This window comes from Aedes albopictus, chromosome 3, assembly GCF_035046485.1.
Source record: "Aedes albopictus strain Foshan chromosome 3, AalbF5, whole genome shotgun sequence".
Taxonomy (NCBI): domain Eukaryota; kingdom Metazoa; phylum Arthropoda; class Insecta; order Diptera; family Culicidae; genus Aedes; species Aedes albopictus.
Window position 1 is genome coordinate 138,278,758 of NC_085138.1, and position 60,948 is coordinate 138,339,705.

The following is a 60,948-nucleotide window of genomic DNA, read 5'->3' on the forward strand; positions in this document are numbered from 1 at the left end:
CGGGAATACGGTGTCTTGGTCGAGTAAAAAACAGGCGAGCGTTGCGATGTCCTCAAGCGAAGCTGAATATATTGCTTTGAGTTCTGCAGCCACTGAAGCAATTTGGCTGACCAGAATTCTGAACGACTTAGGCGTGACTGGTATTGAACCTGTAAAGATTTTCGAAGATAACCACGGGTGTATCGGTATGGCAAAGAATTTTGAATCAAAACGTGCAAAACATATCGACATCCGGTATCATTTTATACGAGATCAAGTTTCTGAAGGAAAGATTGAAGTATCGCCGATTGGGACGAAAAATCAATTGGCGGACATTTGTACCAAGGCCCTGGATGGTGAGCAGTTCCTAACCCTGCGACAGCGCCTAGGACTAACCGATCGAGAGGGGGTGTAATCGAAGATGCCTTTGATCAAGCGCGTAAGCGATCGTTAGCAACGTATTGATCATACCTAAACAAGCCCTCCTGAAGTGTAGACGTGTACCTGTAGTTTTTCAATAAATCAATTTGTTTCTTTTCTGAGTTCCGGAAAGACCGAACCTCTTCAGAAACCTTACCCAACTTCATTTTGCTGCAAAAGCTTGTGAAACGTCAAACGCAATAATGTTTACATTTAAGGACAAACGTCTTGAAATCCCGCTTCGACAGTGCATCAAAACTGAAGAAGCAAGCTTCAAACAACAATGTATTTTATTAATCTGTTCTTGCTCACTCGTAAGAAGCCTAAAATGAAAATCTCAGGTGCGCTGGTTTTGTTTACAAAGAGATTTGTGCCCTCGAAATCGTGAGTAGGTGCCAAAGTCGGCCATTGTGGCGGCCATTTTGGGATTCTAACAAGTCTCGTCCTTAACAAACTTTGTGCTTGCGCCAACAGGTTCTTCGTCACAGCTGCTAGCTGAAAGAGTGTTCTTTTAACAGCTACGAAGCGCTGCTGTTTTGTGTATTTGGCAGCATTAGAAAACGTACTGTATGAAAGCAGCTGTTTTATTGGCTGGGACTCTTATTCGATTTGCATATCTTCCGAAGTTGGATTGAAGTGTAATAAAAGCAACCCAAATAATTTCACATCGCAGAGATGGATAGCTGTGAAGTATTTGTGTAGTATTTGAAACCTTTTGAACTCAGAGTTGGCCTCAAATTTTTCCCAACCAATGTGAATTATATGGCCAAGTTGCAATTTGGCTGACAAAAACCCCCCCATGACAAAGAGAACAAACCTGCCGATAATACCCAATGTCACCCTAGCGCGTACAGTAAAAGTCAATTTTGACTTTTACTCTGCGCGCTGTTTTCAATTGTTCTGTGGGAGTGAGCAGGACAGGGCAAATTCGTACAGAGGCTCATGGAATTTTTCATTGCACGGTTTTGACAATTTGCAGGTCATTCTGACAGTTCTGTATAAGTAAGACTGAGAAGGCCATGATTTTTGTCCTTTTCCAGCTCACGCGTTAGCTGTCAAAATGACCTGTGATCTGTCAAAATTTTCGTTCGTGCAATGAAGAATTAAGCTGAACTGCACTGCACACGGCGGTTGCTATAGGACAGTGCATGTAATTATCTCCTTCTTTTTCACTCTTACAGAAATTTTGTAAACAACAAGGCCACGAAACGTCAAAATCCCATACAAAATCAAAACAGTGCAGTGCCCTATTGACCCATCCAGATGCATGTGTGGTAGTGGTTTGTGTTCAAATTTCCCGTGTAAGAACTTTGTAAATAACTTTTGTTCTCTCGTATATGGATAGGCTTGCACTAGGTTTCGTGAGATAAAATTTGGAGAACTCAATGGTATTTTCTTCTAGTCTTTGACGTTTTGTAGCCTTGTTTGTTAAGGTTCGAACATCGGAAAAATTTCGTCAGCATCGGACTTTCAGATTCAACATGTGGGGTTAGTGTATGTGGCCGTGAACGTGTACTGACTTATGACTTGATGACGGCATGGTGGCACCCCTTCATGATTCTGGGATTCCACAGGAATTGAATAAACACCAGCACCTGCTCGACCTTCGAGAAGGGAGCAATCAGTGTAACATTTAGATCCCAAGTTGTACCAAAAGTACGCCGGCATTGCCCGAAGGCCATACAAGCTTTCTTGATTCTGAACTCAATGTGAGGTATCCAGGAAAGCTTGGAATCAAGAATGACTCCAACGTACTTTACCTGTTCAGTCACATCGATTTCAGAATCAAAGAGACGCAAAGGTCGAACTCCATTACGGTTTCGCCTTTCCGTGAAAAGAACAATAGATGTTTCACTCGGATTAACCGAAAGGCCATATTGGCGACACCAACCCTCAACTACCTGAAGGGCGCTTTGCATCAGGTCGAAAAGGGTGCTGATGCACATACCAATCAACAATGTTAGGTAGTCGTCGGCAAAACCATAAGTAGGAAGACCGCTATTATTGAGTTGCCTCAATAGCGTATCTGCTACGAGATTCCACAAAAGTGGTGATAAGACTCCCCCTTGGGGGCATCCACAAACACTCAATTTCCTTATCGCCGCTTGACGCAATGCTGAGAAGAGATGTCGGTTTTTGAGCATTTGGTGAATCCAGTTGGAAATCATTGGAGATATACCATGACCCCGTGCGGCTTCCAATATGGCATCGAAAGGCACGTTGTCAAAGGCACCCTCGATATCTAAGAAAACACCCAGACAAGACTGCTTTCTCGATATCGTAAACAACCTTGTGTAAAAGAGTCACAGTGGACTTACCAGATTGGTAGGCATGTTTATTCACATGAAGAGGCACGTTGGCCAGATGAACATCACGGATGTGATGATCCACAATGCGTTCTAAGCATTTCAGAAGAAAAGAGGTCAAACTGATAGGTCTGAAACTCTTTGCTTCTTCATACGACACACGACCCACTTTCGGAATAAACTTTACAGTAATATCCCGCCAGGATTTGGAAATACTGGGTGTTAGGTTCCTGAGTGCAAACTTTTTAAAGGGTGGTAGAGGACCAAAAATGGAGAAAAAAATTGTTCTACGCATATGGTCAAATCTCAACCGTTACGTAGTTATTGAACTTCCCATGTTTTTGACTCTTATTGCCTTAACTGTCAATAACTTGAAAATGGTCAAACTTTTCGAAGTTTTTTTACCCTTATTCGAAAGATTATTGAATTTTCTATCAAACGGCATTTTTGAATCGGTTGGTTTAGTTAAATAACTAAGTTTTCTAGAGCAAAATAGCTAAAAATAGTGTATTTTTATTGGTTTTTGTCGAATATCTTTGAAACATGCGTAATAAATTAAAATTATTTCTTAGGCAAAGTTGTGGTCCCTGTTCTACTCTACAGTTCGTTCTTTGACATCAAACTTCTATCTCTTATCGTTTTCTTGCAATTTTGATTTAAATGTGCGGCACAATGCGCAAAAAAGTGCTTTCCATGACAGTTGCAAATTTATGATCTGAAAAGCGATGTTAAAATCGTAATTGCAACAAAACGATAAGAGATAGAAGTTTGATGTCAAAGAACGAATTGTAGAGTAGAACAGGGACCACAACTTTGCCTACGAAATAATTTTGGATTATTACGCATTTTTCAAAGATAATTGACAAAAATAAATTAAAACACACTACTTTTGAGGTATTTGCTCTAGAAAACTTAGTTATGTAACTAAACCAATCGATTCAAAGATGCCATTTGATACAAAATTCAATAATCTTTCGAATAAAGGTCAAAAAACTTCGATAAGTTTGACCATTTTTAAGTTATAGCCAGTTAAGGCAATAAGAGTCAAAAACATGGGAAGTTCAATAACTACGTAACGGTTAAGATTTGACCATATGCGTAGAACAATTTTTTCTCCATTTATGGTCCTCTAACACCCTTTAAAAAGTTTGCACTCAGGAACCTAACACCCTGTATACCCTGTAGCAAAACTGCAAACAAGTAGTTTTTTCAAAACATGTTTGAAATAATCAAATCCCTTCTGAAGCAAAATAGGATAAATCCCATATGCCCCAGGAGATTTGAAAGGAGCAAAGCTATTAAGAGCCCACTCAATCGATTCTATAGTTACAATACTCCGAGCCAAAGCTAAAGAATCATAACTACAAGAAAAGACATCAGGTTCATCCGAAGATGTAATATCCACACATCCAGGGAAGTGTGTGCTGAATAAGCATTCCAGAACTTCCTCATCAGAGGAAGTCAGATCGCCATTTGGCAAACGAAGTTCGTTCACCCAGAAATCCTTTGATTTCGCAAGGACTTTGTTTAAACGACTGACTTCACTCAAGCTGGAAACGTTTGTACAAAGATTTTTCCAGCCGGATCGTTCAGCAGACCGGAGAGCTTTCCTGTAGGCCTTGCGAGCCGACCTGAAAGCCTCCGAACCAGCCGAACGTCGTCTGTTCCAACTCTTTCTACATAGTTTCCTGAGTTTCGCCAGATCAGAGTTCCACCAAGGGGTTCCTCTTGTGATCTTCACAGACCGTAGAGGGCATGCTTCTTCAAAAGCTTCCATGATGAAGGTCGTTGTAGTATCAACGGCATCATCTAAATCACTTGGAGTGTCAATGGATGGTGAATATCCATGAAATTTGGCCGCAACCAAATCAGTAAAATGATCCCAGTTTGTTGACCGAGGATTCCTGAAACGCAATGTTTGCGAAGTAACATTTAAATGGTTAAAAAAGATATAGCGATGGTCAGATAAAGATTCTTCATCTGACACATGCCAATTGGTCAGCTCGTGACTAATTCTGCTAGAGCAAAGCGTTATGTCTAACACTTCCTCTCTAGCAGATACCATGAAGGCTGGGCGGTTGCCTATGTTAAGTAATGCAAGATCCACAGACAAACAGACGTAACACTTGCGAAATTTCCATCGACCACGCTTTTAACGATCATTTTAAATTTTCATAGTTATGGCTTTCACAACCAGAGGCGCGCGCATCGTTTTCCTATGTGTTTGACGTTTCACACTAGCGTCTTCTGTTGACGATATGGCACAACACAGTGTTTCGTGCAACTTTTCCACCAGGTCATGGTAATGTGAACTGGGCGATGGATTTCCATGAAAATCGTTCAAGGTGTTACGTCTGTTTGTCTGTGCAAGATCTGTACTACTTAAGTACTCCATCAAACTGGAGCCTCTCAAGTTAATGTCTGAGCTGCCCCAGATGATATGGTGAGCATTAGCATCACTGCCAACAATTAGCGGAAGGCCTTTTGAAGTACAGTATGCGATGCCATGTTTGAAAGTATCCGTAGGGGATGGTTCATCATGCGGTAAATAAACCGAACAATATACGTATTTCCTGTTGAGGTTTCCAACAGATACATCAATTGTGATAGCACATACATCCCTGGTGGTTAGTTCAGAGATGAGTGTAGCAACTATTGCGTTGTTGACAAGCACACAGGCTCGAGGCATGACACGCGAGTTTGCCATTTCATGTTTACTGAAAGTAGCAAAAACCGGGTTCACAAGGTTTCCTAGATAGAAATTTCCCTTACGAAAGTAAGGTTCTTGTACCAAGACCACTTGGGCTGTACCATTTTGCATAAGTCTGCAAAGATTGATCGTTGCTGTTCTTTTATGCTGAAGATTGATCTGAGCTATCCTAACCGTAGCCACTACCCAAACTAGGTAAGATTAAACTCTTCGCAACAACAGCACAACAAAGAACAGCAACATTGGATTCCTCCAAGAAGCACTCCCGAAATCCTGCCAGAGATTTTGTCTGGGATTGCTTAAGAAATAGCTTCGGAGATCACTTCATGAGTTTCTAAAATCCTTCCGGATTTTCTCTAGAAACTAATTCCGAGATTCCCCCCAGGAATTCATTCTGGGGTTACCCCAGCAATTTTTCCTGATATTTTTCCGGGAATTTCTTTCGTGGTTTTTCCAAAAAAATATTCTAGGATTGCTCTTGGATTTCCTTCTCAGGGTTCTCAGGTATTTCCATCTGATATTGTTTTAGGGGGTACTTTAGAAGTTCCCTCTGGGATCCTTTCTGAGATTCCAAGAAGGTTTCAGGAACTCCAGCAACTCCTCTCAAGATTAATTAGAATATATATTTTTTTTGACTTCAGGGGATTTCTTCCAGGATTTCTATCCTAGATTCTCAAGTTTCTTTTGCAATGTCTTCGGAAGTGTTTTTTTTTACTTCCAGAGGGAACAAATTTTCCTAGAAATTCCAGCATTTCATGCAAAATTCCTCCCGGAGTGGCTTTTGAAATTTCTTCAGGAATTCTTTCTGAAATCCTTCCAGGAATCCTACAAGAACTTCTTTCAGTATTCCTCCAAAAACTTCTTCGGGGTTCTTCCAGGAGCTCCTTCCGGGATTCTTTCAGTAACTACTTCTGGGATTACTTCAAGAATCCCGAGAATTTCTTCTGAGCTTCTGTCATTGAACAGAACTAATGTTTACATATTAGTCCTGTTCAATGAAGCAGGTTGAACAAGTTGCTGCATCCTGCTCTTACCCATTCGTCAACAAATGGGTAAAAGCAAGATGCAGCAACTTCGACCATGTTCAACCTACTTCATGAACAGAACTATTGATTCGTTTGGGGTCGGATCTGTATCCGTTTTCGTTCGTTTATTGCGTTTCAAGGTCACCTTTGACTCAGGTTAAAAATCGAAAACAACATAACTCTTTTCTTCTTAAGTTCATCAAGAGATTTATTTAAACATTGGGCTTTGCAAAACAATCTGTAGACTTTTAACAAGGATTGATTATGCTTATTGTTGGTTAATCTGGATACCTTGGGCAGTGTGATATATACAAAGTTATAAATATTGCAATATATCCAAATAAATTTTCTATATTTCCAGTAACACATTGTATCAAATCATTGTTTTGTTTTTCACCAAATATTATTTTAATTTACTGGAATTGGTCGTTCGGACGTGAACGCTTCTGGTGAAAAGGATGTGACCCATACACGCGTCACTTATTATTCAGCAACGTTGACGGTGATGGTCTTACCCTTGGGATCGTCGAAGCGATCCATCGTGCGGATGTCCATCATCCAGGTGACCCCGTAGGCCCCGATGAAAATGAAGATGAACACCAGGAACAGACCAGTCAAAATTCCCGGACTGGTGAAACCGACGCAGTCCCAGGAATCACCGAACCGATTGAACTCGGTGACTTCCTCCGAGGGCCAGAACGGCTGAATCTGGACCTGCTCGAAGACGATTTCGTTCTTCATGTCCATCGTGTAGTACTGGAGGCTGTAGCAGCGATAGGAGAAGTGCTGGTTCAAGTGCACTCGGTGTCGCAGATAATAGGGCACATTGCCATAGGTGACTCCGGTGATTTCCCACGATCCGGAAGTAAGTTCGAAATTTATGGAAAGAACGGCACTGGTTCCACGGATGTCCACTTGAAGGGTCGATTCGGTAGTGTTGGCTTCATTCTTAGTGACGGATTCCAGGGATACTTCTTCCAATGATTCCACAGGTCCGGCCAGGAACTTTTCGTACGCCATCAGGAAGGTATTGGTAACGTTGAGAACCTTAACTGGAACGGCTGGCTCGTCATCCTGCGCTTGACGGGTACGACGGACAAGAGTTGAGTAGCGGAAGGAAGGAGTTTTTCCTGTGTAGACCGCTAGGATGTTGGGGAACTCGGCCCGAAGGCGATTATATACGCTATCGATGAGCGCATCATGTGACGCAAAATCAGCGCCGCTGAGATTAACGATAACAACAGCACCGCCCTTCGGAACAACTCGCTCGCTGAGAGAGCCATCGGCCGAAAGTTGGACGCTCTGGATGCTGGAGGGATCGCGCTCGAAAGCGGCCAGGGGCTCCTCGACATTCGGAAGGTACGATTTGCGTTCCACCTTGGCCAGATTGCGGAAGCAGGTCTGGGTCTTCAGCTTGCACTGGCTAAGATCTTCGGTGGAAAGCTGTGAATCGGAAAGTCACAGTAGGGTGACTGTTAAACATTTATTGACCTCACCCTAGTGGATTTTACTTACGCGTTCCTCGGCAAACACCAATGTGAAGGTCTTCTCGTCGGCTTGCGATTCAATCAGGGCAGCAAATTCCGAGGCCGAATACTTGGAGAGTGCTGGAACATACGTAACACTGGAAGAGCAGAATGAAGAAAATTAAAACATCACATGATCTCCACTCCCTAATTGAAATTTTTCGCCCCCGCAATTAAAGCAATAAAATCCTCCGCATAAAATTAACTAGATACATAAAAGCAGATACTCACGATGGCTTTCCCCACACGAACACGGGAATATCCGAAGCCTGGATGCTGGAAACCAGCAGAGCCAGTCCCAGCACAAGCAGAGCTGACTTCATGTTATGCGTTTTTCACCTGCTGACCACTTCCAGTTATTCAATCGGTGTTGCTTGCTTAGCTATTCGGGTACTAGTCCGTGTGCACTGTTGAAACAGGTTCCAGCGCTTCTAATGGAAATGGAATAAAATCTGTTCGATGGGTCCCGTGACTCAATCTCCCAGTAAAACCTTTGTATGTCGACCTTGGACAGGTAAAATTTAATGACATCAGTTTGACAATTCGACATAAAATGTGGCAGTCGACATTTTGATTTTGTTTGCGCCCTCTCTTTGTGTACGGAAAAACGATGCGCGTGCCTCTGGATGTGAAAGCCAAAACCACAGACAAACAGACGTAACACTTGCGAAATTTCCATCGACCACGCTTTTAACGATCATTTTAAATTTTCATAGTTGTGGCTTTCACAACCAGAGGCGCGCGCATCGTTTTTCTATGCGTTTGACGTTTCACACTAGCGCCTGCTGTTGACGATATTGCACAACACAGTGATTCGTGCAACTTTTCCACAGGTGATGGTAGTATGAACTGGGCGATGGCTTTCCATGAAAATCGTTGAAGGTGTTACGTCTGTTTGTCTGTGCCAAAACTATGAATATTTAACGTTGAACCATTCGTCATTGAAATCATCGTCATCATCAAACATTTAAAAGCAGTTTTTTCGTTCAAATCAAACATTTTGCAACGAAAATGGATTCACTGTGTTCCACATGAGGAATAGAATATAGTGAATACATTTTCGTGGTCATTGTTTTGATTTACAGAGAAAAAACTGCTTTTCTATTTCCGAAAAATGATGACGGATGCTTGAGCCTTAAGGACAAACGTTTTGACAGCCCGCTTCAATAGTGCATGAGAACTTCAGACGCACAAATCTCAAGAAGCAAGCTTTAAACAACTGTGCACACGCAAAAACGGCTACGCTCAAAAATGTGTTCGGCCTGCACATTTTTAGTAAACATCCATGCCGCACATGACTGTGTTCGAAACACACATTTTTTTTAAATTGCTCGTACGCTCATATGAGCATGTATTTTGCAATAATTTCGACATGGCAACCTCACTGGGTTTATAAACCACCTTCAAATACCGAAAAATATTGATATTTTGCAAAAATGTGAGCGTGCGAGCAATTTAAAAAAATGTGTGTTTCCAACACAGTCCCTGTGCGGCATGGGCGCTACTCAAAAATAAGAGCTTTTATTTTAGAGAGCATTTTATTATTGTGTTCTTGCTCACTTGTAAATAGCTTAAAATGAGAAGCTCAGGTGCGCTACACGGAGAAAACAGAATACACGGACAGAATAGAATAAGCTAAAATGCATAAAATCTTTACTAAAACCATATTCGATCTGCCCACCCCTTGCAATGCATATTTTAGGATATATTCCTTCAATGCATAAAATGGCATTATTGCTTACAATGCATATATCGATATTATTGAGCAATGCATAAACCGATTTTAATTGTTAAAAATGCATAAATTGCTTTTGTTTACATTTCATGATAAAAAATAAAGAAAAAAAAACAACAAGTTTGGTTGAATCACAAACCGTTAATGAACACTTTATTTCGCTTGCATTTGACATATTATACATAATTATACTTTATAATAACTAATAAGCGATTAATTCATACGGTTTCCGCAACAATATGCAATTTCCTTCACCGTCACATTTCTCCAACGAACTTGTAAGCAGGAAACAAAATCCCTCGCGAAATTCGATCTGCAAATTACAACATTTTCAAGTTCTATGTCTCAGAAAACATAAATGCACTTACCGAAATATTATGAACAATCGTGATCCACTGATTTATGTGAAATTTGCTCTTTTACAGATCTTATGGCAAAATTGCCCACGGGGGAAACTATTTTCTAACAACACGATGGCGGTTGGCCAATTAAAATCCTGCCAAGTCCCAAGTATAACATAAACGGCTTTATATTCATGGAAACTATAATAAATGCAAGAAATGCCAAGGCATGCATATAACATATTATGTGATGCATACATTTTATGAATTGCCAAGGTTAAAACAATTAAATGGGAATTTTTTATTATTAAATAAGCTAACAAGCATTTTGTGTAACTCGCTAGCTCGGGGGTGGGAATCTGCAGGGTCGATGAATGACTTTTCCACAGACAAACAGACGTAACACTTGTGAAATTTCTATCGACCACGCTTTTAACGATCATTTTAAATTTTCATAGTTGTGGCTTTCACAACCAGAGGCGCGCGCATCGTTTTTCTATGCGTTTGACGTTTCACACTAGCGCCTTCTGTTGACGACATGGCACAACACAGTGATTCGTGCAACTTTTCCACCAGGTGATGGTAGTGTGAACGGCGATGGATTTCCATGAAAATCGTTCAAGGTGTTACGTCTGTTTGTCTGTGACTTTTCTTTCCCATAGGGCACTGCATGAAAATCTCTTCTTCTCTTTCACTCTTACAGATATTTTGTAAACAACAAGGCCACGAAACGTCAAAGTCCCATACAAAATCAAAACAGTGCAGTGCCCTATACATCCACTGCCATGAATGAGATCTAACCCGACGTCTCCACTAGACAGAAATGTCTTGCCATTTTGCTGGACAGATGTGTCATGACATAAATGTTCCCTCGCTGTTTGCATGGAAAGCGGCGGTGTTGATCATTTCTGTTACGTTTTCTCTTTCTGGCAGCAAAATGGCAAGACATTTCTGTCTAGTGGAGACGTAGGGTAAATCGTTGCAGGAACAGTATGCAATGGAACTCTGACTCACATGAGGGGCAAGTGTCGGAGTAAGGGTGTCCAAACTAAACATTTAGGGAACAAACGCTAAGAAATAACCAATCACTCCAAAGGCGAGGCTTGAACGGTTCTCTATCGAAACCCGGAAACAACGAACAAAGAAAAGGGGTGAGAAAGTCTACAATTCAGGGCTGCTCTCTCTAAATAATGGGCTACCACTGAAGCTATCTAATAACCTAGGGTTTATTTACAAGGGTGACGTCACTTAAGGGTACTTATCTTTCGCATGCTTGGTACTTGAAGTCTGGATCCGGATCCTGGCGACGGTTGGTAGTGGTGGTAGCGGGTTTGCTTGGTTCTTCCCGACGGTTGCTGGACTAGGCATCTCTATTGCCGACGGAGTATCGGGCAATCGGTTCTTGGTAGCGGTTTGGCTGATATGGTGTCGACGGTACCGAACTAGGGTGGGGCAGTTCGTGACACTTGACTTCCCACGTGCCGACGGATCGCCGAACGGTAGTTGGTTGGTGGTTGGGCTACTTCCATAGAAGCTTTGGGAGACATTGATTGGTTCACGGTGACGGAACATGGAAGATGGCGGATGTGCTTCAGCAAGGCGGGTGGATCACAATGGCGTTCTTCCGGCGTGCGCTTCTCACAAGTTGTTCGAACCGGAGACGATTATAACGGAAAATCCGGAACAGCCACCTCATCCACTACCCGATCTTCGGAAATGTCAACCGTTGTTCATCTGTCACTGTTGGAACAATAATACAAAAGAAAAAGGTCCCTGGTGTGGACCTTATCACCAGAAATTAGCACCCGTGACGCACCATACCTAACCTCAAACACCCTCACTATTTAGCTTTATATTAATTACCTTTTTCTTGATTTTTGCCAGTCATAGTGACTATTTTAACAGTTGTTGTGGATCGTTATTGTTATTTGTTCTATGAATTTTAACACACATTAATTTTTATGTTTGTACTAACACTTATTAACACTACTAACCAATTGTTTGTTTTTGTTTCTGCATGGCAATTACTAACACTTATGCTGACAAACAACTCTGTACTTTGATCCTAAATTTAAAGAAAAGACAACACAAAATTAAAGATCTTTTCACCACTAAGAGGTTTCTCTTTAACAATTATTCTAACCTCGAGTTATTACACTATTCGCGCGCGCACTACAATTCCTTTCGAGGATCGGTATTAAAAAGAGAGCGTCTTCTGCCAACAAGGAGGCTTTTATAAAACTTCCCCTTCATAGAAATCAATTCTTACTATTATTTTATTTTTATTTTTGACAGCTATGTTATTTTTATGTTCATGTTTCCACACCCTAATGTCCGCTGGTCACTAGCGTCATCTGTCAGTGAGAATTCAATAAGTATTAGTGGGTATATTTTACCCACGCTCAAACTGCACGACTTTTGTCTGGCATCAATGTCAGGAACACGGGAAAGTGAAACAGGCTCACTCACTGACAAATCATTAACCAGTGAGTGCCAACTGCCTCTGCATGTGTATTTTGTTTATTTTCAGGGTTGTAGTCGGGAGGGGAAAGGAAAAAGGGCTTGCGGTGGAGCCGGCAAGTGTAAACTGGGAACCGAACGGTTACATTTGTTAACGACGAGATTTGTGCCCTCAAAATCGTGAGTAGGTGCTGAAGTCGGCCATTGTGGCGGCCATTTTCTGTCTGTCAAGTCTGTCCTTAAAATGATTGTTAACCCGTTAACCGTTGCTGCGTCATATCCACAGACAAACAGACGTAACACTTGCGAAATTTCCATCGACCACGCTTTTAACGATCAGTTTAAATTTTCATAGTTAAGACTTTCACAACCAAAGGCGCGCATCGTTTTTCCACAGACTTTTTGTCTGTGGAGGCACGTTAAAGACAGACGCGGAACAGGCAGAACTTAGTCTTCCGGAGGAAGAAGCAACAGCAGGAAGAACGAGATCGCGAAGCGATGGAAGAACTGTACCGTGCTAAGGACACACGGAAGTTCTACGAGAAGCTGAACCGCGCAGAGGCTTCGTGTCACATACCGACATATGCCAAGACAATCACGGGAATCTTCTCACAAGCGAACGTGAGGTGGTCGAGAGGTGGCGGCAGCATTACGATGAGCACCTCAATTGCGACGTTGCTAGCATCGAAGGTGGCGCGGTAACAGATCTAGGAGTACGTGCGCAGGACGAAAGATTTCCAGCCCCTAACCTCCAAGAGATTGAAGAGGAGGTTAGCCGGTTGAAAAACAACAAAGCCGCTGGAGCAGATCAACTACCAAGCGAGCTTCTAAAATACGGTGAAGAAGCACTGGTGAGAGCACTACACTGGGTCATTACCAATATTTGCGAGGAGGAAGTTATTCCGGAGGAATGGATGGAAGATATCGTGTGTCCCATCTACAAAAAGGGCGCCAAGTTGGATTGCGGGAACTATCGCGCGATAATTTTACTGAGCGTTGCCTACAAGATACTCTCTCAAATTTTATGCCGCCGTCCGATTGCAAGACAGACAGTTCGTGGGGCAATATCAGGCTGGATTCATGGGTGAACGCGCTACAATAAACCAGATGTTCGCCATCCGCCAGGTGTTGCAGAAATGCCGCGAATACAACGTGCCCACACATCACTTGTTCATCGATTTTAAATCGGCGTATGATACAATCGATCGAGACCAGCTATGGCAGATCATGCACGAATACGGATTCCCGGAAAAACTGATACGATTGATCAAGGTGATGATGGATCGAGTGATGTGCGTAAGCCGAGTATCAGGGACACTCTCGAGTCCTTTCGAATCTTGCAGGGGGTTACGGCAAGGTGCTTTCGTGCTTGCTGTTCAACATCGGGAGTAGAAAACATGCTATAGTTCTGATCGCTCCAGAGACTGTAAGCCGAAAAAGTTTTTCGGAACAAACCGGCCTTTATCATCAGAAAAAAAAAAATCAAAATCATTATTGGTTTGATGCATCTCTTATAACATACCCCACGTCTCCACTAGCTAGAAATGTCTTGATATTTTGCTGCCCGAAAGAGAATACGTTACACTTCTCAGAAATGCATAACATCGGTGCTTTCCGTGCAAACGGTGAGAGAACATATCTAGACCAACATTTGAAAAGGGCGGAAGAGCCAATATGTAAACAAATCACTTTTCAGCATAATTTGATGAAACAACTCATAAACATATGATTTTTCCTGACGTTAGCTCAAAAATGAGTTTCCACTTCTGGAAAACAATAATTTAAATAAAGGCGGATTTCCACATCTGATTTTCATCACTTCATTTGGTTGTTCCGCCAATGATCTTGCGCCTTTGAAAAAAAGCACAAAAATGCACAAAATTGTTAACACTGTTGAATAAACAGTCGAGAACAGCATCTCGCCATTCATATTTATCAAATTTACATAAAACTTTTACTCCCACTTTTGATTAAAGTCGCCCCAAACTACTTACACCGTTATTGAAAAGCCTTCGTCATTACGTCGTGCTTCGGCGCCCATCAAAATGTCTGAGTGGAAATCCGCCGCGCACTTATTGCTCTTGTTGCGCACGGATGGTTCTTACGCCCAAGATCAAATCGTACGTTTTTCATCGTAAAATTCAATAATGTCGCTGACTGACTGCAATAAGTGGCGATAATATGGCTTCAATGTCTATTCAGGATATATTTTCTCCAAAGGATTTGGATGATATGCAGCTGGTAAAGCTTCAGTGATAAAAATGTTAGCGAATGGTCTCAAATCTATTGACCGGCATAGGCCGCAGCAGGTAGATTCAGCAAAAGGTGATATTGGGGACCAGGCCCGTGCACAGAAAAGGCGACAAGGGAGGGGTTTTACCCAATTTAAGCAAAAGGTGAAGGAGGCCTTGTGTATAGAGTATCGGCAATGGGAGGAGTGTAACCCCCAAAACCCATCCGTTGTGCACGGGCTTGTTGGGAACATAATATGCTGCCTGCGCTTCCCCATCGGTACTGTAGCTATATTTTTTTTTCAACGCGCATTATGGACAATGGCAGGAGCAACTCCCTCCTTTGCTGTACGATACTAGATAAACTGTAAAGAGTTGTTGTTCATAGATAAGAGCTAGAATATAGATTTCAATCGAAATCTGATTTCCATTGTGTTTTACTCATTGTTTTTTACCACTCATCGTAGGCAACGTCAAGAGAAAATTTCCTTCCTCCTCCATTGTCCAATGTCAGATAAACATCAATAATTAGTTACTTTTAGTTGAGAAAGCTTCAAAATCAATTTATTGCAGTGGATTAGGTTCAAAATCTATTGCATTCCACTAATTTCGATACAAAATTTCTTCGGGCGTAACAACAAAAGCGATCGATTCTAGGTAATATCGACCAGGCGTAATTCCAGTGCTGGCGACCAAGCGGCGTAGCATGTCGGGCGTAATGACCAATGAGTTTTTATGTGGGCGTAATTTTCATTTCATTCATTTTCTTCAAGGAAAAACGCTTGTTTGTACTTTTTGACATAAAATCACCAAGAGGATAGTGTTTTCTTCTAAAACAACAAAAAAGATTGAGTGCACACGCACAAAGTGTTAAATAGGAATTAGTTTTAGATTGTGAAACTTTGCAAGCGTTTTTCTCGATTCTAACATTTTGGATTTCCGCCCTTTTCACATGTTGGTCTAGATATCTGTCATGACACATCTGTCTGGAAAAAGGGAATACATTTCCGTCTGGTGGAGACGTCGGGTTAATGGAATTGTATATAAATTTATCAGTGACTTTTTTCAGGATGCCAATCATAATATTTGAGATTCGTAGAATCTTTTTGGACACCTAGGGTTAGGGTATCGGGATGCTTCGTTGCCATAGTCCCCTCATTCGGCCTATCTTAACGATAACCGAAAACTCAAACAAACACGCATAACTGGAGATCTGAAAAGCCATGCACCAAACAACTGTAACATTTCGTTTCAATTTTAGCATTTTGGAGCATTGAAATTGAATGAAAATGTCATTTTGTTTAGCTTTTGTAGACGCCATGATTCTTCGGCTTAGTGGGTAGTCTATACACAGGATCATAAATGGCCTGATTCTGGAACATTTCGAATTGACTTTTCGATAACTGAACATTTTATGCGACGGTCAAAGACGCTATTTTGATCTTCTATATTTGTTTTCAACGAAAAATTACTATTTTACAAATTAAATGTGGGCTTAATATTGAGGACATTTTTTTTTTCACCATGTACCCAAATCTTGGCCCACCAATAAAATGACGTCAACAATACCGAAAAAGTGACGTCAACCACATTGCTTGCAAATGAACCAGAAAGACCGATCGGGAAGAAAGATTTTGTGTGCGGTGACTGTAAAGTGGTAAAATTATAACACAATAATGTGGTTGCATTGTTATTGTTACTAAATAAAGAAAGAACTTTAGTTTAAGTGATTTATTTATAGTTATGTGAAAATTTGGCTCCGAAAATGTAATTTGAAAGCAAGATTGGTTAACAAACAGTGATAATACTTCAGCAGAAATATTAAAAAATTATAGAATAAGTGGTTCTAGCGTTTGGAAAGCAATAGGCCAACGTTGTATCCACTAATAGGCCAATTTTCGTACCGTAGACCAACGTTGCATACCATCGCATCGAATCTTTTCAACGTAATTAATTCTTGAATATTTACGCTAGTTTACTTCCAATTGCAGAAGCATGCACTGCCTAGAGTGCGTGATAGAGTGAACACATAATTTATACTGCTATTATTTCACGAGTTATGGTCAAAATTGTCAAGGCGGCTGACATATTAGGCCAAGGAACGGTACACATACCCTAGACCTAGACAGGTTTCACGCATCGGGGTACAGATTTTCTATAGTTGACAAAATCGAATAGAATCGTAGTCGCGAATTATATTGGCACACCCTATCAACACAACTTGATTAGCCGACGTACGCAACCATGTGCCACCTTTTCTATTGTTCTTTGAAGCATATTGATATAAGTTAGTTAAATTGTCTGTGTAGAGTGCACAAAGCTGATTCTTTTGCTTAAAAAAAAACTAGTCAGCATAAAAATGCCACCAAGGATCACGAAAAAATCGAAAACTAAAAAACAAAAATCTGCGATACCCCATGATCTGGAATTCATGCTCGGGGAAGAAATTTCTTCACCTCTGGATAGCCCTGTTTCTCCAACAGAGGCAGAATATTCGCTTATCACTGCACCACCTCGGGACGTGCTGGCGAATCTGCGATTGGTTGGCCTGGCTGGGAACGATACATCGAGTGCGACTGGATCCACTTCATCATCCAGCAGTGATCAAAGGGATCAACTTGTAACGAGTATTAATAATTATTGTGCATCCTAGCTTAATCACTCAGATCCTGCTGATCTGAGTCAGCCGCCATAAGATTGCGCCCGTTTGATTTGTACACGGCGGCTGACAGCTCCACCCGGCGGCTGCAAAACAGTTTTAGCCAAGCTGCACACCGTGTACAAATCATACGTGCGCGGTCTGGCGCGATCTGAGGCTGCGCGTTTCGAACGCAGCTTGCTGAGAATCTAAGATAAGCGCGACAATATATGACTAGATTTGTGCCAGAGGTTATCCCAGAGGAACCTGAGCCTCGAACAGCACGTGCGAAACCCAAATCCAAACAAAAAACTACACAAAAGAAAGCAGAACGACCGATTGATCATTTCGATGACGTATCGGGATCTCTTAGTGATGAATCAACGATTAATGCTGGCGATCGCCCATCTTATGTAGAGAATAATCCAGGAAATCGCGGTAGATCATCAGATAACGAAACCCGTTCTAATCGTGATGATACAAATGGCTATCCGAGTCCACAAAATAACAACTATTTGGCTCCAGATATGACCTATTCAAGCACGCAATCCGTTGTTCCGAGCAACACCTCCGGGAATGCTTCAAAGTCATCAAAGACTAAGAAATCCACCGGTTCAGTTAGACGCAAGAGTTCACCCCCGAAGAAAAATACCTCGGCTGGCCCCAAAACCCAAACAAGGCAAACCATTGGCAACGATCGGGACGTTAAACTGCTGCAGAACATCGCACGTCTCCAGGCCAGTACCGAATGTTTGATTCCGAAGCTTCCCTTTGCCCGATTGATCCGGGAAACCATGCAGATGTACTGCGGGCGCGATCTGCGGATAACCCCCGAGTGTCTCCAGTGTCTGCAGGAAGCGGCCGAAATCTACGCCGTACAGGTCATGGAAGATGCCTATCGGTGTACGTTGCACCGCGATAGGATAACGCTCACGGCCAAGGATATGAAGCTGGCTTTGCTACTGCGTAACGATAGTGTGATGATGAATATGTAGAGGTGTTGTCAGATATTTGTTTATGCTCGCTAGGCGAGTTTTTATACTGTTTGAATGTTCAAGGAAGATTGTTTAATATATTGCATGATCAATTGTGAAAATAAATAATTTTATATATTCCATTACTATAGTACACATAGGCTTTTCAATGATACAATTAAATTATTTTGTGGAACATATCGTCGGTTTCCTGCAACTCAAAATTTGTTAATTTTTAAATTTTGCTGGCAAATTAAATTTCATCTGACAAAGGCCCGTTCCGAAGTTTGCGAGATTTTTCATTTTCACCAATGTTGTGTAATGAAGGCACAACTCAAAATCAGTCAACTTTTTCAATATTCGTTGAATAATAGTAATCCAAAACTCCACAAACAGATAGCCCTTAATAAAGGTATATAAAGGACCTACACAACAATCAAAAATTCAAAGAAAAACATGAAATACCTAGCACGTGCTTTTAAATTCCACTAGTTTTCCACAGTTTCCTTATTTTTTGTAACTATTGCTTGACCTAACTAAAAGTGTAACTATTTAACAGATCAACGTACAATTAATAAATAACTATTGCACTATTGTGGAAGTTGAAACGGTTTTTGTGAGATTTATTGTTGCAATGCTAGTCAGAGGCAAAATACCGTTTTATCTTTGGTTGATCCAAATCTTGGACCACTAGTTTGGAAATTACACCAATACATGGCACTTGCGAGTATGCGAATTTTATTCCTTTAGTAAGGTAAATAGCTTACAGAATGATTGGTTCCATCCAGTTATCGTCGTATTTTCATCACGCTTCCTTGTTTTCAGTGCTAGTATGGTAGCAAGAATGGATTTTTCGCGGGAATTAGCTCGTACGATGACGGATGGCAGCGCATAATGCTACTCCCTAATCGCTTTGACAGAGTTCCGACCTGCCATCTAGGAAAAGTTTGACGTCCCAACTAACATTTACAGCGCTATAAGCTTCAGTCATTTGCCTTCTGTTGTGTAACAATCGAGTAGAAGCAGTCAACGCTGAATAAAAGGAAAGTTTGTCAAATATAAACCATAAGCTAATACACGGTTGCAAAACAAGCACCAACCAACCAACTCCGGAAGATTTCCTGGAAGATGTGAAAACTTGAACAAATCGAATAGGAGTCCTCAGTAACAAAACAGCTGCTACTATTCAGTACAATTCGTAATACTGACAAATCCACAAACCAGCAGCGCTTTGAAGGCCGTTTTGCGATATCATTGCTGCTAGAAGCTGTAATAACGAAACTGTAGGCATACCAACACCGTGTTGGCAACACGGCTTATCGGATGTCAAAACAAACTTTAAGCCGGATCGGGAGAGCTACACTAGTTTTGTCAAGCCGAAAACCCCCAACAAAGCCGAAAAAAGTCGAAAAAAAAAACCGATAAAACCCGCCAACTTTTGAGGTTTTTTGGCTTGGCAGAACTAATGTCGCTCCCCTTGAGCCGGATATATATCTACTACACAAATACTTTACAGCTATCCATCTCTGTGCTGTGAAATTATTTGGGTTGCTTTTATTGCACTTCAATCCAACTCCGAAAGATATGCAAATCGAATAAGAGTCCCAGCCAATAAACAGCTACATACAGTACGTTTTCTAATGTTGCCAAATACACAAAACAGCAGCGCTTCGTAGCTGTTTAAAGAACACTCTTTCAGCTAGATGCTGCGTTGAAGAACCTTTTGGCGCAACCATCCAGCTTGTTCAATGTAAACATTATTGAGTTTGACGTTCCACAAACTTTTGCAGCAAGATGAAGTTGGGTAAGGTTTCTTGTGGCACAATTATAAAGCCTTATCTGGAGTTAAACAAAACTGTCTATTTTCTACACTGCACTCAGCGAAAAAAACTAGCGAGATTCATCGAAATACCTTATGAAAATTTGCTATAACTAATTCTTATGGGTGCCATAAGAATACCTTATGAAAATTGATCGTGCTTGCTATGACAAATTTCATAAGATAGACTTATGAAAAGAACAAAAAAATCTTAAAATGATGCAGACTGGATTCGATCCATGAACGTCGGGATCACCGAGCCCGTGTTTTATCCACGCGGCTACCGACGCTTGAGTATACCATGCTGCTAAACATCAATAAAAGCCAAGCTGTGAGACGATTTTACGTCATAGAGTGACCTTATGAAATTCATCCGAATCATTATGAATTATTTAAAGGCCGTTTCATAAGATGGGCCTTATGGAAATCTTAAGGTTATTTGGCTGAGGATACTGCAACCACAGACAAACAGACGTAACACTTGCGAAATTTCCATCGCCCACGCTTTTAACGATCATTTTAAATATTCGTAGTTGTGGCTTTCACAATCAGAGGCGCGCGCATCGTTTTTCTATGCGTTTGACGGTTTACACTAGCGCCTTCTGTTGACGATATGGCACAACACAGTGATTCGTACCACTTTTCCACCAGGTGACGGTAGTGTGAACTGGGCGATGGATTTCCATGAAAATCGTTCAAGGTGTTACGTCTGTTTGTCTGTGCTGCAACTCCGAAAATCATACGAATCAACTATGATTTATTGCCACAAGAATTTCTTGCGAAAATCATAGTTACGAACTATGATTTTGAATTCAAAGCGCCAACTATTATTGTCATACTGTTACTGTGTAAATTTCATAACACTCACGTATGAAAATCATACCGATAACGTATAAAAAGTGAAACTATGTCTTATAACAATCATACACATTTTTATGAAATACTAGCGGAACCCGGCAAACTTTGTCTTGCCTACTGCGTTTTTTGACGTTTCAAGATTCTGGTCAAGACCAAGTCCCCGGTCAAAATGTAAATATAGATGATCAATTTTCAAAAACTCTCAATTGTTCAATGTTTTTTGTCTCATAAACCTTCCTTGGGTGAAAACAAACCGAACAAAACAAAGATGACCCAAATCGGACGTTCCGTTCGCGAGTTATGCGCGGTCCCACGTATGCCACTGCATTTTTATATATATAGATTTTGCACAAATTTTAAAAAAATCGCAACCTAGAATCGAACCAGGAACGTCAAGGTTAGCGAGTGCGTGCTTTACTCATACGCCCATCGACGCTTTGGAAGTTGAAGTGGTTAGAAGCCAATACAAGGTTTTGTTGTTTTTTTAGCAATGGTGTTTCATAACATATCTTATAATTTTCATACGATGCTTCTTGTGAGATTTTTCATACGGCAAGTCTTATGGATTTCGCTTTTCAATGTATGAAAAGCATACGAGAACCACAGACTGTGTAACTCAGCATAAAACCGTATTGAGGACGCTTTGTTGACGTTTACATTTACATTCACAGTTTCAAAGGTGTACCTGGGGCGTTTCAGGGTGTTTGAGGAGGATTCAAGGAAATCTTAGGGACGCAAAATGCTCCTGCCGCTCTCTACCATACTCTGAAATGTTCCCGAAACCTTCGAAAATCTCCTGACAGCCCTTTGAAATATCTTGGAACGCCATGAAACGATTCCGAAACTCTTTGAAACGCTTTGAAACTCTCATTTCATTTTCATTTATTTAGTTAACATCAAATTCATGATAATACTGAATCTACAATTTGCCGCCATAATACTCGATTTGCAGCTGCAGCTCTCCAACGTCGGTCACGCCCAACACTCGCCAGATCACGCTCCACCTGGTCCGCCCATCGTGCTCTCTGCGCTCCACGCCTTCTTGTACCAACCGGATGGTTAGCAAACATCAGCTTTGCAGGGTTGTTGTCCGGCATTCTTGCAACATGCCCTGCCCATCGTATCTTTCCGGCTTTGGCCACTTTCTGGATGCTGGGTTCGCCGTAAAGTGCAGCGAGCTCGTGGTTCATCCTTCTCCGTCACACACCGTTCTCCTGTACGCCACCAAATATCGCCCTTAGCACCCGTCGCTCGAAAACTCCGAGTGCTTGCAGGTCCTCGAGCATCGTCCATGTCTCGTGTCCGTAGAGAACCGCCGGTCTTATTAACGTCTTGTACATGGTACATTTGGTGCGGGAGTGAATCTTTTATGACCGCAGTTTCTTCTGGAGCCCATAGTAGGCACGACTTCCACTGATGATGCGCCTTCGTATTTCACGGCTCACGTTATTGTCAGCCGTTAGCAAGGAACCGATGTAGACGAATTCTTTTACCACCTTGAAAGTATCCCCGTCTATCGTAACATTGCTGCCAAGGCTTGTCCTGTCTCGCTCAGTCCCACCCACCAGCATGTACTTTGTCTTAGCCGCATTCACCACCAGTCCAACCTTTGCTGCTTCGCGTTTCAGGCGGGTGTACAGTTCTGCCACCGTTCTAAATGTTCTAGCAATAATATCCATGTCATCCGCAAAACAGACAAATTTCCGGATTTCGTGAAGATCGTACCCCGGCTGATGAGCCCGGCTCGTAGCATAACACCTTCCAGGGCAATGTTGAATAGTAGGCAGGAAAGTCCATCACCTTGTCGTAGTCCCCGCCGAGATTCGAATGAACTAGATAGCTCACCCGATATCCTTACGCTGTTCTGCACAACGTCCATCGTTGCTCTTATCAGTCTGGTAAGCTTCCCGGGAAAGCTGTTCTCGTCCATGATTTTTAGAATGCGCTTAAGCCCCCTGAAATGTGCCCGAGTTCTTCTGAAACCCTTTGAAACAACTTGGAACCCCAATCAATGCCCCAACGCCTCTGAAACGTCTCCCCCTCACTGAATCGCACCCGAAACCTTTCGATACTCCGTGAAGCTCCTTGAAACGCCTTGAAATCCTTTTGTAAAACTTCTGAACGCTCCTGAAACCTCCTGAAACGCTTTCGAAAACTCCTTGAAATCCCTAAAAACCTTCCAAAAATCTCTGAAACACCTTGAAACTCCCCTGACACACTTGAGAACACTCCTAAACTTCCTTAAATGCTTAAATGCGGAATACCCCTGAAACCTCTTGAAACGAATTGAAATCACTCGGAACTCCTTTGAGCGTGAAACCCCGAAATCTCCTATTTAAACCCCAAAAATAACCCTAAAATCCCCAAAGTTGAAATGATTTGAAGCACACCTCAAATCCTTAAAGCGTCGTGAAATTCCCGAAATGCTACCGCAAGCCTTTAAGACGTCCTGCAACATGGTCTGAAAGATTATAGACTCTATAGATACCGCATACCGAGTTCTTTTTGTTGCTGTAGAATTTCTTGCAATGTATCTTAAGGAGGTTGTTTTACTCCCAAAATAATCTAAAATAACGTGTTCAACAATTCATAAATGGGTACAAGCAGTTGAAAAAATAGGCCTGAGAATCACTGTTATAGACCAACGGACGGAATTTAACCTTCCAGGACGCGCGCCATCAAGCAGCTGAAACTGCACCGCGCTCGCGCTGTATACGACTAGCGAGGATTTTTGGTAGTGTTGTACTTTTTACAACGGCGCGCGCGCTGAAGGGTTAAAAGGTTTCAAAGTTAAGAGAGTGTTTCATTTGGTTTTAGGAGCAAAGTAATGTTCTGATTTTCAGACTCCCCTATTCGAAAATGTCTTTGAACATTCTTCTAAATCTATACGCAATTTTAATATTTTTAATGCTGCAAAGCGCGTTTTCAACATTTATCTCGAAGAAGAGAGATAAGATTTACTTTACAATGTTGCAGAAAATTGGTGATAAAATCGGAGCATGACCGAGGGGGGGGGGGGTGGTGTTTAAAAGGTGTCTTAAAGGGTTCCTGGGGAATTTCAAGAGATTTCAAAATTTTCCAGGTAAAGTAAGAATGTTTCAAGGCCGTGCCTGGGTGTTTTAGGGACGTTTCAGGAGAAATCAAGAGGCTTCCGAAGTGTTTTTCTGGGGTTGTAGATGGGTGTTTATAGGACTTTCAGGTTCTTTTTGAGGGGATGGTTACCTAACCACAGACTTTATCTATTAGTTCTATGTACAATTTTGCTTGTCCCAGTCAAGTACAGAATAAAACTACTAATCTATGCTCTGCTCATGCATGTTCATAACTGCTTCTGAAATAAGAGATCTTTTTCTTTTTGTTGGTGTAACGCACTGCGAAAAAATCTGCTTCTCAGCTTAGTGTTCTAAGCTTAGTGTTAGTTACTACCTGAGAGCCTCCTCTGCCAATGCAATGACCATTTTGCATATTTAAGCTATGTTTCGTGTTGCCAAGTAGAGCGCTCAAGTAAAATTCCCTTTTTTCCGCAAGTAATTTTGACAACTGATCCAGTATGGGGAGAAACGTTACTTTTCCTTACGGAATAATAGCGCGGACAATTTTTCCGCAAGGAAAAGTGACAGCTCCATCTGATTCGCACGGGAGGCGTTATGAGTGTTACACTTTTATCCTTACTTGCCATCTGCGAACCGCTCAAGTAATTTTGAAGCGGAATCATTACTTGACCATTACTTGTCCTATCTTTTTGCACAGTACGTACGAAGTGGAAACTAGCCATTATGTATATCGTGTGGCACACACGAAGGTACTCTATGCCCAGTGAATTCAAGAAAATTTCCTTTACGAAAAGTTTCTGGACTGACCGGCAATCATACCCGTCCGACCTTCAGCATGGTCATGATGAAAGCTGAGAAGCAGGCTTTGTCTTTGGCTGGATCTATGAAAAATGGAGACCTATGTATGACAATCAAGAAAAATGTCCTCAGGTGGATTCCGATTGCTAGTTGTTGGTACCCGCGGCTCAATACAGATCGGTACACGGTGGCAAGAGGAGAAAAGAAACGAATCTATCGTAATGAGACAGCATGAATAGAGTGTGATTGCTAAAGTGCATTGATCGGCACGATATGCGGAGATTTTACGCAACTGGCAATGATGCATGGCGGAAAATTGCGCCAGTGCTCGCCATGTGTAATGGTCGGGAGGGCAATGGTAGTAAGTGGATGGACGGTTTATATGGTCCCGGTGGAACTTTTGAAGACTATAAACTGAAGACTTCGTTAAATATAAGAATTTCGGATTCTAAAAATAAACTAAGCATAACTTCCATTGCAACACAGATTTATATTTGTATTTCTAGTGGTTTATTGTCAACAACATATCGACAAACACATTTCGTGTAGACTGGTTAATGCACAAATTTCTAGTAAAATAACGGGAGCGTCCATCCCAGTAGTGGTAAAAGTACAAGGTACGCAAGGAACGCTGGGAATTTAATATTTCGGATTCTTTATTTCAGGTAAACTTAACGATTTTTCTTGCACTATTTCAAATTAACAACAGATAACAAAGACACAAATGAAAAGTGCACGATCATCATGATATATCACAATATTTCTTTTTGTAAATTTAGGTATTAATCTGTCCTTACTTTTGACGAGAAAATTTAACATAAGTAGGACCTAAGCAGGACACGTTAAAACAAAACAAAAAAAAAAACTGGAGATTGTAATTTCCGATTCTGGCTCGATTCACTACCTCTCGGCGGGGGGGACATACATATTTTGGATGTGGCTGCGATATGCTGCTGCATTTGTTGAACATTGAACACCATTCACCAATTCGTTTCCGTCATGGAATAATTAGCAGTTATTAGAAGCGGATAGACGACCCAGCACCTGGAAAGAGATTGCGGAGGAAGGAGAGTCAGTTCTGGCTGACTCTCCTCTCCTCGTAGCACTTTGCGCGACTGTGGCAGGGCTTAGTTGGCAATAGCCGCTATCTGCGGGCAGTTGGGGATCTGACAGTTGAGTTCAGCAGCACAGCTGGCCTTGGTGCGAGCTTCGAAGCGGTCGAACAGCAGCGGTTTGCGGCAGAATGTGCATTCCTGTGCGAGGGAGAAATAATTATTGATATTAGGGCAGTTAGGGAATCGGCTCCGCAAGGCTTTATGAAAATCTGAGCCTTTCAAATAAACACTTGAAGAATATGAAAACAAAAAAATGGTCGTTCTCTAAATTTTTCAAAGTATTTTAGATTTTAGGCTCAGTTTAGAGTGATGGCCGTTTTAATATATGCCTACTAATCCAAGGACTCAGATAGAGATTTCTTAAATAAAAAACTTACCGCAGTGCACGTTGACCCGTTCAGGGGCATTCCGAGATCCTTCCAAACGACCTTCATATCGCGAACCAAAATGTCCATCATTTCCTTGGTGTGATGGGGTGTCGGTGCCAGACGCAGCTTCTCCTCGCCACGGGCTACCGTTGGGTAGTTGATGGCCTGAATGTAGTGTCCAAAACGTTTAATCATTAGATCGGACAGTTCAGTGCATTGCGCCGGATTGCCAATCCTAACTGGAATGATATGACTTGGGGTGTGTTCCACGGGGAACCCTTCCTTCTGCAGCAGACCGCGGAGGTAGCGGACATTTTCCTGATGACGGGTACGCAACTCACGACCTTCGTCCGAAGCCAGGATGTTTACGGCCTTCAAGGCCCCGCACAGGACCGTCGGTGGCAGCGAAGTGGTAAAGATGAATCCGGCAGCATACGAACGCACCATATCGATCAGGAGAGACGAACTAGCAATGTAGCCTCCGACGTTACCGAAGGCCTTTCCCAGTGTTCCCGAGATAATATCCATCTTGTGGAGCAAACCTTCACGTTCGCCCACTCCCGCTCCATGGTCTCCGTACAAACCGACGGCATGCACTTCGTCCACGAAAGTCAGAGCCCCGAATTCATGGGCAATATCGCAGAGTTCCTCCAGGGGACAGATGGCTCCCGTCATGGAGTGCACCGTTTCAAATGCAACAATCTTAGGTAATGACTTATCAACTTTCGACAGTAATTCTCTCAAATGGGCAGGGTCGTTATGCCGGAAGATATGCTTCGGCACCCCGCTATTCTTAATGCCCATGATCATCGAGGCATGATTGCCAGCATCCGAGAAGATGTGGCAACCTGGCAGCGCTTTCGCTAGCGTAAACAGCGTCGAATCGTTGGCTACGAAGCACGAGGTGAACAGCAAGGCACCCTCTTTTTCGTGGAGTTGCGCCAGACGGTTCTCGAGATTTTCGTGATTCAGCGAGTTTCCGGAAATGTTCCTAGTTCCTCCGGCACCGGCACCGTAGGTCTCGAGGGCGTTAGCAACTGCTTTCTTAACCTCGGGATGGCAGGACATGCCCAAGTAATCGTTCGAGCACCACACAGTAATTGGGCGCTCACCCCAGGAATACTCCATGGCCTGCGGGAACTTCCCAGCTTCGGCCAAACGGTTCACCTTCTTGAACACGCGGTACGAGTGGTCCTTCTTCTTGCGCATGATCTGCTCATGGAAGAACTCCTCGTACTGGAACGGACGGCTAGCGGGAACGTCAACGCTTTCCGCTCCGAGTTCCTTAACGTGCGGCGCAGCCGAGCTCAGGAAGGGGCACTTCTTGGCCTCCTCCTTGGCCTTCGGTTGCTGGAGGGAGCTCAAGTTACGGCTCGGGGCTTTCACCTCCGGCTGCTTGGGGGCCGCAACGGGTTCCTTCTTCTTGATGGCCACGGTTCCAGCGGTTCCGGTAGCATCAGCAGTACCAGCCGGTGGGTTCTGCAGACTCGAGATGGTACGGGCAACCACCGGGCATTGCGAGCCGTACGCCTTCAGCAGGGACGGGCCGTAGTTGCGCACGTAGCTGGTGCTCAGACGGGTCAAGAATGGGCAAGGCATCTTCTTAATGCTGCTTACCGAGCGGAACAGAGATGGTGAGGCGAAATTGACGAGCTGTTGGGGCGAGAAGAGCGAAGAGGGATGGGATTAGATTAGATAAGTGTGTAAGGTATGAGGCGATGTACATTAGTCTGGTAATAATCTTTTTAGCAGCACTTGTTTCCTGTACGGAAATGGATCAGACGGATGGACGGTTATGCTTTGGTCATAAACAGTTGACAAGGTTTACGTAATTGCGTTATCTTCAAATATTTGCCTTGTATTTTGTTATTGTTTTTCTCGATGGTTTTTGTGGTACCTTGTGGTATGCACATAATAAATTATTGTATTACTCTATTACGTTTAGCGTGTATGTTTACATTGAGTATCTGTCATATGTGGAGATGTTGTTATTATTGTCTGGAGTGTGAATCATTGTATGTAATATTGAAGTATCGGTAATAAAGTGTATACAAATAATGAATACAGTTGTTGAATAATCATTACAGAGAAAGATTCTCACATTGGCGACGAGAACGGTGAACAGTAGGCCTGTCCAGCTTTTCAAAAATGTTCTCTGATTCTCAAGTCCACCCCCATATTTTGATTGGCATCCTAAAAGAAGTAACTGGTCAAAATTTCAGCCAAATCCATTAAAATTAAGAGGTGCATCAAATCAACTTTGTGTTTTTCGACTATTTTTGAACTTCAAAAAATCATAACTACACTAAAACATGTCGAAACTTAATTCTTTCGGCAGAAATTGAAAGCTATACTTGTTTGCTACAACTTCTCCGAACAACGTGTGCCAATAAAATTGAAGGAAACATGTGTAATTATCACATTTGTAATCAGAAAAACTTTAAAAAATTGATTTTTTGATAGATTTTGTTCTGGAACACCCTAATATACTTAATAAGTTGGTTTTTTCAAAACGGCATTATATTCTCCAATGTTTTTTGGTTATTTGCTTCTTTGGCACCAATGCTGTAGGAGTTGAGCAAAAATTACTAAAATTCGTGAAAGCCAAATGAGGCCTAAAAACTAGCTTTTCGGGTGCAATCACGCTTTGGCGCGCAAAAAGTGGCATCGCGTCAGCACTGATATGATAGCCAACACCTGTCATCGCGCTTGTTTGTTATCACCCGTGGTAGGGGGTAGCCAAGGCAAACTACTAGGAAGCAAAGCTACTACGTTCAGTACAATTTCGCGCTACAACGTGATTGCCTCCAAAAAGCTAGTTTTTAGGCCACATTTGACTTTCACGAATTTTAGTAATTTTTGCTCAACTCCTACAGCATTGGTGTCAAAGAAGCAAATAACCAAAAAACATTGGAGAATATGATGCCGTTTTGAAAAATCCAACTTATCAAGTATATTAGCATAGATTTAACTTCAAGATATAAATGTCAGGAAGAAATCTGAACGATTTTATGACGCCATTCGCTCCCCCACCTTCCCTCACAATATTCGCCTGTGCCTGATTTCGCTTGAAGCGACGCCTTAACTTGCTCGTTTTATTCGCCCACCCATCAAAGCAAACAATAAATACAGCCATCTCGTAATCAAGGTTACGATGTTTTCTTGTTTATTTATATTGCAAGGCTGAACAAAATCTGGAACGTCAACATGATCTGGAGACAATTCCGGTTTCGCAGCTCATTTTTTGTCTGTACCTGTGCTGGTATTCTAATTATTTCGAGCAAAAAAGGATCTGTCGGGACATCGATTCATTTCCCGTTGTTCTTTCCCTTATTCCCGATATCACGACGTGACGTGGTTCTCTTAGGTTATCAATAGCTAACTGTAGTTCGTCGTTACCATATTAGTGAGAATATCCCTATTACTCTCAGTTTTAACTTTTTCGTTGAACTGCAACTGAAACCTTTTTTTTCTGAAAGGGGGGGGAGGGGTGGGTGGGTAGGGGGAGGGTGATTTGGTAAGGATGCTTGACGAACAGCATGTGTTGCCGGTCGAACATTTCTCAGCTGAAGTTGGCTGAAGTGCGCAACGTTCAATCATAGCACAGATTCCCCTCCCCTCCTGTCTGTTGAATGATCGAGGAACTGCTAATCATCAAAAAATATCATGCTATAAATGTTGAATCAACCCAGCGTTTAGGTATGATCCGACTTTAGAGCTCCATAGGACCTGCTTAGGGGCTTGTTAATACACAGTGCCTTCCGACCGCAATCGTGGAATCAAACCTCTCTTTCTCAGGCACTTCACTGATTGCCCAAGGACCGTGGACCGACAACCGCTTCCGCTCCATCTAGTCTCATCGGTCGAACAGAATACCTGATCAAATCCGCCAAAGCAGTGGACGAACATCTTGCATTAGCTATAGCAAAGATTACCCCTTGGATTACCCCATCAACTTATGACTTGCCTAGGGCCACCAGCACCCTTGTCCCAGGTGTCACTACGGTCATTGCTTTACGCCAATACCAAAACTAACAAGCTGGTGCTTCCACCGAAATTTTGTCTGAAAACAAGAACAGAAACAAATTTCGACTAGGTGTAAATATCATTTTCAAATGTTTTCAACGAACGAAGAAAAATACGATTGACAGTACGACGCGTCAAAAGCGCCGCCTCCTTATGCTATTCAAAAATGATGTACTGGGGGAATGGGGTCATTGAAAATTGATGAAACTGGCGTCACAGGCGAATTTCCAGTTTCATATTGATTGTTGATATTAGGGTGTTCCAGAACGAAATCTATCAAAAAATCAACTTTTAAAGGTTTTTCTGATTTCAAATGTGATAATTACACATGTTTCCTTCAATTTTATTGGCACACGTTGTTCGGAGAAGTTGTAGCAGACAAGTATAGCTTTCAATTTCTGCCGAAAGAATTAAGTTTTGACATGTTTTAGAGTAGTTATGATTTTTTGAAGTTCAAAAATAGTCGAAAAACACAAAATTGATTTGATGCACCTCTTAATTTCAACGGATTTGGCTGAAATTTTGACCAGTTACTTCTTTTAGGATGCCAATCAAAATATGGGGGTGGACTTGAGAATCAGAGAACATTTTTGAAAAGCTGGACAGGCCTAGTGAACAGTGCATGTGAAATTAGTTTAATTTCGGTTCGGGAAGTGTTGTTTTTGGAAAAAGAAAGAGATGAGTGGTGTGTGTGGTGCATGCAGAGTGGTGATGACCTCCATGTGATGACTTGTGATTGAATTTGAGCATTGGAATCAAAAAGGTAAATATTGTGTATTGAGGGATGTGCACAAAAGTGCACGCGGCCTACCGCTTCCGAAAGGTACGGCCGCGGTTTTCACTCCCTTTTTACCTCGCTTTTTACTTCATCCTTATGGGAAATAACATTGCGGCGTTTCCTACGGTGCGGCTGTTCCTTTCGAAAACGATAGACCGCGTGAACTTTTGTGCAAAGGCCCTTTTTGAAACATTTCAACGACCGTGCGGTGTTTACGTTTCAAGAAATCTGACAATACTAACTGTTCAATATGAATCAAACAATCTATTTGTACGTACCTTCGACTAATGACAATGATCAACCTGTGAGAGATTTTGATGGTGACCGGTATTGTTTAGTTCAAATCGATGACAATCACTATTGTCAGATAAAGAAATAAAGAACTGTGAAGAAAATCTAAGTTTTGTTGATTGTGTCGGATGGCCGAGGAAGGCGTAGGAAGGAAACAATATTTTGAAATCAAATTTTGCCGTTGCTGTTAAAAGCCAGTGAAGGCGATGAAAGCCAATGAAGGCGATAAAAGCTAATGAAGGCGACATTCTTGAAATAGCCGTAAAAGGCGGAAAGGATTACAGATAGAAAAGCCGTTGAAGGCGGAAAGACTTTTCGAAAGCAGCAAAAATGTTATAGGTAGAAGAGCCGACTAAGGCGAAAAACTTCGATGGCGGAAAGTTCCGTCGGAGAGTGAAAAGCTGTTGAAGGCGGAAAAAGCCGTTGAAGGTGGAAATGCCATTGAAGGCGGTAAGACCTGCAAGGCAGATATAGTCGATTCTTTGTAGAGCCGTATAAGGCGAATTGTGCTATTAAAAATTAAACGCAACAGTGTCGTAAATTTCGTAAGAAACAGATTACCAGCCAACGCAGATTTAAGGGCTGTTTGCAGATCAGAAGGAATTTCTCGGCCTATCTTGATGCATGGGAAATTCCTTGGCTGAATCGCTCAAGAAACCGTTTTTTCTTCGATCGCAGTACGCAGTTGCGAAATGGCAGTCACCGTAGAAAGTTTCTGCCAGGAATCGTTCTAGAAGTTTCTTGAGCAATTTCTCTTGAACTCCAATCTGGGCTTTATAGTTAAATTCTCGGTTAAATTGAACCATTAAAAATTAAATTTCACACCAAGTAAGTTGCAGCTGAGAAGGCGAAAGACAAAACTAAACTTTAGGCTGAGCGTGACTAGAAAAACAGGTACGAATAGTATTTGAATATGTTTCAAATGCGAGTATAACTGAGCAGATACTGAGATTGTTGTGGACCCACCTCAAGTGATATATATTGAAGTTATCATTGCTCAGTGAAGTATAATAAGTCTACGAGACGTAAAATGGTTGGCTCTTGAAACCAAATTAACATGAAGACATGATTTAACTAATGCTTTGTCCTCTCTTACAAGACTAAAAATGTAACTGCAAGAAAATTAACATCAATGTGTGAAAATAATTAAAATGTCTTGGTAGTTTGCAAGATAGGAAATCAAAATGACAGTTAAAGCATTCGTTGAAGCTAGACGACATATTCAGAGCAGTTGCTAACCACCAACCTGTTAAGTGTCATGCTAGTCATGGCTAGTTGAATTGGATATTTAAAAAAAAATCGAACAATAAAAAATGAAACTTTTCGGCTTAACTAGAAGTCTCAGGAACGACTCAGGAATTCAAATAAAAAGCGCTTTATAACCTATTGAATGCCACTAAATGTTTATGCGATTCAAGTACAGTGAGTTCTTGAGTAATCACTTCTGAAGTCTTTGAATATAAAATGTATCGGGTGTGGTCAGGAGGGGCATTTTGACTTATGATTGCCTAACACTGGATATAGTGCCATTTTTGCTAATGAGTGGGCCATCTTGCCAAGAACTGTGGAACAAGTTAGAGAACAAGGTACAGCAGTACGCTCAACAACAAATTCTGCACAATAATTTCCTTACAGGAAGAGACAAATTTTGATCAGTTAAAGAAGTATTGAAACTATTATTGAGGAGAATAACGTACAGTATATCAAAAGCACAAGATAGTTGGTTGTGTTAATTACCGTTAACTGATATTTATCATTTTTATTGATATACTTTTATTATATTGGAATAATAAAAGATAATCATTTCTGTAAGAGGCGAATGAATTTGAAATTTAAAGCCTCTATAATAAACACAAAAAAAAATTCTGTAACTACAGGAATAGATATATCTAATGAAAGCTGGATTATGAGGTTTGTTTTTCAGTCGAGCTTATTAATGCAAACAGGTACCATTTACTAACATGTTACCTTGTTTGAATTTTTAGATTTCATACACTGAAAAAAACTGCAAATATTGTATGAATGTGTCGCACACATAGATTTTTGCAATATTTTGGAGGTACACCAATAAAATAAGTCCTACAGTTCAGAACCCACATGAGCGACACCAAAGGAACAAATTTTTGGTTTTGTTTTGTTAAAATAGGTTTGATTGAGCACGAATCGCCAGTTAAAGCGGGGAATCGTTTATATCGTAGAATGTAAACCTATTGAACAACCAAACCGTAAAAATAAGCTCATTCAGTTTGAAAGGTAAATGGTAAATCATGAGAATTCCGAAATTATCGGGGACATGATTCCTAAAAACGTGGACACCTATATAGGTGAACCGTCGAAAAGTACTCCAATAAGATGATCGATTTATTTTGTTATCTGGAGAAAATTGCTTTGTTTAGAATAATTGGCTACTGCCATTACGTTTTCTGTTGGAAGCCGAAGTGACTGGCGGTGTGAAAATTGATGTTCAACCTACTTATAAACATAGCAACTCGATTTAGATTAGTGCTATTTTCAGCTCTTAAGGTGTCTTACTGCATCCCTAAGTTTTCAAACGAATCATTGACTTTTTTGCTTTTCAATGATTGTTTGTCTCGCATTTTCCAAGTGATAAAAAAACTGTCAATTCTGCAGCAACGCAGCAGAAAAAGTATCATCGCAATCACTGCGAGTGAGGATATAGGATGATACTTTTTCATACGAATATTCGCTTTGGTGGCAGAGAATTATCACTTTGGAATTTTGAGGCTCATATCCAACATGGCTGCCGATGCTGATGATGCCGTAAAAAGCCTGAAGTAGCTAAATGATGCACAATACCAGCAACCAGTTCAAATTTACGTCACAACTGCAACTTTGCATGTGCTTAAATGCGTGACTTCGATTTGGTACTGCGACGATGATGTATGTATTAAGAATTTGAGATAATTATAGGATTACAACATGAAAAACAAAACAAAGAATGCATATTAATATTCTACTATACTTTCAGCTAGTGCGGGTGCGAGTTTTGTGAACAATATGTATTAAATATAATTCAAAAACTGGATGTTTTCAAGTTTTCAAATTACTATTTAGCTAAAACTAGTATTACAAATATTGCTTTGGACAAGTGAAGTTTTTCGAAATCGTGATTTGATTTAAAAAAAAAGTATTCATACCTTCGATATTTAGAAAACTAAATCTGTAAAGCCAAACTTCTGAAAATATTCTGAACAAGAAACAAGTTCCAGCGAAGTTCGCTAGAAAAACATAAAATGAAATAGTGTTTGTATGACACTTGGACACTTTGGATCGAAAACGAGTTAATGGATATTGATAATTTTCCCACTGTAACATTCGTGCAGTGTTCCGACATATTAGTTAAAAAAATGTCTGAATAATAATCTGAATATACACACCTTTTCTATGAGATTCTTCTATGAAAGGACATGTCAAAAAAAAAAAAAAAAATCAGTGGGCAGTATACAATGTTTGCATGCTAGCTGCCATTGAAAACATTTGAGAAGAGGAAAGCAATTCAATAATTCATCAGCAAAGGTAATATTTAGCTTGACACTCAGTATTAAACATATTTTGGGATTTGGGAAAATACTTGGGTGAAAATAATATTTCTTTTTAGGTACAACCAGAAGTAACGGCCAAGTAATTTACCAAAATGCCGAGCAGAGATGGATGACCAAATGGATGACTGTACTACTAATTCTGACGTGAGACTGAAGCGAGACGTTCATAAACTGAGGAGACTATAAGCGAAAACAACGTAGAGTGACCTTGCTGCGGATCTGGAGAAAAAACGAGATGTGGTACCTTGTGGTATGCACATAATAAATTATTGTATTACTCTATTACGTTTAGCGTGTATGTTTACATTGAGTATCTGTCATATGTGGAGATGTTGTTATTATTGTCTGGAGTGTGAATCATTGTATGTAATATTGAAGTATCGGTAATAAAGTGTATACAAATAATGAATACAGTTGTTGAATAATCATTACAGAGAAAGATTCTCACAGTTTTCATAAGTTCTTAATGTTGTACAGCTTTGTAGCGAAATTTCTAAAAAGTTCATGAAATACCTAGCGGTTCTCAGTAAACCTGCAGACGTAATTTCTAGCAAAACAGAAAGACTTGACGATTGCAAAAAAATGTAGCAGAGAAAATCTACAGTAGACGTTCGATAAGTGCAACATGTTTACGTTTCAGTTACCGAATGTAATTCGCTAACTGCAACGACTGACAGCCGTCAAACAGTTGTCAATTGCTGTTGGACGCAGCCAGAATGCACTCAAAAACATCGCAATGCAGCAGTAATGCATCCGGAAAACATCACAACTTCGTTGACGTTTTGTTTTTGACAGATAGCGGTGCGATAACTGTAAAATTTTTGAACTCAGCGCACTTGCAGTTGAAAAGCATTGCAGTTAAACCGTTTGCGCCGAGCGAACATCTACTGTATACAGTCAGGTTTTTTTTACGCGGTTTTCATTTACGAGGTTTTTTTTACGCGCATTTTTGAATTTACGCGTTTTTTACGCGGATTTTTGAATTAACGCGGTTTATTTTTACGTGGTTTTTTGAATTAACGCGGTTTTCATTTACGTGGATTTTTAATTTTAAGCCGGATTTTTTCCAAGCATTATTACAGAGTTTTTTCTACATATTTCTGTAGTTTTGGTGCTTAACAGCATTAAAAAGGTAGAATATGATGTAGAGTAATTTTCTGGATATCCAAGGACATCCAAACTGTTCTGAGTTTAGATCCTAAAGTCTACGTCTGTAACGGTAACTTCTTGCATTTTTCAAAGCAACGATTTGTAATCTATTATGCCCAGTAAGTCTTTTAAAAGTTCAATGGGCAGTTTCAGATCAGTCGGGATATCCTAGGTCATCCAAACTATTCTGGAGTTTGGATCCCATATTCTACGGGTGCAGCGGTAACTTCCTGCATTATACAAAGCAACGATTTGTAATCTATTAGGCCAAGTAAGTCTTTTGAAAGTTCAATAGACAGTTTCAAATCAGTCGGGATATCCTAAGTCATCCAAAATATTCTGGAGTTTAGATCCTAAAGTCTACGGGTGTACCGGTAACTTCATTCATAATACAAAGCTACGACTTGTAATCTTTCATGACTTACTGAACATCTCAAAGTTTAATAGACAGCATCAGATCTGTTGAGATGTCTAAGGACACCCAAACCGTTCTTGAGATTACATGAACTTTTTTCATTGTACAAATCTACGATTTGTAATCTATTATGTGCAGAGATTATTAATATATCTAATATTGTATCTATCTATCAGATAATTATGTCTATTATGTATATTTCTGGCTGTTCAATTGGCTGATTTGAAATATTTTAAAACTATTCTGGAATAATTATTGATTTAAACCCTGTCTAATTATGTATAGTTACTATTTTTAGCTTGAGAAACTACTGTCATAGCCATAGACTTTAAAGACTGAGTTCCAGAACACTAAGGATTACCTGGAATATCCCAATTTTTTCTAAGAATGCTTTGTGACCTTTAACTATCAACCCTCGAGCAATCGCGCTGTTGTATTTTGTACAACATGTTGAAATAATCTCGCTTTTCGTGTTCAGTAATTAGCGTGGTGTTGACGGTGGTGGGCAACCGTGCGAGTTACGGAAGGTTAAGTGAACATGATTTACTGCCTGTACTTCGACACTTATGCGACAACTGTGAGATGGAGTCTTAACAACTAGTGTTGCAAAACTTCATCTCATTCATTTGAACATTAACCAACTAATCTTTTCAAACATTGTTCCTTCTATTCTTGTTCAAAACGATTTCATTCAATCAGGACACCTATCAAATGAGAAACGAATCCTTGTCAATTGAATACATTGTCACTCGAATGAGTAGCTGGGCACGAAACACGAGAAAAGCCTACAAAATTCCGCCAGACTGAAAAAATATCGAATGGCGGGTCAAAATTGGGTCAATTTTTATCGAATGTTGAGCCACTGTTGGACTAACATCGACCAAGTATTGGGTCCATGTTGGGTTTGGTGGCCAAAATAAAAATAGGTGAATGATAGGTTGATGTCGGGTTTGACGTCATCAATGATGGTAAAAGCTTTAAACATAGATTTAAACCTTTAAACAATAGCTTGGTAGTTTGTGTAACTTGTAGAAATTTTGAGTGACAGGCTTAAAATAATTCGTTGAGTTCATTTTTTAATATAAAATTAAGAAGGAAACTATTGAGTTAAATTTATAAAACATGGTTTTCATTTACGCGGATTTTTTAATTAACGCGGTTTATTTTTACGCGGATTTTTAAATTAACGCGGTTTATTTTTACGCGGATTTTTGAATTAACGCGGTTTATTTTTACGTGGTTTTTTTTTACGCGGTATGTATCCCCCGCGTAAAAAAACCTGACTGTATGCATTTTGTCTGGTCTCTTAGGGTCTGTGTCAATTGGCGAATTAAAATTAATTTTTACTTAAATTTGACAGTTCAACACTTAAACTTGACAGTTTTCCTAAGGAAATAATTATCGAACTGTCAAGTTTAAGTGAAAATTAATTTTAATTCGCCAATTGACACAGACCCTTAGAAGTTTGAATCATTTGGCACGAAAGTGAAAATTTTAGTAATCTGTAAGATACTGGAAAAACTTGTAATTAGAAGGCACGAAATGTTGCTAATTGGCAAATTGAGAGATGAAATTTGTGAAAAAAATCGCGTTCTGGTGGGATTCGAACCCACGACCGGTCTAGCGAATACGGAGTCGTGGGTTCGAATCCCACCAGAACGCGATTTTTTTTCACAAATTTCATCTCTCAATTTGCCAATTAGCAACATTTCGTGCCTTCTAATTACAAGTTTTTCCAGTATGTTTCAGACATACCAGCTAATCTGGTAAAATGCCAGTAAAATGGGCAATATGTATCATTGTAATCTGTAAGACTTTTGGTTATTCGAAATTCGACCGCATCATAGAATCCTTTTCAACAAAATTTGACCATACGACATTCGGCTAAACGACATTCGGTCAAATGGCCGGACATCCTAATGAATGAATGACAAACGAGAAGCACGACGCCAGCATTCGAATGCTAGTAAATGGTAATCGATTCAACTGAGAGAGCGGTACTAGGTTGCAAGCGCAAACGAGAAACGAATCCAGCGCACCAAGTAAAGACAATAAGAAAAGGGTGTGATGAATGATGCATAGAACAGCATGAATCGAAACGATATGCGAAGGTTTTATGCACAACACTGCGCCTGGTGGCAACCAGGCGGACGATGTGGTACTCGGAAGATTGATTAAACGGTATCAACGAAGGTTTGCTAAGAAACAGAAATAACATACCTGATGGCGATCAAGCTCTGGACTGGTGGACTAGGCATCGGTCAGTCCAGATCACCAAAAATGGATTAGTCACATTGAAACAGTTCTGTTCCTCTGAAGAGGGACGCAGTGTAGATTAGGTTAGCAATGAATTTAATCAACATGAAGTACACACCTGCCGTTACAGACGGCAGTAGTTCTAGTAACGTTGGTACAAAGGTAGCTGATTGATGGGAATGTTTTTAAGGTTGTATCTTAAACACTTGAAACATGCGACAATAACATTTCCTGTGAAGTAAAAGTAAGCTTAGATTTCGTTCTGCTCTGTAAAGTGAGCTGAGCATGCGTTATAATAAGAAAAACACAATTCACTAGCACACGTGCGAGCAGTTCGTGACGATAGTAATTTTGCCTTGTCGTCATCATTAGTAGCAAAAAAACATTCTAACCAGCTATAAAGTGGTGTCCCCAAGGGCACGACACGACCGGAGTCGATTGCAATTGAAATCAGCGCGAACGCTAATTTCCAGTTGTACGTATAGGTAGGTAGCTAACTATACAGCTATCCTTATCCATCCGTCGACGATGGCGTCCAGTAACTTTGAATTGCTAATAATCTCCCTATGAGGAGACACTATTGACGACGACGATTGGTAGTTAGCCGAACGATCGCGATCACGTTTCCTGTCGTCAATATTGACTCAAATCCGAATCCGGGGGTTTTGAACTTTTATTTTATTTCGCACCTTATTCATTTTGCCGATCGCCGAAACTGGACGCGCACCACAAACGAGACGTGACGTGACGATGATTGATGTACACTCTATCTCCGATTGAAGGCAGCCAAAACTAACACCGGCGGCTGGTCGTGGTCATTCCGTCACACTACTGACTGATTGACTCATAAACTGTTTCGTGATCGAGTTATTGCTCGCGATCGGTGGTGCGGTGCTGTGGTGTAACCTTTCGATGGCCTCTGTAGATCTTAACTGATGGGATAGCCGATTGGTTGAGACTTGAGATATTGACCGGAGCAAACTAGTTCAGTCTGTTGTATCACACCACACTACTCACTCGCCGTAAAGGACTAGAGGCAGCACTCGGCACTTGGCTTGGCTTGGCAGTTATTGCTGGCAGTCAGGCAGTTACTCAACGACTGTCTCGAATGCTCTCGTTTAAGGGTAGTGCACCCATCGCAGCACCGACCAGGTGAACGCGACCAATAATCGACACGCGAACAGAATCTACACCGAACAGAGCCCCCGCCCCTCCACACCAAAGTCAATTGAGCCTTTTTATAATGACACCGACCACCAGCAGCAGCGGCTGTCTGTAGTTTGAACGCAGAAGAATGGGATCTCCGAGGGTTGTTAAAATTGACCAGTTCAGGGCAAAGGTCATCTCACCTTCCAGTGGGTACCGAAAGGGGTAATGGGTAGGTGATGGTCAAACACGAATTTGTTCGTAGAAAGATGCTGTTCGCTGATGGACAAGTCTGTTCTGTATCGCATCGCGAAAGGAAATGTCAGATTGAAGAGTGTTAAAATTCTTGGTAACAGTGGTTAGTCCATCTGGGTATTCCTCTAGAAACTTCCTTCTTACAGAATTTTTATCCGAGAATTCATCTCTCGATTACTCCAAAAATGCAATGAGTGAATTCCATCTTGTATGTATTCTGTGAATTCTTCCACATTCCTTAATGGATTTCTTTTGGAAGAAGAAATACTTCAGAGGTTCCGTTAGGGGATTCAGGAGACTAATCTGGGTTCCAGGAACCTGATCCGGGGATTTCTTCAGAACTCCTTAAGGATTCCCAGAAGAAACACCTAAAGGGATCCCATCAATCCCTCAAAGACTTCTTGGGGGATTTCTTGGAAGAACTCCTGTAGGATTTCTATATGCAATTTTTGCAGGATTCCCTTAAGGCACTTCTGATGGGTTCCCACAAGTAATTCCTTGAAGGTTTTCAGGAGGAACTTCTTAGAATTTCCAAATATAACTCCCGGATGATTTAGGTAAGGAACACCAAAAGGGCTTCTTCTTTTTCCTCTTCTTCTGTATGGCTCTACGTTCGCAATGGAACTTGGCCTGCCTTTTTCCAACAGTGTTCTTTGAGCACATCCACAGTTAGTAATTGGAGGGCTTTCTTGCCAGCCATTGAATGAATTAATATATTGTAGGACAAGCATAATAATACACTATGCCCAGGTTGTGGAGAAAATTTTCCCGACCGGAACGGGAATCAAACCCGCCGTCTCCGGATTGGCGATCCATAGCCTTAACCACTATGATAACTGGAGGGCTCCCAGGAGGAATTTCTGGAGGATTTGCAGAGGTAACTCCTGGAAGATTCCCAAAACCAACTCCTGGAGGACTCCCAGAGGCAACTCCTAGAGGAGTCCTAGAATAAGCTGCTGGAGGTTGCTTAGAAGAAAACTCGCGGAGGAAACATAGAAAGAAACCCTGGAGAAATTCCAAAGACGAATAAAGATAGAGTCCAGCAAAATCTCTTGGAAGTATCCAACATTAAAGGTCCAGAAGGAACTTCTGTTGCGCACAAATGTCAAAGAGAACGTCTTCAGGAATCCTAGCATATTTTGGATGAATTTCACGAGGATGTCTCGGTTAAATTCCAGAATAATTTTCCTAATAAATGCCGATTCCTGGTGGAATTCGCTACAAAGTGTTTCAAAACTCTTTCAGTTCTGCTGTAATGATTTTTTTTCAAGAAATTATCGGTAAATTCCCATGGAAATGAGAAATTCTTCCATGACTACTAGCAGTTCGGCCCAAATTATTTGTATTCGTTAATTGTACTGAAATTTCCGTTGGATTCTTTGCTGCAATAGCATTTTGTAGCAATTAATCATAACAGTTTTCTATCGCAGTATTAGAATCTAAATGTAAAATGAGAACGCGAACTTACGCAAGACAATGATTAAAACTAAACACTTACAGTTAGCAGTTTTTAAGGAGGAAATTGACGGATCGCGTGCAACATTAAAGGTAATAAAGTTTGTTCCAAGTAAACGCGAGTTCGTGTCTATTGATAATGATTGGTTGCTTGGGGGAAGTAGGAGCCATAAATTACAACAATGTAAACGAAACTAGATCTGGCATGATGATTCCTTCTCTGAGCTTATTGGCTACAATGCTATAATCAAATTCTACTAGTCTTGTTAATTTACCTTTCAAAATAAGTAGCCTAGAGATGCGGCCAAAACTGGTTCAAAAGATGATAACTTTGGATAACGGAAGCCGTTATTTAAACAGTGGTTCTGGCTAATGACAAAGAAGCAGTCGTTTCCACTTCTATATAGGGAAGTGGAACCATCTCGGCAAGGCTTCTATTTTGGGCACTTTTCTGCTGTAACTTCAATTTGAAATTTTTGGAACGCGGTGAGATAGGTATAGTAAATATCTAGCCGTGTAAAAAACACCAGCCACTGCCAATTGTATTATCATTCAGAATGGTTAACTCAAATGGAACTGTGAATATGTGGTTTCCTCGATAACTTGCGATCATGCTGCTTATCTTATCTTAGCAGCTACATGTCCATGTAAGTTGTCATATTAAAAACAAGATATCATTACAGTATGCAAATATTGTGGCAAATATCGAGATAGTCTTCCTATTCTTCGTGATGTTCCTACCCGAAAAACCTTGTTTTTTTTTATAAACACATAGAATCCCGGGCACAAAAGAATTACAAAACAATTGCAAGTTTTACCATTCAAAAAGAATTTGGTTTGTTTGAAATAAGTGACAAAAAGGCAAAAATAATAACTGACATTGTTCTATGAATAAAAAAAAACTAAAGAATGTCAAATTTTGACATTACAATAGCAAACCAAGAACAAAAATAAACAAGGTTGAGAATTGCAAAATATACCATTATTGAGTTATTGAAAACAGAACAATATCAAAATTAGTTAATCGCCTGTCAACCAAAAAAAATCAAAAGTTACCATTAGAATATCCAAAATTCAAATTTTGTCATTATGTTGTTGTTAATAAGTGCCTTTTTTGAAAACTGCGATGGTTCATCAAACTCGTAAGAGGTCAACAATATCTCAACAATTGCAAAATTTGTTATGATAGCAAAATAAGACATTCAGTAGTTATTTTTCCAAATTTGATAAATGACAAGCGAATGGCATATTTCGATATGATATCATATTATGCTATTGACATATTGTTTTAAGCTCTTCATGAAAAACTCATGAATGACAAAATAAGTTATGATAATAAAATTTGATATTCCGTCGTTGGGGGTGAGAATGGGTCAAAAAAGGATACTCAAAGATTGTTTGTTGAATAACAAATGCAGTTGAAGTCGGAATAACTTTTTATTTGGTATGTATACTCTTCTATATGGTAATGATAGTTTAGCAAGAAATTATCACAATATATGAATTGTCTACTAAACTACAAATGATTGAAAATTGACCCAATCTCACCCCTTAGAGGGGGTGAGAATGGGTCAAAGTATTCGAAGTCGCCTATCTAAGAATATAAGTTAATTTAATTGATCATATCTTGTAAACCTACTTAAAATACAATGTAACCATGACGAATAAAAACTTAGGTAATTTTAAAAGATGATTAATCCACCTAAAAGGGCTAATACAATCGAAAAAATGGTTGAAACTTGATAAAATAAAGTTTGTATGTTGTATCGCCATTTTAGCCACCATAATCATCCTCATTTAAAGTTTCAACCTCCATGAGAGGAGGGGGGATTACAATGAGGGAGTGGCGCATTGAAAGATTTATTGAAAAAAAAAATACATGATATTTTTCGACGTTCGTTCGTCTTCCGACATTGTGCTATGCTACCGATTTTATAGCCCCGGTATTTCCTGGATCCCACTATCGTTTGGTAGTTTCACGATATTTCCCTAAAATTTCAAAAATGAGTGGAGAAGTAAAACGCCATTAAGTGTATTTTGTGAGCTTACGATATTGCAGTACACTAAAGATTACCTGATGATTAGAGGAGCTGTCCAAACGCTTGGGTTTATTGTTATAAATGATTTTAGGCACTAAACGTATGAACACAATCGCTTGACACTTGTTTGTATATTTTCGAAGAAAAATCACGTTTTTATGAAGATATGGTAAAACGGCACCACTCTAACGTCAAAAAGGGGCTGAATAAGAAGTTGATTTTTAGTTAAGGTTATGTGCACTCGATAACTTGCTTGACCCAATCTCACCCCCATTCTTAATATTTAGACATGGAGTCAAAAATATTGAATTTTTAAATAAAAAGAGCAATAATATCCCGCTTTTTTCATTGCATCAATCAGGTAATACCTGCAGCTAACCACTTATAGGAAAATTTATGGTTAGCTACTTGTGTGAAACATTACGAAGGAGAAATTTTTTCAGAGTGATTTAGTAGTAGTTTCATCATTTAAGTTTAGCCACAAATTTAACAAAAAAAGATTATTGCAAAACATCTTATTCTGCATCATGACGGGTAAAAACCTCTCCTCTTTGAAATAATATTTAGTTTTCAATATAAATTAACGATAGTTGATGAGATATTTCAAATTTTATGTTTCTCTGTTTTGACCCAATCTCACCCCCCAGACCCATTGTCACCCCCATCGACGGTTCTTTTGTTTTCGGTTTGCCATTTACCTCTACCCGGAAAGGCTTTTGCATACCTTTCGGTGCACAAAAATTCTGCCAAAAGTCCCTGTAAAACTATAGGTAATATAAATAATACAATATGACAAACTACCAGAAAAGCTTTAAGAGACATTCTAGCCAACACATGGTTGTAAATGATGTTGATTCTGGTGAGAAAGTGGAAGTGAAAGTGAAAGTGGAAGTAATCGGTCTTAAATGTAGGCATATTACATTTAAGACCGATTACCGATAGGGAACTAGTTCTTCAGAATATTCTGGACAACTCGCAATTCAAGTGACATTGTTTTGCTAAATCATAGGAAAAATTTGGTATACATATTGAATGAGTTGTTGCTGGTTGCTAAGTCGCTATTTGTAGGATTATTTTGAAGAATTTCTTGACTTTTGCAGAAAATTGGACATTTTGAAGTATCTTTTATTATCTTTATAGATGAGAATTTTAAGGATTGTATCGTTAATTATGAGTACACTTTCGAGGCTCTGTATGAAAAAGACTATGACTTATTTTGACAGCTGCTGTGTGTCTATATGTTGTTAACGTGTCAAACAAACGATAATCTTCATTAAAAGTTAAAGCTTAACCTCAAGCTGAACAATACGAGGGCTTACGGAAGAGAAGTGAAAATTGATTGTGACCAGGCACGGCACTGAAAAAAGATTATCGTTAAAAAAGTTAGCGAAACTTGAAGGTTTTAGTATCTGTCCGGTCCAAAATGCTATCAAACACACTAAAATAATTACCCGGGTTCGGTAGAAAACCAGGTTTGTTCATGCCAAATTTGGACAACAAGATGTGCAAGATCTTTAAAAGAAAATAAAGTTAGTTGTGGCTTTCACAATCAGAGGCGCGCACATCGTTTTTCTATGACGTTTCACACTAGCGCCTTCTGTTGACGATATTGCACACCACAGTGATTCGTGCAACTTTTCCACCAAGTGATGGTAGTGTGAACTGGGCGATGGATTTCCATGAAAATCGTTCAAGGTGTTACGTCTGTTTGTCTGTGATGCAAAGAAGCGTAGTTCCCTGAAGACCTATCGAAAACAAAAATGTCCGAAACGCAGTTAAGTTTAGTCAGATTTGGTGAAAACTCGGGCTCGGAAACTGTGCGACGATGTTTTGAGCAAAACCAACATGGCATCATCATTGATGATGAAACGTATTGTTTTTACAGGACTACAAGGCACTTCCAATAGCACAGTTTACACTGTGAAGCATAGCACGGATGTTCCAAAATCGTTTTTTGCGAAAATTTTGGGAAAAAGGTGTTGGTTTGGCAAGCAATTTGCCAATGCGGTATGAGATCGTTACCTTTCTTCACAGTCGCAAATATGAACATCAAAATTTACCAGAAAGAATGTCTCCAACAACGAATTCCGTCACTCATATGAAAGTACAAAGGCCCTACATAATTTTGACCAGATTTGGCAAACTGCCACTACGTGCGGGACACCTAGGACTGGTATGATCAAAACAATGTCCAATTTGTGGAAATAGCAATGAATCCTCCAAATTGCCCGCAAATAAGGCTCATTGAGAAATATTGCAGATGACATCATCAGATTCAAGAAATATTGGGTCAACGTAATCAAAACCATAGACGGAATGGTTATCCAAAACCTCATTAAGAAGATCAAGTAGAAGGTGTGATAGGTGCCAAGCTCCATGAAAAGTTATATATATTTTGATGGCATGGGCTCTTCTGATAAAGTTCCTCCTCCAATGTGGCAGTCCCACCACGACGGATAGGGGACCTTAGGCCAACAACCTACTGTTCCCGAAACCCAAAAACCGTTACAGAAACCGAAAATGAAAGATTACAAACTGATTCAACGGCAACGACTTTTAGCGCGAAATAACGGACGAGAATTGGAACTTGAGATCCTAGGATTGAGTAAAGTCAGTTGGCCGAACTTTGGAGAACACAGATTGGACCACGCTCCGTATCATCTTGGAGCAAATGAATCAATTCCATGAATCTCACTACCTGGTGTTCATTGACCTCAATGCAATATCGCAATACCTCAATGCAGCCCATAACCATAAATGACTTCGAATTGGCTGATGACGTGGCTCTCTTAGCTCAACGGCGCTGTGATATGCAGAGTAAGCTCGATGATCTTGCCAATCGCTCCTCGGCGGCAGGTCTCACAATCAAAGTCACCGAGATCAAAACGTTGGATGTATGCACGGTCAACTCTTCGAGCTTCACGATAGCTGGACAAGCAGTGGAGAATGTTGAAAGCTTCCAATATCTTAGTAGCCAAATGCCGCCCGATGGTGGCACCAACATCGACATAGATGCACGGATCAAGAGGGTAAGGGCTGCTTTGCGAGTTTACGAAATGTATGGAAAAACAACAAGAAGAGTCGACGGACCAAAATCCGAATTTTCAACTCGAACGTGAAATCTGTGCTGCTCTACTCCACTGAAACTTGATGTGTCTCAGCAGAGAACACTCAACAGCTGCAGGTCTTCATCAATAGATGCCTGCGGTATATTATTCGTGCATCATAATTGGATCTCCAACGTGGAGCTCCTTCGTCGATGTCTTCAAAAGCCGATAGCGACAGAAATTCGGGAGTGAATGTGGAGGTGGGTTGGTCACACTCTACGCAGGGTCGGAAACGAATTCTGCAAACATGCGTTAGATGTGAACCCAGCAGGACATCGCAGCAGAGGTAGACCCAGAGGTTCATGGCGGCGCAGCCTCAACAAGGAAATATAGAAAGTCGACAGAAATTTAACCTGGCCAAAGAATTATGACAATAGAGTGAAGAGAAACATGAGTAGAGCCTGTAGACCTTGAAGGTCCTAATTCCAGATTAGTTTGTAGAGCCTGGAATATCTAATGGATATACCACAAGTATTATAACTGTGCTCTGAACAAGGCTCTGAACCTCCATCAGCAGTATAGACTACATTCCACGAATATTTTTTACAATTTAAGCATGATACAGTATGTAGATCAGCTAGCAAAATTTTCAGACGAGCTGAAGTTCATCGTGCGGCAATTTTCATTCACTTGCCTGTATATTCACATTCAGCTGCTCGATACTCGTTTGTCAACTGAATGAATGTCAATGAATATTTGTAAACATCTTACAAAATATTAAATTGCTGATAAAATATTAACGTTTCGATTACATTTAACAATGCTTTACACAGATATTTCCCCATTTGATTGTTGTATAGTGTTTTTGGAAGGAATCGTAGCCATAAACGTAGGTAATTATGAAGATGTTTCTCGATTGACTTCATATTCAATGACTACGAATTGACTGACTGGGTGAAGAGGGAGAACAAAAATGAATTTGTTTGTTTTGAATATTCAGTGCAGAATCATTCAAATTCGTGCTGTTTTCAGTCAATGACTATGAACATTTTGCACCCTGATGTAGATATTGTCACCCAAACTTCAAAGTGTATTGGAGGCCATTTGTATTTCACGGAATGTCCAACTACTGACCCAAATTCTAAAGGAAATTGTTGAATAAATTTTGGCGGAACTCCAAAATGTGTTGGAAGTAATTTCTAAAAAAAATGGAGCTCTAGGTTTAGGATAAAATTTTGGTCGATTATTACAGGATTATCTGTATTGACAACGACTTTCGTTTTTTTTTGGGTTTTCAGTAGTTTCGACTGTTTTCTTCTTCCAACGTTTCGATCTTTATTGAATCTTCTCCAGGAAATCGAATAAAATTGTTGCTTTTTCGTCCAGTGTTTGTTTTTGAAACCTTTCATTTCTGGCTTTTCTGCAGCTACCTATTCCAGACTACATGAAATCAGTAACAAATTTTGAAAACGACGTATAATCAATGGTGTAGCATTGATTATACGTCGTTTTCAAAATTTGTTACTGAAATGGCCCATGTACAAAATCTGAAATTATCTTTTCCATTAGAGTCAATTTTTCTGAAACCTCCAATTATCTCTAACCGATCATTTCATTCTGTTCAAAAATCCTCTACTAGATCATGGCACGGTTGATCAAATTTCGAAATCAATCAATTAGCACCTAAATCTGCTACTGCTGCTAGCCGTGCAGGAATGTATATGATTGGCGTGAAGCGCGAATTGTGAAATTCAGCACAACTTGCAATTGGAGCTCGATGCGCGTCATTATTAGTTTGGACGTATGTAGGCACCTAGTGGAACCATAAGCTACCAACAAGATCCACATTCACTTTTCGAGGTCATGGGTCACCTGGCCAGGTGAAATCGTTGTGCACTGATTCACCTTATATAGCTCGCGGTTAGAAGATCTATCAAACACTTACCCGAAATCTACTTCCTCAAAGTGTCAGGTTCCCGAACGAAAACTTTCAAAGCGATGCGGTGGTGGGTGACAGATTACGTGACTTCGGGACTCAATCAACACTACTGTTGCTAGGTGTTTTTGATTGGATTCACTGTCTCTCTGTGCTAGCTGGTTGGACTGTTATTTGCTGCTGGCTATTCGAGTGTCGGAATGGAACTGACTCGGATGGAATCGAATGTAGGGGGAAAAAAACTTGATCTTCGATTTCTTTATCGCTACACACGGGGAGACGCGACGACGCGACGCGTGGTTGCCCCTGTATGGGTCGAGGTTTTCTGTGTGCGGTCACTACTGAGAGAGACCCACTCGAAATGGTTTTCTTCAAGTGAGGTAGCAGCGACCGACCGAAGTGCTAAACGTGCTACTCTGTCGAAACTGGATAGTCATCTCTAGTGCAGTATAAGGGGCTTTGATGTGAAGTTCAGAATTGAGGTGCAAATATCTTCCTTAATGACTAGAATAAGTAAGGTTTTGCACTATGCAAAAGAAATCGATATATTCATCAAGAATTCTACCTGTCAAGATTGCATTGGAAAGCGATACTTTTCTGAAGAGCAGTTGTGATATTTTATGCAAATCTTCTGGAATCTTCTCGATTTACAGAATTGTTCTCCAGTCAACCGAGTATCAAGAACACTTCCCCTAGGAGGCGTCCACAAGCACTCAATTCGATAATCGCTGCTTGAAATAATGTCAATAAGATCAAGGTCAAGGTTTTGAAATATTTGGTGAATCTAAATATTTGCCTGAAAATGGCCTGAAATATGCAATTGAAACCCATGTTGTCGAGAATACCCTTTTTAGTCAAGTATACACCCAAGCAAAGTTGCTTATCCACGAAAAATATCTCAATAAACAACGTCGCGTAAAAGAGTCGCATGGCAGTAGAGTTTCTAGTTTTTTAAGCATGTTGGTTCATATGAAGAGGCATGCTAGACATATGAACATCACGGATGTTATGGTCGATAATGCGTTCTAAGCATTCCAGAAGAAAAGATGTCAAACTGATGCATCTAATACACTTTGTGTGCGTCTGCATATGACGCACATCCTCCTATAGCTAAGAGACGAGTGTAGCGAAATTTACGTTGCTGGCAAGCGCACATGCTCGAGGCATAACACACAAGTTTGTCTTTTCATTTATACAGAATGCAACAAATACCGGATTCACAAGGTTATCTATAGCTGCATTTCCCAAAACAGATTTAATATCTGACAATTTTTAAGTACTAAGAACAGATGCTACCTTTTTTCGGTAACGCATTTTATCCCATTTCCTCTCATACAACAACAACACATAACGACTTGATTAGAGTGGCGTTTTATTTTCGCGACAAACAACAACCGCGCACACAGGACAGCCACCGATTTCAACCGTGTGCAATTCTCGTGGTTAGATTACACTTTACCAAATTGGTAAAGTACACACACCACGGACAACAGTACACTTATCATCGGCCGCGGTACCATATTTGGAAGTTGGGAATATGATACGGATTTCGGCATCTTGTAGGGTTTCTCTTATCGCTTCACCGGTCAGAAGCGTGTTCTGTTACACGCATCGAGGCGGTTAGCTTGGTCCGAGAGTTAGCTCAGGAAATCCGATATGGCTATCAATATTAACGGGCCGGTTTGCTTATCATCGATTCAGATGGTAGCTGAAATGATGATTTTGTCTTTGTCAGGTACGTGCTAAGACAAGGCGACTCGCCATATGGAAGGCGCCTTCACTTTGAACTTGTTACGGTACCGAATGTGTATATTATGTGTTTCAAGAGAGGAGAACGATCCGTAGCACACACTTCCACCGGTTTCCAGATAGATATAGGTGAATTAGTTGGTTTGTACTTTGTTGGAACGTTTGTGCTGAGTAATGGTGAGACGACAGATACTGAACTTTTTGGTGTTATGGAAAACTTTAGTGGTACAGCTTTTAATGCATGATATTGTCGACCACTCAGAAAACAAATATTTAATTAATTGTTATAAAATACGACTTATAAGCAATATTGAATGGAAAAATTGTTTAACGATAGTACAGAATGAAGAGCATTTCCAGTCCAAACACAAAAATGCCATTTTTGACTCAATATTTTACAATTTAAATTGTTTCTTTTTCTACATCCAACCATATTTAAGTTACAGCGAATTGAAAAAAAAAAAATAGAAAAATACATGGAGCCTTGTCAAATGTTATTCAAGATTTTTTTTTACTGTTTTATAGTTTTTTTTTATCGAAAAAGGATTAACTATTTCTCAGATTATCTGTGTCAGATATGTGAATTTTCAGAATGTTTCAAATAACATATGGCAAGGACCATTTTTCATTTTTTTTAATTTTTTTTGTTAATACCTTAAAAACGGAAAGCCTAACAGTTTTGTATAGATGGCACCGTAGCTTGTGTACAATGCTTAAGGACAGACTTGTTAGAATCCCAAAATGGCCGCGACAATGGCCGACTTTGGCGCCTACTCACGATTTCGAACGTACAAATCTCTTTGTAAATAAAACCAGCGCATCAGATCTTCTCATTTTAAGCTAATTAGGTACAAGTGAGCAAGAACAGAAAAATAAAATGCACTGCTTTTTTAAGCTTGCTTCTTGAGATTTGTTCGTCTGAAGTTCTGATGCACTGTTGAAGCGGGATTTCAAGACGTTTGTCCTTAAGGTATATAACACATGATTGCTTCCATCAGTAATATTGTTGATAAATATGTTGAGCAATAAAATGGGACAAGGATCGTCCATCAGTTGTCCAATGTCAAGTTTACAGTTATGGTGAGCTATCACACCAGCACGATAATTTTCAGTTGCGCATGATAAATATATTAAACTGAGCAGGTGGTGCCCACTACGTTCAATAACCTTGGTACAATTTGATAGATGAATTGCCATGCGGATGTATTTGACCTTGATCTCGTGGACATTTTTTTCAGAGCTAGCGCCAGAGTCAGCTAAAATGACGAAATATCCATTCTTTATTTCTTCTCAACCTGATATTTACTATCGCTTATCTGGTGATTAACAGTGAGTGGCGTTTTTTAACAATCCAGAATGAATCACAGCTGCTGTGCCACGTAATTGCACAAATATTGAGGAAGTGCTTCAAAAAATGGAAACTGTTGTTGGAATGTGGCAGTTCTATGATATTTCAATTGCATATTGGCAGAGCTGCTCAACATTTGTTTTAAATTATTAACAAAACTAAGTAAGGGGATTCACTACACAGCAAAATATACTGTGTTTGGTTGGGCCGTCACTAGGTGGCGGTAGTGAGCAAATGTCAAACAGGAGCAAAAACGATGCCAGCGCTGCGAGTGGTCAAACTTGAATCAACCGTTAAAAAGATGATCGATGAGAAGCGAGCAGAGTGTGACGTCTGTTAATATGTATACCATGATTATCACCTGTGTTAATGCATTTCTGTAAAAGATTAAATATGGGTATTCACTAAACAGATTAAATAACTGCGTGAGCCACGATTATCTGTTTATTGAAATGCTTCATGAAATTGCGAATTAAATCATCAAAGATTGCCTTGGTGATTGCGACGTTTAATCAGTTTACGTATTAATAGGGGTACTCACTAAACAGATTAAATTGCTGCGTAAGCTATGATTTTCTGCTTATTTGAAATGTTTCATGATTTTGCGAAGGAAATAATCAAAGATAGCCTTGGTGATCGCGACGTTTAATCTGTTTAATCCGTTTACGCTGTTAAGTGAATCCCCCCAATATAATAGTAATTAATATAATAGTAATAGTTATTTACAGGGGATAGACAAAATGATCGGGACAGGCAAAATTTTTATTTTTAAAAAAATGTTTAACTAGTTGTAACTTTTCTCGAAACGTGCATCAAATATTCTCAAATTTTCACTGTAAGTTGTTCAACTAGTTGTGTATCAGTGGACAAAATTTGGAAAAGATCGGGCTATTCTGCACGAAGTTATAAAGATTCTAGAAAAAGCTAGAATTACCCGATAGCCAACTTTGAGCTGTTATATCTCCGGATTCAATGAACCGAATGCAATGGGATTTTGACTATTTATGACTTATATAATGAGCTTTGAAAAACTTTTGACAAAACTTAAAATTTTCAACACGGAAGAAAATTATTACGATTAGTTTATTTTTCTAATAAAACACCAAATGTTCTAATACGTCAACATCGTTTCATAACTCAAGATGCTAATTATAGTTTATTTAAATTCCCTCTAGTTGCCTTGAATATAAATATGTTTTAAAGGTAAGTAACAACATAGCCTTCAATTAATAGGAAAAGTTTTGGGCTGCATATTAAAAATAGACCAATTTACTAAAAAATCATAAAATAAATAAAATTGCTATAACTTTTCCTCTTGTTAATAATTTAAAGTTGTGTCAAAAGTTTTTCAAAGCTCATTATATAAGTCATAAATGGTCAAAATTTCATTGTATTCGGTTCATTGAATCCGGAGATATAACAGCTCAAAGTTGGCTATCGGATAATTTTACCTTTTTCTAGAATCTTTATAACTTCGTGCATAATAGCCCGATCTTTTCCAAATTTTGTCCACTGACACACAACTAGTTGATAAATTTACTGTGCAAATTTGAGAATAATTGATGCATTTTTCGAAAAGTTACAGCTAGTTGAACATTTTTTGAAAAGTGAAAATTTTGCCTGTCCCGATCATTTTGTCTATCCCCTGTACTTACATAGGTATTTCCACTTTTTTTATCTTTAGAAAGAGAACCTTTTTTATCATTCTTCAATCACTTAACATAATTTACAGCTCTTTTGTCCACTAGGGAGGGCACTGTCTGAGCGATTCCAATTGGCAGCAGCACTTACACTTTGTACAGCGCCTAAATGTATTCTATTCTAATTTTGCGAAATGGTTGCCTTTTGCGCTACTGTCACTTTTCTACCCCCCCTCCTGTCCACGGTAGAATGATGAGCACATGGATGTTGATGTGTGGCTTTTGTTCCTTTCCCTGTCCGATTGAGGGTCTATAAGGCATTTTATGAGACGTTTCAAATCAGCTGTTTTTTGAATGTTTACCAGCTTTGAAGTCCAACCGGTGGGCCCATTTATTTACATTTTTGCTAGCATAACATGTGGTACAGGCCCATTCAATAAATGAGGTTCATTTATCTGCAAAAATGGGTCAATCCGCCCACTATAATTAATATCCGTAGACTGTGGTGATCTTTTTCTCATCTGCTAGTGACATCATGCAGCTCGGGGGATTGATATATGCCACATTAGGAACCGAAACATCTCTGCCAGCAAAAATCTGATTGGCGCTCACCACATGTTATGCTACTTTTCGTGAAAACAAAAACATCAAATGTAAACAATAACAATGAGCGGCCCACCGATAGAACGTCTCGTAAAATAGCTTATTATGAGTTGCCATTCCAGAGCAAAGTCTGACAATCTAATTTTGATGTTGTGATATTGCAAATGATGATAACTGAGGTTGTTGTCGTTTTGGTCGTTTTAACGGTTAAAACATCAAAAACAAGAGCTGAAGAATGTTCATGTAACAACAGTTCCTGCTATCACTGATAGCAAATTGATAACAGTTTTTGTTATCAGCGCGAAAAAAATGGAAAAATCGTCAAATGAAGAGTTCTTTCGGGTGTTCCTTAAGGTGAAACTGGAAGCATTTCCTCACTTTTTGGTTTTTGATTTTTATTAACCCTCATCGAGCAGTCGCGTCTTCGACTACCTGCAACGGCACTACGTTCACGTAGAGTGACTGGAAGGGAAAGTGGCGTCATGTTCCAGTTTTGACAGGTCTCCTGCTCGTTTGGAACGGGAATTTGTATGGAGTTGACAGATGATCGCTGTTCCAATTTTGACATTGACGCCACTCTCCCTTCCAGTCACTCTACGTTCACGCTGTGTATTTTTTATGGTGCGTGTACTCAGTACACGACGCGACCGCTCCAGGGTTAAATAACGAAGCAATATTTTCAAAATCGGTTTTTGTACACAGTTAGAGGAAAGTATCATGGTATCTCCTGTTTTTTTTTTCAGGTGGGAAATGTTTTTCAGTTTTAAGGAAACCATTTTAAATATGGTTTTTGGAAAATTGGAAAAAGTTTTACACCTGAAAAAAATCAGTAGATAGCTCGATCCTTCCTCTAACTGTAATATGTTGATTCGGGGTAATGGCTTTCAGTCTGTGGCAATTCCAAACAAATTGAATCGAATGAGTGTAATCAATTTCGTACCTTTTAATTCCGTCCTATTTTGTTTATCCTTTGACAGATACGCGTATTTCGACTACCACTTGATATCAGCCCATCACCGAAAATCAGTCCACGGCTTGAACGAAGTGGGCGAAGTAAGTATCAGAATCGATAAAAATACCTCCTGCGAAACCAGTGCTTCTGTTAATGCCAGTTATCTTCTTCTGTAGTTGTCGGAACATAAGTTGAAAAAGGTGCCTATGCTGGAGGCCCTTAACGATAAAACGGGACTTTGTTAGTAAGTACACAGTAACATAACACACACAGAACATAATACATAACTATGACCATGACGCTGGATATAGAGGTAATCACGTTCAAATGTATGCGTGCCTTTTTTGTAGATGTAGTTGTGAAACTGCGAGGAAAATATTTGCACTCTTACCCCGGACGTAAGTTTTATCATTATTTACCCGTTTTACCCAATTCGATTGGGTAATATTTGCATATGCAATCTGAACAGCCTTTGAATCGGCGTGCACTTTTGTGTGAGGAAAAATTCGCGCTAGTGTTCGTGTGTTCAAATGTCACTTATCTCTATAGAGCATTAATTTGGCTTTATAGTGTATTATATGACATGCGATATAAAGTTGTTTTGTCATATAGGCACCATTAAAGTAGGTTCAAACGCGAAAGTGGCGCTACTATTGTTGATATAAAGCTGGCTTTACTGTGTTGATTGAGTCGAATACATTATCGAACTCATTGAGAAACATGGTAACATCTTGTTATTAAGCTAGTTGAATAAAATGAGCAAAAGTTATTAAATTTTAAATAAGCTACTTGTTCCATTAAAGATCTTATGTGGCATAACGGCATCTAATACGTCGGAAGCAGCTTGTATTCTATCATTATTAGAGCACTATTAGACAGATGATGTGAATACCTAAGCAACTGTCTTTAATCTTTTATACCATTGGTTATTCAATGAGCAGAAATATGCTTTAACAAACGTGCAGTTTCCACTGCATGAAACATTCATTCGCCATTTTGTTCAACATAAACTCTTGTACAACGGTCGGCGCCTTTGTAGCACATTCAATCAACTGACATGCTTATTAATGATTTTGAATTGTTACTTGGGTTACCTATATGGGTTCACTTAAGGCGTTTTCGCCATTGGCGTTTTTCAATAGACACCGATTTGGTTTGTCGTTGATATTTCCTTTTTGTGCTGTGATTGTGAAGAGTGTAATCCTGTCTAGTTTAGGTAGTGGCTACGGCTAGGAAACCTCAGATCAATTTTCAGCGTAAAAAGCGTGCGTAGCCCAAGTGGCTCTACTTCAAAAAGTTCATTTTCGTAGGGTAACTTCTGTTTAGTTTACCTTGTGAACCCAGTTTTGGTTCTTTCATTATAAATAAAGTGTCGTGCCTCGAGCATGTTATGTATATCTTAGTATGTTTCAATCTTTCCTTATGGATGCCTTCAAACAAGCTCTTGTATTCAGCATCTTTTCGTTGATATTTGGCAGTATTGCTATGATGGTTACATCATCCGAAATAGCTCAAACATTAATTTGAGATGCTTCAGTTTGATGGACTACTTAGGTACATAGTACAGTTCATGGATAACTTAACATAGAATTGCACCTTACCCAACTCTGCATTAGCAGAATTTGTCATGAGTTGACTGAATGGCATGTGTCAGATGAGGAGTCTCCATTTGACCTTCTTTGCACTTTTTAGTGTTCCTTCGCAAAATTTGCGTATTCAGGCGTCTCTGCTCAATAAACTAGGGAACCTGTACTAATTGGTTGCGACCACATTTTTTAGATAACTCGCTTCCATTGCTACTCCAAGAGAGTTTCATTGTGGTTTTGTTCCTACAATGCCCTCCATTGTGGTATACTATTACTATTGCTTTGGAAGAAGCTTATCCTCTGCGGTCTGTGCGGACCGCAAGAGGTATTCCTGAATGGAACTCTGATCTGTTCAAGTTCAAAATATATTCGGATAAACCAGTCTTTTGTATAGTTACGAATCTCTAGCTTCCGCCAGAGAATTATAGCTATATAATTGACTTAGTGGGCACTAAAACGCTCTGCTTACTTCAAATCTCCAGGAGCAAATGGTGTTTTGTCCTATTTTCCACCAGAGGGATTTGAGTATTTCAAACATGTTTTGAACTCTTGTAGTTTTCTATGAGGTATTTTCATGGCGTGAAATTACTACATAGTTTTATCTCAAAAGGGTGCGTGCGTTGTATAAAGAAGGAATGAGTTCCTGGTTACCTCGTTCTTTCTGAAATGCTTGAAACGCATTGTCGATTATCACATCTGTGATATTCGTCTGGCTGACATGCCTATTCATGTGAACTCACATGCCTCCCAATTTGGGATGTCACAAAGTTGTATACGTTTTCAAGAAAGTACTCGCTCAAACGTAGTTTTTGCTTGGGTGATTTCTTGAATATTGAGGATGCTTTCGATGCCGTGCCTTTCAATGCCATATTGAAAGTTGCATGACGTCACAAGCTACCTCCAATGAGCTATAGGCTCTCTTTATGCTTATGCGTTTTACAGTGTCCTTTTCAGGGCACTGATTAAACCCGTTGTGGTATGGGCTATGAGCTCTCGTTGCGCTTATGCGTTCATTCCCTCTTCTAGGGTACTCCTTCCTATTTCATCACCTTTCCCTTTCCCTTTCCTAATTCCCATCCCTTGTCCCATGCTCCCTCAGGTAAATGATGAAATAGGCTTATATGAATGGCGATGGCACAAATGTCCCAAATGGAGGATAAAGTACCTGATCACGCCGAGGACCTGGGATCGAATCCCACTTCCGACTAAACTCGCAAAATGTGAGTTCTTCCTTCGGAAGGGAAGTACAGCGTGGGTTCCGAGATGAACTAGCTTAGGGCTAAAAATCTCGTTGATACAGATAAAAAAAAAATGCGGACCAAATTCGGTTCCCTTGACCCATTCTCACCCGCTCGAAGGGGTGAGAAAGGGTCAATTGTCATACCCATAGTTTTAAGGAAATATTGACGAACTCCAAATATTTTTTCAATATTTGCGCATGCATTACCACATTCCAGTGATCAAAGAAGCAAAAGTTATAGAACAATGAATGTGGAAGTATGCATTTTCGACCCATTCTCACCCCCAACGACGGTATTTTGATTGTATATCAATAGTTCCACTATTAGAACAAGTAATTGACAGTTGGATTTTTCTAATGATATTACAATCACATTCTTAATACTATTGCATCATATTCATCTAATTTCGTTTGTCTCGAGTTCGGTGAAAATCGATGGTGCTCTAGACTAGAGCAGTCAGGGTTCAGTAATGCGGCACAGAAATCTTGACCCCCGGGACGTCTGAACATTTTAGGGTACGCTCTTGGATAGGATATTGAATCAACAGAAGATAAGTGAAAAGACAAATAATACGGTATTATTCAACATATCAGATCAGACGGAAAAAGTTCTAACGTATCGTAACGGTCGCTTATCCGCAAAGATGAATCACTAATATTATTAGGGGGTTTTCCTTCGATATCTTCTCTCTTTTGATCTCTTACAAGAGCTAACAAAACATCTTCCCCCGTCAAAACAAAGTTAATTAATTTGTTAAGAGGAGCTGAAAACCAGAAAAAAGTGATTTTCCCACATACCGCATACAAACGGGTCGCCAGTTGCGCCCATAAAAACCAGCTTAAACCGGATCGTTGGTTTTGTATCTAATTTGTTCGACTCGCCATCGGTTAGCCAGTTGTTGCTGAAACAGCAGCAGCAAAGTCGCATCAAACAGTGAGTAGGCAGCCAGGCAGGCAGTACATATCTCACTATCTACCACAAATACCACCACGAACGGACGCACGAGATCCGTCTTTACGATGGTGGCAGTGTACGGTTCGTGCACTGTAAGCTATTTATCGAGTCGGTCGAGGCTGATTTGTAGTCTGATATAGGGGACATCGGTTCCATACGCCTCTTTAACGTAAAAAACCCAAGCTGATGTCTCACTGATAAAAAGAGTTTGAATATAATATTTTAGCCCCAATCGGTAGCATTTTCAATTGCCTTTCATCTCGATTACTGAAACCTAAATATTTGAAGTTTCTAAAACGATTCTACCAATTTCTGTTAACGAGATTTTTAGCCCTAGGCTGGTTCATCTCGGGACCCACGCTTTACTTCCTTTTCGAAGGAAGACCCCACATTTTGCGAGTTTCTTGGGAGTGGGATTCGATCCCAGGTCCTCGGCGTGTTAGTCAAGTGTTCTAACCATCACACCAGGTTCAGAATGCGAACTCTTTTTCGCAGAATTGAAGGTCAAATTGGAATGAAGTTGTTTATTTTAGTTCGAGAATCTCTTCGCTTACTCACAACTTTTATTATTTGTTCAAAAAAAGGGACTGTTTAATTGTTTTCAAATATTCATGTAATTGTTTCAACAATTTTTTTTTATTTACTTTTTCAATAACTGAAAGAATACACATTGAACTTTTCTGTGTTCGAACCTTGGAATGAATATGACTGTGCGTTTCTCGACTCGAGTCATTTCCTAGAGGGCGCGTTTTACCCCGTTCTCTCCTATATCTCCTTGGGTGTCTCCAAGCGAGAATGGCTCTATAGTAAGGGAAGTTGTGATGGATGTGGCGATTAGCGAATCCTGTTTTGTTTAGAATAACGTTCGGAAAAGTTCCGGTAGTTCAAGGTAGATCCTTGAGGTTTTTAAGTCAATGTCATATGCCACTTAGGGGGGAAGTGTCCCTCAGACGACGGTAATTGATGCAATAAACATATTTATCAGTAATATTAAAATTGATACACCTATATTAGCAAGAAAATTACATGCACACTGACATGTGACTAGGCAAATTATGCAATATGAGAACTTTGGCCACTTGCTTTCTTGGGAGGAGTTTCTTGAAATCTAACACATCTTGATAGATCAAAGGCAATTATTTTAGTCCAATGACAAAAAATCAATCCTCTTCAATTGTATCTTATTGCATAACTATGCAGTCTAAAAAAACTTTCACTTCAGACTCCCTTTTTAACTAGCGACATGTCCATCAAATCCTGTCCATATTGTGTCGACCCGCAGAGACCACAAGAAAATGTCCCCCGTCAGTACTCACCTTTGGAATCGATCCCAATCAGTCCAGCTGTATGGTATCACTTTGATGGTTTGGTGGGAAATTCACGAAAATAAAAGCCACTAAATCACACCACGGAGGACGTACACTACTGTGTCGATTGCACCACGGTCGAAATTCTAATATCGGGGATCACCACAGAGAAGGTAGGGGACCACTTGGATGGATATATGACACGACGAGTCAGTCAGTGGGCGAGTGCGCACGTGTATGTGTGTGTGTTTGTGCGTTTCTCGTTCCGAACGTTGACAGCTGATGCGATGTCAGTTGAACTTGTGTACTGCAGCCTGGTCTGTCGAGATGACGTTTGAAGCTCTAGGCGTGCTGCGACCAAAAAGGCTCAAGTGGTCATTACTAGCCCACGAATTACAATTCCAGCAATAAATTATAACATGATTTGATGAAGATTGACCTGGAATACTGCTTGAAAATATCACATTTTGATACATATTTATTAAATAGATTATTTTTGAAAGTTACTCCTTTTAATATCCGCATTGAAAAACAGATGGCGATTGGCGCCACTCTGGAAGTGGTTGTTTGTGTAAATAAGAGGATGAGAATATCACATTGATTTGATTACATCGGAAAAATAATAGAGTTAATAAACTATAGAGGACGAATGTCGCTGCTGTTCCCTTTGTTCTCGCTCGCAAACATGTCGGGTATCTATCTGTCAAACTGCATACTTTTTCGCTTTGACACTTATAGCCCGGCCTATCTCCGCCAGCAAGAGATGTTTCGGCAGCGACGCCAGCGACATTCTTCCTCTATAGTTTATTACCTCTATTGGAAAAATTGAATACGATACCGTCGATTTCCTCTACAG

At 40.1% G+C, this 60,948-nt stretch overlaps 3 protein-coding genes across 4 annotated transcripts; 1 reads left to right on the top strand and 2 right to left on the bottom strand.

The window, feature by feature from the left end:
- Positions 1-6,773: 6,773 nt before the first annotated feature.
- Positions 6,774-8,476, bottom strand: LOC109401059 (V-type proton ATPase subunit S1). Its single transcript, XM_019673543.3, has 3 exons — positions 8,198-8,476; positions 7,956-8,064; positions 6,774-7,883 (listed from the first exon to the last, which is right to left on the bottom strand). The coding sequence occupies exons 1-3, from the start codon at positions 8,287-8,289 to the stop codon at positions 6,924-6,926; spliced, it is 1,161 nt and encodes a 386-aa protein (XP_019529088.3). The 5' UTR covers positions 8,290-8,476; the 3' UTR covers positions 6,774-6,923.
- An 8,609-nt stretch (positions 8,477-17,085) lies between these two features.
- LOC115261798 (uncharacterized) lies at positions 17,086-18,491 on the top strand. The gene is made up of 2 exons (XM_062857508.1): positions 17,086-17,375; positions 17,591-18,491. The coding sequence occupies exons 1-2, from the start codon at positions 17,093-17,095 to the stop codon at positions 18,364-18,366; spliced, it is 1,059 nt and encodes a 352-aa protein (XP_062713492.1). The 5' UTR covers positions 17,086-17,092; the 3' UTR covers positions 18,367-18,491.
- Positions 18,492-25,343: 6,852 nt separating this feature from the next.
- Positions 25,344-60,307, bottom strand: LOC109408415 (5-aminolevulinate synthase, non-specific, mitochondrial). Of its 2 annotated transcripts, none has more exons than XM_019681731.3 (3): positions 60,102-60,307; positions 26,366-28,009; positions 25,344-26,126 (listed from the first exon to the last, which is right to left on the bottom strand). In XM_019681731.3, the coding sequence occupies exons 2-3, from the start codon at positions 27,953-27,955 to the stop codon at positions 26,001-26,003; spliced, it is 1,716 nt and encodes a 571-aa protein (XP_019537276.2). In that variant the 5' UTR covers positions 27,956-28,009; positions 60,102-60,307; the 3' UTR covers positions 25,344-26,000. The 2 variants fall into 2 exon arrangements, with proteins under 2 accessions (XP_019537276.2, XP_019537277.2); XM_019681732.3 differs by lacking the exon at positions 60,102-60,307 and adding an exon at positions 48,722-48,981.
- Between the last annotated feature and the right edge of the window lie 641 nt (positions 60,308-60,948).

Coding starts and splice junctions, on each gene's coding strand:
- LOC109401059 (XM_019673543.3), bottom strand. CDS start 8,289: ATGAAGTCAGCTCTGCTTGTGCTGGGACTGGCTCTGCTGGTTTCCAGC. Junction 8,065..8,197: donor TTCGTGTGGGGAAAGCCATC/GTGAGTATCTGC, acceptor CTGCTCTTCCAG/TGTTACGTATGTTCCAGCAC. Junction 7,884..7,955: donor TGGTGTTTGCCGAGGAACGC/GTAAGTAAAATC, acceptor TCCGATTCACAG/CTTTCCACCGAAGATCTTAG.
- LOC115261798 (XM_062857508.1), top strand. CDS start 17,093: ATGCCACCAAGGATCACGAAAAAATCGAAAACTAAAAAACAAAAATCT. Junction 17,376..17,590: donor AACGAGTATTAATAATTATT/GTGCATCCTAGC, acceptor ATCTAAGATAAG/CGCGACAATATATGACTAGA.
- LOC109408415 (XM_019681731.3), bottom strand. CDS start 27,955: ATGCCTTGCCCATTCTTGACCCGTCTGAGCACCAGCTACGTGCGCAAC. Junction 26,127..26,365: donor ACGGGTCAACGTGCACTGCG/GTAAGTTTTTTA, acceptor TCCCTCGCACAG/GAATGCACATTCTGCCGCAA.